Here is a 72,089-nt window from a genome sequence, read left to right as displayed (position 1 = left end):
TATTTACAAGATTGTATGAGAAATCTAGAACACTAACATGAAAAAGACGTTCCTACTTTGAACACAAAATTGCCCTTTACATCAAGATATAAACAACTGTTTAAACAGACACTCTAATCTGGGCCTCCTGGACCTCACTCGTGCCAGTGTCGTAATCCATCCTTCTGTGCTTTCACGTACACACTCGTCAAATTTAATTTCAAAGTTTTTCATCTGCCAAATCCAGATGCATTTCGCGGCTTAGACTCGGGGATCATGCTGTGGTTTGGAGAAAGAGCTGGTAAGAATACTGTCATTAGTGAATGGCAACACACCGGGTTTACGTTTCAGTCTGCCATCAGTCCCCAAAAATGTGGGCAGTTAAATAAAGAGGAAAATATTGTATATCGCTGGTGTCAGGCAAAATAGTCTCCCAAAATCACTTCTCAGGAGTTGGTTCAAATATTAACATGATATATATATATATATATATATATATTATAATTAAATTATTATCATTTTTACTCTAGAAGTATACACTTCAGAAATTTTAAATTAAAATTTAAATTCACTTGGCCTGACTCCAGCGATCTTTTTCATTTGAATCCATTCAGGCACTTGAGTCTCAAACTAGATTAAAAACGCAGAATATATTATGTTGCAGAAGTTTTGTGTCTGCAGCAATTTGTAAGCACCATAAATACTTTTTCTTTTTAGTTTGTGAGATCATAGCAATATGGAGATCTTCCAATTTGCCTTCATAACTACGAAGTGCAATAAACTGTATTTTCTTGGACGGATGACTAATCTAAGAAAATTGAGCAAAGATAAGACCAAGTGTGATTCATAATATGTTACATTTGGCTGGTATGCTTTCTTTCACTCAGTTCCACTTCATTTACACTTTAAAATGAAAGTTATTCAAGCAGGAAATAACCGGGTCACTGATTTCTAACCATGATGAAACTGTGTTGTCATAATGATAAGAATTCTTACGACATATTTTACTCTCACTTTATTTCACTGTTTACTTATCTTGAAGATGACAACAGCAAGACTTTCTTTTGACCTAAGATTGAGTTTTCCATACTCACAGTTAAGAATATGAGACTTGTATAAAGGCTAGGCCGCACCCTCACAAGCGGGCCACATAAAATGATTTGGTGGGACGTATCTGGCCCCTGGGCCTTGAGTTTGACACCTATGTCACAAGCCATCCGTTGAGAGATTAAAGACAACAAATTCAAGTCCTCATGTTTTATCATAAATATAGATCTCTGCTCTTGAAATAATTACTGCAGTCAAGGTGCAAGATCAGCTGTTTTGATGTTTTTGTTCTGTTGTAGTTCAATAGCAATTGTTCCTTTTGCTTGGAGGCCAAATAAAAGTGAACCCATTGAGAAAATGATCGTTGTCATGCGGTTGAGCAGCTTCGCGTGAATTTATATTCATAAGACGCAAAAAAAAAAAAGATGCACTTGAAGGCATCTCTGACTAAATGATGGAATCGTTTGCGCGTGTCCCTGCCTAACTTCCTTTTCGGGTACATGCCCACTTGAGCATGTCTACAATGTCGGAGCGTGGGGGTTCGACGGCCATTCGGTGTGCGGTAAACAGGACATGCTCGGAAAAGTGGGATGATGGCCAGTGGACACAGCTGAGGAGGCAGCTGTGAGGAGGACAAGCAGTGGTAGGAGGTGAAGATGAGAGAGGGAGGGAGGGAGGGAGGAGAGCAGAACACTGTGGAGGGCAGAGTGCCCTGACAACCCGGAGTGGGAGCTCTCCAAGCTTGACAGATGGACGGACAGAGCTGCACCCTGCTGACAGGCTCTGACTCGTGATGCCAGAGTGAGGGAAAAGGCAACTTCTTATTTTACGAGCAGTGTTGCCACTGTTACTTTGGATAAAAGTAACTTTCGTGAAACATAGAGGATTCAATCAACGTTAACCATCTGTTAAATCGCTTCAAAAAAATAAGTTAGCCCAGAGTAATATTCAATGTTGATTAAAATGACTTGCACTTATTGAAATTTGCATTTTGATCATGCTACGCTTTCAACTTATTTCCACAAATAGAAGCCACTCCGTCCTTGGTCGTCATGGTAACAATAGCCAGACTCGGCCTGACGTTAGACAGAGTGCCCTCACAATGGATTACCGTAATTTTGGTGAGACGAGAACCGTAGTAACGTTCACTATAAAATCTATAAAGATAAATTATGACACGTACTATGCAGGAGTGGTCAATTGTTATCAATCAAACTTATTCTGGGGGATTTCCCCCCCCTTTTTTTTTTTTTTTTTTTAAAACTTACTTGCTGAAAACTTCACTTTGAGGTGTAAAACACCATTCACACCTCTCCTGTCCTGCAGGGACAAGCTGTGAAACAGAGAGTGGAAATGAAAAAGAAGGTGTGTGGGAAGAAAATAAGAAGAACTGGTGCAGTGATACCATTTCAATTGATTCCATGAGCAACGGGACCGCATCCCGTCACACTTTTTCCGCAGCTCCCGGCTTTCGCTAGAACATACGAGAAGACCCTTGACTTCTTTATTTTTTTGCTCCTCGGTTTCATGGCGGCTTTTCCGTGCCCATCTCACTCTCTTATCTTCTACCCTGTCACAAGTGTTCAGCTGCAGGGGCGAGGAACCTGAACTCACTTTTTTCTTTCCTCGACTGGAAAACTCTCCTCTTCTCTGCCATCCCGACTGTATTTCCTCCCACATCGTCAGCTTCCATTTCACTTTCACCTTCGGTTAATGACTCCTGCTCCCCGTCACCTCTTTCTGTCCCTCACCGTCTTTTGTTCTTCCTTCTCCCGCTCGCTTCTTTTTACTTGAGTGCCATTTGATGAGGCCTGAATTGAGAGCGTCTCTATATCGGTGTCGTGCAGCAGTGCAGCCAGGAGTGGATGTCAAGGGAAGAGACAGGCCCCCTTTCACATTAAATATCATCTGACACCTAATTTGCTCCACCTTCTGCAACGATGATGGGAGGAAGCGGATGGGACTGTTCTCCTGCTCACAGAAAATATTGTTCTCTCTTTTCTTCCTCCCGCACTTTTGTTTTACGAAAAGTGCTGTGGAATTAATGGATCAAGACAAAAGCTGTCGGGAACGGTGATGTGGTCAGACTTCTACCAGCAGTCGCACACGGAACAAAATCAACCGAGAGTGCAATCGTGCCACTGACGATAAGTGAAGAGATGACCCCCCCCCATCCCACACCTTCACTTCAACCCATTTTGCCCCATTGCCTGGCCTCTGTCGCTAAGTTGTCACCCTTCGGCTTTGTCTCAATACATCACATGGCTGATTTGGCAGTCAGATCATAGGTCCAGAGGAGAGCTACAGGGCAGTGGCCAAGAAAATAGCACTTTGGGCCAGGCTCCGTTGCAGATGCAAATTGAAAAATGAATGAGACCCGACAAGTCTCGCTGGGAAATCAATCTCATGGAATTGGTTTCCAATATGGAAATGCTGCAAAGATGATCACCTGGAAATATATGCGGCGCACCTCTGATGTTTCATTTCTGAGCTAATAAATTGGTTTGTCCTTTGGGATAGGAAACCCAGGTAGTTAATATCAAGCAAAAGCTTATTTTGAATCCATAGCGGCTATTAAAATTATCTTTATCCGTCACACCAAACTTTTCATGGTTGTCATGTATTTTGCCAAAGACCTTACACGTCTCAGTCGAGTAATTTGCATTCCCGGTGTCAGTTTGACAATCCCACAATGAATTCAAATGTCATGCACATTGCATATGCATAAATGATACTCTGGAAGCACAGTTCCCTGCCAGAAAGCACAACAATTCACACAAACAGAGGAGACAACCACAGAAATTTTGTTGGGAAAATGTACCGTATTTTTCAGACTATAAGGCGCACCGGACTACAAGGCACACGTTCAATGAATGGCCCATTTTAAAACTTTGTCCTTATATAAGGCGCACTAGACTATAAGGCGCACCATTAATGCATCATGTCAGATTTTTAATCCGAATCAAATCATTCTCCATTTTATCTTTTTTAGTTTAACTTCAGACGCAACAAATTACTTTATAATCACAAAATAATGATCCATAGTCTTTTTGATTCATGATTCATAGTCTTCAGCGGGCCACTTATGATTGATTTCATGACACAATGCTTCGGGCCAGTTTAAATTTAGGAATTTGGTGCATATATAAGGCGCACCAGACTATAAGGCGGCTTTTGAGAAAATTTGAGGTTTTTACGTGCGCCTTATAGTCTGGAAAACACGGTACTTAAAAGCTGACAAATATTTAACAGCCTCTGTTTTCCTCTGCAGCATCCATAACGGCATCTTCTACTTGAACTCACACTGTCAACCCAGTTGATATATTTGACATCTATACCCGTCAATGGCACTGAATGAGCTAACCTAATTTATATTTAAATCTATCAAATTTTGATCGAATATTGATTTGAGCTTCAATCTGCCATATTTGTCATTTCTTTCCATTGATAAAAAAAATAAACCATGCTAGAGACCAGAGCTACTTATTAACTCCTTTGATGCCTTCTGTTGTTTTCCACCAAGCGGCTGTAATTGTCAAGCAGTCAATCCCCCCCTGGCGGGTTTCCAAACCACCCAGAGAGCTCACCCGCCCTCAAAAGCATCAATGTCTGGGAGTTCATAACAACACCTCCCCAACTCTATCTCAGCCATTTGTTTCTGCCACTCTAACACGGACATAACTGCTCTTAATCTCTTCGAGGGAGTCAGCCATTCTTGGCATTCTTCACCCAATCTATCACAAGCTCTGTTGGAAGGAGCCCTTCCACAACCACCCCCCACTGTGGGTCCAAACTTGTGGCAGTTCCTTTTTTCCCATTGTATGGGGCATGCAATAATGTGACCTCTTCAATTTTCCTTCTGTACCTTTTCGTTGGATGCTTCTGTCACATATTGATGCCAACTGAAGAAAACTTCATTGGGCTTTTATATTGGAAAAGCTTTTTACTATCTCAAGAGAGACAATAATACCCAACGCCAATAATTTGCTCGGTGACCGTCTCTGACTTTTGACCTCCCTGTGGTGCAGACGAAGCAAATAAAAGAGTAAGAATGACAGGTCTCTCATCACGCGGACATTTATTCTCGTGTCTGCAGTCTCTATAGAGTTATAGACGACGTGTGGATTGGTGATAAATGCGCGAGACAGCATGAAAGGGGGTGGTAGAAAGAAATTTCTTGGACTGTGTCAAAAGCGGTTAAATCACTGCACATTGGAGCAAAGTGGCACTTATAGCACATAAACGTCACTTGCAATGAGTCAGGGATGGGTGGCCGGCATAATATCCATTTTGATGTGTGTGTTGTGGGGATTCAAATCTGTATACTTAGTCACATGGTCTCATTTAGTTAACAAACTTGAGTTACAGTCATGCAAATCATAAAGCTTTTGTCTGACAACTTGTTTTGGAAGAGAAATGCTTTAATATGGTCTCGGAGGGGGTGTCATTTGCATTTGATATTCACAAATGTAGTAAATACACAAATGCATTCTCAACAGGGGAAATGTTGCTGTCCATTTCAAATGACATCACAGCTGCTCATGTCTCACGGTTGTTGGATTCATTTGACGGATCAAGAGGTTGAGCTGCACTCCCCTCACATGAAACTGCTGTTACAGGCAATTTGGGCGACGTTGAATGACAAACGACGACATCGTGAATTGACGTCGTGAAATTACATCAAAGCGTGAGGCGTGTGATTTTTTTCCAGACGAGTCTTTCCTCTGTTCTCTGGGATCTCTGGTGGGAGGCGTTCGGATGTAATCAGACAAGTGAGGAGGCTTCTATTATAAAAAAAAAAAAAAAAAAAAAGATGGGAAAGTCTTTTGTCCGTTAATTTTTTTTTGCCATAATTGTCCGCAATGTAGTGAAGCCCCGATAACGGAAACGCTAAGTAGCGAGGGATCACTGTATACCTTTCTATAAATATTACAAATTCTCAAAATCTAACAATGTTCTTCTACAGGAGCTGGTTTACAAATTTGACAGTGTAAATATTAACAAACAGCTTGAAAAAAAGATTCCCTCGAGACGCTACCGCAGGATGTCAAGAGCGATGGCTTTGCCAGACTTATGTTGCTGAGCATCTGTACGGGAGCGCAAGCACGTGTGTGCATGCTGTTTATTAATAAGCCCACATGTTTGCTAAACATCTGCTTTCTTTTCCACTATGAATATCATAAGCAGAGGTTAAAATAACTAATAGAGTAAGCCATTTGGAAATAGTCAAAGATTATACTAAGTAGCATATGTTTAACACATGCACAGATTAAAGCCACTGCTAAAAAGGTGCTCACATTTTCCTACTTTTTACAGGAAATTAATCTCAAGAGAATGAAAACGACATCTTGCAACTGCCATAAATAAATATCATATATTTTTTTAATTATGTGGCACAAAGTAGTAAAAATCGCCGCCTATAAAATGAGCTTCATGTAAATACTAAAGGTGTTGAACCCAATTAGAACCGAGGAAAAGTGAATGCAAGCTGGTGCTCCTCAATAGAGTCAATTATAATAAGAGTGTGTGTGTGTGTGAAGGGGGGGGGAGTCAGATGAGCCATTTGGGACTCATGTTCACCAGAATTGAGACTATCACACAGCAAGTGCCCAGGCCATATAATCACGGGGCATTGAGAAGTGGACTTTAATTGGGAGCAGATTCTGTTCATTTTGACTTCAATTGACCAGCAAATGTAGAAGACAATACTTGCAGCCCTCTTAGGATATAATTTGATTCTTTATGTGCCTCAAGTTTGTTCTTAGTTTATAAATTGCTGCCAATGCCACATTTGGGCTTATTGTTTAAAATTGGCAATTATTTTTTGCAGTAATATTAACATATATTCAGTGTTGATTACCGTATTTTCCGCACCTCAAAGAATGATTTGATTTGGATTAGAAATCTGACATGATGAATTAATGGTGCGCCTTATAGTCCGGTGCGCCTTATATAAGGACAAAGTTTTAAAATGGGCCATTCATTGAAGGTGCGCCTTATAGTCCGGTGCGCCTTATTGTCCGGAAAATACAATGTATTATGTTCATATTTTATCAGTCGAAATGAATATTTCTCAAATGTGACAAATCTTCATATTTTATTGTTATGAAGTTTTTTTTTTATCTTCACTGGTTAGTAAACTGGCTTTAAATGAGTGACAGTTATCATATCATCACACAAACTTCCGGATGGCAAAAGGAGAGTTTTTTCCGATGGCAAAAAGTAAACAAACCTTTACGTCTTATTCGACAACGTGGTTATGAAAATATTTTAGCCTTCTTCTCTACTACCATAGTTGAAACAATCCTATGATTATCTGTTTGATTGACATTGACCCCTTTTGAAACAAAAACAAAAAAAAAATTTAGAAGTATGAATCCCTGCGCCATTTGTCCGTTAATCACATTCTTTCATATTCCCCCTTCTTCATTTTGCATCTCACTTCACCACTACTCCATTTGCAGGCCAAGGGTTCTATTGATTTACACCCCTAACATAATCACTTCAGTAACATTTCCCCGGCAGGTCCTTTTTTTTTTTTTTTTTTTCCCCCATGATTCATAGCCAAGCAGTGAAATCTCCCGGTTGCTACTAATGAAGCATAAGGTCAGCCTTTAATCATCACCTGCTTGTGTCGTACAAGCACCTGGCCTTGCTGGTGCAAAAGCAAAAGGAAATAAAGATGCAATCTGTTGCAAGATGAAGGCCGTCAGAAGGGAAAAAGACATGTTTACGTTCAGAATGTCAAGGATCATCTTTGTACCATCTTCTGTAGGAGAAGTAATAGTAATGACAAGATAATATCAGAAACAGCTTGATTGAAATTGATGCGAGCCAATTTTGGGACGGAAATTTGATAACGTTTTCCTATAGTCCAGCGACCGGATTGTCAGATCATAGTTAAACAAATTTAGGAACAGCTAATCTAATGAATTAAGTAATCAGCAGCTAAAAATAAAACTTTGTTTTCGAAATTTACACGTGTAAAATATTCTGGAATATTTGGGAAAGCCAACTATTTGCTTAAAAACAACTAAAGGACTAAAAATTTCATAATCTGTCCCTTTTAATAAATTTGTGGGAACCTAGTAACCAAACTTGGGTGCAGACCAAATCAGATGATGTGTAAATTTTCACCTAAATTGAAAAAGAAAAAAAGACTACAGACAAAAAAAATCTTTATGTAAATAAATAAATAAACAAACAAACGTATAAATAAATAACATTCAATATAAATGGAAACAACAACAACGATGAATGCTGTGTCAGAGCGGCTGCAAGAATACAAACAGGAAGACGATTTTTGTGTGGACTTGTCGTTGCTACAATGAAAGAAAAACGGGCCTTTTGAGATGACTTGAATGTACTTAGAAATGTGAAAGCATGATTGCGTACATGTTTTTGAACAGTGACAGGAAGCCAGAATACTTGACAAATAGAGCTCTTAATGTGACCACTAAAAAAAAAATAAAAAAAAAAACATACCACCGACAAGTTGGCTAATACAAAATGCTCCAGCATTCGTCTCTTTCATTATATTTTCGATATATATAAAAGGTTCCATTCGCAATCACATTGTCTGACCCCCATGAAGCACTTTAATACAAGAAAGTCTTTGAATGAAACAGTATGTTCAGAGCCTTGGCTGGCTCAGCTAATATCTTCAGTCATTCACAACTGCTGTGCAGCCATCTGCTTTCTCTCAGGTTTAAATAAACCCGTGCTGTGATTCACACTAAAATAAATATAGAAAAATAATAGAAAATTTGAAAAGAAAACATACCATTAAGGTTATGTACCAATATCTAGATGGTTCAAGTTCAAAGTTCAAAGTCACTTTATTGTCAATCCCTTCATATGTCAAGACACAAAAAGAAACCGAAATTCCGTTTCCTCCATCCCACGGTGACGAGACACAGTACACGATAAACATACAAGTAGACGACACAAAATAAAAAGCATAACATTGAACTGAAGCATTTTTCGGCATTTGTTTGAAATGATACCTTCAGTGTGGAAAATATTTTCCATTAAATTATTTCAAGAGCTGTTCGGTAATATAAAATTGAAAGGAGCAGATGTCTAAAATGTAGTCCCATTGAATGCAAATATCTGACTGAATAAGGAATGGGTTTTTTTTTCTCCTCTTCAAGTGGTCCAAATTCCTAAAGGGCAGTTGCAGACACAAATCGTTTAAGGATATGATTTGAGGCTTAATTTTGAATTGCTGACAACCTAAAATTTCAGCACGTCATTCCAAACGAGAACAAATTTATACAACTCTTGACTGATCCATCCATGAAGTGCACTTGATTATAAGGTACACGGTCTAATTTTGAGAAAATTGAAGAGTTTAAGTGTGCCTAATCATCTGAAAAATACAGTAAAGGCTGACAAAGTAGTCTCGTTGTAGTAACTCCTGTAATTTCTGGACTATAAGCCGCTACTTTTTGCACAAGATTTAAACCCAGCGGCTTATCGACGGATTTTTCATGACTTTGGAAATACAGGTAATAGAAATGAGGACATTTAAAACACCTGCGTCTTATAGTCCAGTGCGGCTTATATATGAACAAAACAGGATTTTCCTCGAATTTTAGCGAACTTGTATTCAGTTGCCGCTTTTCTCCGCAAATTACGGTAGTCTGAATGTTTAAAAGCGACAAACATTATACAGCAGATCGGATTTTAAATTTCCCTTGGAGGACAATGATTACCGTAATTTTCGGACTATAAGTCGCGGTGTTTTTCATAGTTTAGGTTGACTTATACTCAGGAGCGACTTATATACATATATATGTTTTTTTTTTCACTTTTTTGGGCATTTTATGGCTGGTGCGACTTATACTCCGGTGCGACTTATAGTCCGAAAATTACGGTATTTCCCTCCTATCCAACTCTGGGTTTACTAGTGGACACGTTCAATTAATCAGACAATGCCTTTTTCCACAGAACGGACATTTCTTCCACAATGGCCACTGTTCAAGCAGAGCAACTCTATTGTACATTCAACACAAAGAACTTGAAGTGAGTCTCCGGAAGCTGTGAATGTGAGTACAATATTGGCCTTGAAATGAGTTTTGAATGCCGATCTTGCACCTCATCTGACAGAATGAACTCTCATAGCTCCAAGAGGCAATAACTGGTGAGATTTCCCCAAAGGTTCTGATGTTGGCACTGAAATTAATTGCACAGTTCTGAAGATGTATAAAAAGCATTTGCGTTGTGATTAAGGAAGCCCCGAACGGCATCTCCCTGCAGGTTTGTACCGACGTTCGGTAAACCCACAGCGCCGCCCGCATGATGGCCTTGGAGCCTGACTGACATTTTAAAACACACGGAGAGAACCACTAATGCTTTCATCCAGTCCAATCACGATACTCAGCATGCATCTCGCTGTGTTTGTGTGCGGGAGGGGGAAAGAAACATGTCAATATATCAAACAGCACAAAGAGTTAGCATACTGTATCATTTATGATAACGTGTGTGACGGAGGAGCGACAGCAAAAAGCCTTTTGAATGAGTCTGTCAATGGTAAGACCAGATAAGAGAATATTTACGATAGCGTACACAGCATCTGACTTGTGCGTCAAAGCAAATGGAGCCGTTGCGTGATTTTAATCGTTCCTCCGTGTCAACCGTGCTGCCTCAGCTTCTCGACGCTTTAAAATGCTCAAAAGACAGCAGCGATACGATGGAAAATGTAGAAAGTCGTGATATTGGGCTTTTTTTTAATGACACGCCTTTCAAATTTACGATGTGAACGGCAATGTCGTTTACCGTCAGCTCATTTCCTCTCATTTAAGTCGATTCTTGTAATAGTTGGGAAAGAACAAACTTCAGAGAAGGATTTGAAAGTGGTTTTCTTTTGGGGATTATCATATCATTTAAATCGGCATCCAATAATATCAGCTTGAGACATTCTCTTAACATGCTTACCATTCATTTTCTACCGCCCACGGTCATGTGATTAAAATGATAGACTTTACTATTTAAACATTTTCACTTCGTGTAATTAATAGGATGGTAGAATATGACTGTAAACAACCTTTTTTTTTCTCAGCTCTGTAAAAGAACAGCATAGCCTTTGGTCTGCATTGTACTCAACCGACTGACATTTCCCGACTTGTAGTGTAATGTCTATTTTCTATTTATAAGAGTGTTTTCATTTACAAGGTCTCTTTGGAACTAAAGAGCTCTTTATCTGCGTTTGCCCTTGAATTTTCCAATTGATCCCCAGCTACGTCTCACTACAAATTTGCCTTTGATAGCAGAACTGGGATTATATTCCCTGAACACTTGCATTGAAGCACCAGGTAGTAAAATCCATTTTGGGAGTGAGAATATAGCTACAATTAAAATATTACATCGTACCTACAGCAGGGTAGCACTTCACTCAACTACGGAATCGTCAAAGAAGGCTACCGGGATTTTTTTTTGTCTTCTCCACCCTTGCTGGAATCTTCAAAAACTTCATCAAAACATTCCGCAATGTCAACTTGAAATAAGCCGACACCAGAGTAGCACTGAGAGCTAAGACGAGGAAAGGGAATGAAAGTGACACTGTCTAAACAAAGTTCCAAAGACTCTGAAATAATCGTAACTTTGCTCCAATGCTCCTGCTCGGCATGCTTTAAGGTTAATTGTGTACATGGGGACATTTTGTTGCGCCACCCAGTAAATTATGATGCGTAACTTTTATTTTTAGACAGTGTTAACTGCTGACATTCCACTAAAGCTTGGCCGCCTTCTGATCGGAACCATAACGGTGGTCTACACAAGACGAGACACCTGAAACAAATCCAGGCATCTCATTTATCATCGGTTATCTCATGGTGGCCATTTTGTGCTCAGAGCTAAAGCAAGATTCCATTCAGAGATGATCGCAGTTGGCGTTTCTCGGAAGTGTGACATAAATATGAGAGACTTAAGATATGGAGACTCAGACGTTTCAGTTCTTTTCCTTTGCTTCACTTGCCAGAATATTTTTCCCACCATTTGCTAATGATTGAGAACCTTGAGACAACAGGCTGCCTTTTATTTTTTTAATTTATCCCCCATGTTTGTTTCCTTGCGGCACTTTTCAGCACACATTAGTTTCCATCCAAAGCTAAAGCCGTCACCTTTCATAATTCTTAATAAATGGCCGCCAGTTTGGAAAATAATTTCACTCTTGTTGGTGACTTAATAGCACAGTGTAATTATTTCAAAATAATGTAAATTATCTCCTACAGCAAGTATTTTCCATCTTTTTTTTATGCCTGTGCCACATTTTCTCCATCTTGCATCCAAGAGTAAGATTGACAGAATAATAAAGAATTAGCCTGTCTATAAAAAGCTCCTGAAGTCACTCAGGAGGGTACACCACAGCCAAATGACATTGAAAGCAATTACCGTATGTTTCAACACTCTTTTCAGAGGAAGGACTCTGTCTCGAGGACCACTCACCAGCCATGTGAGATTGATTTGGTTCACATTATCCTGCCACACCGCAGCTCCTCATGCCATGTTATATTTTACTTGCAGGATAAGCTAAGATGATGTGCAATTCAAGTGTTGGTTTTAGCTTGAATGAACTACCGTATTTTCCGCACTATAAGGCGCACCTAAAAACCTCCAATTTTCTCAAGTGCGCTTTATAATCCGGTGCCCCTTGTATATGGACCAATATGGATTCGTGGATGAGGACTAAGGACGTGTTTATTTTGTGTGTTGTGTGACATTAACGTTTGAGCAACGTTGAGTTATTGATATATTGTTATTCTTTTCACTATTTCGTGTGTTACTATATTGTGATTGCATTAACGTTTGAGCAAGGTTGTTATTTATTCTATGCGCTTTATAATCCGGTGCGCTTTATAGTGCGGAAAATACGGTACTGGTCAGGAAGTCACACTGATTGGAATCAGAGGGTCGTGATAATACAGACTAATAGCGGAGTGCTGCTAGGCGTGGTTCCTTTGCTTTTGGCCGAAGTGACTTATACCGCAGAACAGTAGTCACACACGGGCTGTGTGGGAAAACAGTCTGCTTTGCATCTGTTCGGCAGCCTGCAGGAGAAGAAGGAGGTCACGGAGTCATCAGTGCCCCAGGGATGATGTCATCCTGCTGCGCTCTGAACCTCCACGTGTCCGCCGTGCCTCTGAGAATATACCGTCTTGCTGAGTCAGCAGTGTTCTCTGCGTTCTCAGGTTCTGATCTTTCATGGGTTGTCAGGCTTGTGATTTAATTCGATAAATGATTGACAAATAAGTTTTTAAATCATCGATCCACTCCAGGTTTTTTTTTTTCTCTTTAAAGTCATGTTTGTATTTGTTGTCAAAGGGGACGGATGAATCTCTGGAAACAAAACCGTGCTGCCACAAAAGGGGAATTGTATAAATGAGTTATATTGGTATCTATTAAAATGTACGAAAGTGTAGTGTTTGGTGGAGACGGGGGTCATGTCCTGCCAGCTTTCCATGAATCACACGCATGCTGCATGATGAAACTTTTGTTACCATGGATTTTATGTTTGTTTGCACAACCCTGATCCAACTTTGACTAAGATGAGAGAGATTCTGTGTGTACTTGTTTGTAGCTAAATGTATGTTTTGGAATAGATTTTTTACTTCTAGCGGGTTGAGGAATGCAAGTTTCCATCTTTAAGAGCAGCTAGAATTAACTCCAAAAAGTAGGGGCAGTAAAAAAAAAAAAAAAAACACCCCAGAAAGATCCACGAAGGGGTGGTGGATCAAAAGCTGCACATTTGTTTTTAATTTCACACAACGATCCCTGAAAGCGGATCAGAGAAATTTCACTGGAGGACTAAATTGGCACCTAAGAAGGTCTTCACCCTATTCTGTCGTTCCAAAGAATAATATTTTCTTTCCTTGGAGAAGAACATGTTTGATCAGGCTTTTATAAGAGTCGAGGATAGTCACAGAAGATGCCCCCCCCCTCCCCTTTTTTTTTTTTTTTTTCTTACCACGGTTGCTTTCCGTTCATTACCGCTGCTCTCCACCGCTGAGCAAGGAGTAAAAAAGAGGAAAAGTTTCTCCACCAAGGGCTCAGATGTGGGCTACCATGCCAATACTGGCCTCGATTCTTCATGTGAAGGGTCAAATTATATTATACTTGGTTTCTGCTATGCTCCTTGATCCACAAAGACAAGTTGCACACTGGTGGGAATCCAACTGAGGAATGTGCAACCCAAGGAACATTTAGATATAATTTTGGCAAAAGCATCAGAGAGGCTTGTTAAAGAAAAAAAAAAGTTTGTAACTGCCAGTGGATTGTTAAAGAAGGGCCATCCCCTCATGATGCAGGAGAAACTACTCTAAGGTATCTGTTCTTTGTTCTCATGTGAAAGCCTCAGATGATTTACACCAGGGGTTAGGGCAGGGGAATTGAATGTAGCCGAGCTCAGAATTCCAACTGCATTATGCATTTCCTTTGTTTTCGAGCGTCACTCACACATTCTGATGATGGACAGTAGAGAGTGCTTTGTGGTCCAGATGACCTCCTTGGAGAAAAAATGGACAGGACCCTGTTTCCTGCTTGCATTGTCCATGTGCATATCTATCCTGTTTATCCAACCTGAATACGGTGCAGAAGAATGAATAGCAACTGCATTATGGTGACACGCGTTGAATGTGGGAATTTTTGGACTGATAAGGAAGACGTAACCTTTCCTTTGTTTGTTGCTGCCATTTTCAAGAGGCTCAGGATGTCTAGCAAGGGGCCAGTAACGGCGCCAACCTGATTACCTACACGAGACGGGATCGAGACCTTAACTTCAAAATGAATAGAAATATTCCTCACCATCACATTATATATATATGTATAGTATACACACACACACACACTATGTATATGTGGAGGTGTGCTGAGGAGTTATATGGAGGCCTTTTGGATAATTTTTTTTTTTTTTTTTTTATTGTCAGTTATGTCTCTCAGTCTGTAAAGAAAATACAGCATGAAACACGCTCACTCAAACAGGTGGTGATTGTTACATGGCGTTCTTCTTTCTGTGCGTCGATGGGTTACTGGACAGAATTTATTGCCGAATGAATTATAAATCACTGCTGCGCTGACCTTTTGTTGCAAAATGAAACTCCAAAGAGCTCAATTTGGGCAATATTATGGGATTTCTTTTTTGGGGTTTAACTACGATGGTGACGTAAAGCAGCTGATGGTTAAGGCATGTGTGAATTCAAGTTGTGGGCGGAGTACACTGCTTTCTTCATTAAACCAAAGAAGTGGACTTCGTCAAAACTTTATTTTATTTTGGAAGGTGTTCTACAAAGTCCAATTACCACACATAATCACAGATGTAGTCAACGATGTTACGTGGACATGATGTGAGAGAAATATTTTGGCTTTTCAACTTGTGGGGAAAGAACAATTTCATTGGTGGCTAACTCATATTACATGGTTGACCGCCGTCAACAGCATTAACAGATGCAATGGAATTTTAGATGTTAACTAGGTTTGATTCGAAATGAATAATAAAAGGTCTGTCTCGAAAGAGGGTAAAAAAAACACCAGATTATCCCTAAGGGGGCATTAACAATTTCAAGGCCATCAACGAAATTTTCTTGCCGAAGCCCCCTTAGTAGACTCCACCGTCAATGACAAGGTGATTAGCAAAAAGAGCTTTCATAATGTGGCCAAAGTTGACGGTCCCTTTCAGACAAGTCTAGTAAAGTTCGGTAGGTTCGCTTTTCTCATTAGCTTGGGAGTCAGCTTCGATTTCCCTCGCAAGTGCTGAGTGGCAGTTGAGGGTGACTGTTCTAAATGTAAATCATGGCTGAATGGAATTACACCGACAGTCCGACATCTGTATTTTAATTGGCCCCTAGCCACCGCCACGCTCCTTTCCAGCCCCGAGCAAAGAGCTCCCGCAAAAACCCTAATTTATAGCCGTGGCTTAAGGAATACACCCCATTTGTGTGCGCAGAACAAGGGTGAAAGGGCCTGTGGACTACATGGCAAAAACAATATTTAGCAGATGAGATCACTGCTACCATCTCATTGTAGCCTCAGCACGACAAGACGTCCCAAAAATATTTCACTTGGCGACTTGCAAAAGATTTTATGTTTGCTTTGACTCGAGGTGGCTTATTTTTACTCGAGCCTATCTGGCTGCTAATTGTGAGCCGATCTGGACGGAATGTTTTGTTTTGAGGAGAGGCATTATTTCAAATTAGTCAATTTGTCCAGTCAAGTGTGTGGTCACCGGGCCCACACAGCTGGAGCTGAAACACAGCGGAAGAAACCGGAGAGGAGATTTGATGAATAGAAAATCGATTCATGTGGATATTAAAACTGTGTGGCCATACCCAGACCATAAATAAATTCAATGTTTTTGTTTTTTATATATATATATAAGCTACGGTATTTTCCGCACTATAAAGCGCACCTTCAATGAATGGCCCATTTTAAAATTGTGTCCATATATAAGATGTATGTATACATTTGGCCCATGGGCCGAAATTTGGACACGCCTGCTGTAGTGGCTCAATATTGGTCCATATATAAGGCGCACCTGATTATAAGGCGTACTGTCGGCTTTTGAGAACATTTGAGGTTTTTAAGTGCGCCTTATAGTGCGGAAAATACAGTAACTGTCTTGGCTGCGTGTTGCCTTTGGAGGGTAGGGATTAGTCCGATCCCCTACTGATGGAATGTGTGGCACGGCTCCAGTGCTCTGTAATGCAGACAAGCGAGTATGACAAACAAGAGGTGAGCAATATCAACATGAAGTCCTGCTGTCCAACCACAAGCAGCAGACTTCTGGCATACTCAGCCAAAAGAGCTCAGGCTGCGGTCTCAAGTGAATTTGTAGTATGTATTTTTTGTGTACTCCCTTTATTGCATGTATTTATTTCCTTGATGGGTTTTTTTTTCCCACCCTCTAATCTGCCATTTGCTCCAGGATTTATATTCTCTGTATTGAGTACACCCAGAGAACCACTCAGTGGAATAAGTCCATTACTCACTCAATTACTGGAACAGCACAGCATGCTGGGTCGCCTTTGGGGAGAAGCAGGAAGGAAGGTCTTGTGGCGACTGAATGTTTTGAGTGCGTCAACGGTTTTGACTAAATTCAGCTGCCAGTCTTCTTAGAACTCGACTTTCCCTAACCAGGAAGTTTTATTAAACATTACACATGTTTAATTTATGTACTGGTTTATTGTGATTACCGTATTTTCTGCACTATAAGGCACACCTAAAAGCCTCCAATTTTTTCAAAAGCCGACAGTGCGCCTTATAATCAGGTGCGCCTTATATATGGACCAATATTGAGCCACTACAGCAGGCGTGTCCAAAGTCCGGCCCGTGGGCCAAATGTATATATCTTATATATGGACAAAGTTTTAAAATGGGCCATTCATTGAAGGTGCGCCTTATAATCTGGTGCACCTTATATGCGGAAAATACGGTACTATTAACATGATCTTCTCCGGTCATTGTGTTGTTTTTAGTTAGCACTGTTTGCTTTGATACATTAATTACACCACTGAAAATGTGATTTATTACGAAAGGCTGCTTTCCCGCAGGCTTGCCATTGTTGCGACCAAGAAGCACATCCGATGGCCCATCTCGTATTGTACGAAACCATATATGCAGCGATCGTGTGTGGAACAATTTGCTTTGTGTGGGATTCCATTGAGAAAAAAAGCCGGCATTCGTTGCTCTCAGTTTTCATTTGAACAGCACAGCGAGGGCAATCAAACACGATCTTAGTTTTCATCTTCATATTAAGTGAGCCAGACCTTCCGTCCAGACATCTGCTGTTGTCGACTCCAGGTCAAGGGCCTCCCGCTCTGGAGAGGAGATATTAGAATGCAGAGAATGAAAGAGGTATAAACAGGCAGAAAAAAAAAACCTGTGAGGAAACTGGGGGCTCGTAGCGGTACACAAAGCATTTGTATGGATGCAACATAAATCATCACAGGATCAAAGATAATAGATAATGGCAGTTCCCACCGTCTGCTAAATCAAACTGATGCTTCTTCAGTCTGTTGAGTAATTGCAGGGAGGGTTGATCGGATTTCTCTGGGGCTGCCATCCAAATGGAAAGAGAAATTAACATGCTAAGGGTACGCTTGTTACAATGACAGAATTTTAGCAACTTTTTCAAAAGACAATCTTAAAATATATGTGACTCATAATTAGGTTAATTAGCACGGCTATTCGAAATATTTTTTTCTCTCAGGTCCAGTTTCAAATATTTTTTTTAATTTAATATCATTAATATCTGTGTTTTTACAGTAGAGGTTAATCTAGGCCTAAAGTATTTTACCTTTTTTTGTTAAATTAATTTAATATAATTAATATCTGTTTTTACAGTAGAGGTTGAACCTGGCAAAAAAAAAGTAACTATTTTAGCATCAACAAAGGTCTGCTTTCTGTCTGGTTCCATGGACTTCTTCTGTGCGCCATAAATATTTGTCTTAAACAATCCTCCCTAACTTTATCAGACAATGGGGGGATGTTCTTACAATGACAGCCAAATAAACCAATAGCTGAGCAAACATCAGAGCCTTCGCTCTGTGATATTGAAACATTTTAGCCACGACTACTCAGTCCACTATTTTTCACGTTATAAGATTGCAGAATTTATGATTGTGTTTCCTTTTTTATATTTTGGTTCTTTGTGTTTCGTTTGCTTAAGAGGAACTTTTAACCTGTTCTTGACAGTAATATAAATAAATTGCAGTGAAAGTAAATCAAAATATTTGTTGAACTTAACACACAAGCAACATAAATTGTACAATATGGAAGGATGGATGGATTTATAAAAAAAAAAAAATCTTTGAAGTGGTAATTGGACTTATATTGACCCGAATGTCCCTAAATAGCTCAAATTTGTTTGATAAGCGCACATATCTGTTAGCTCAAAAAACTGCAGTCTAAATTTTGGAACGAGTTGATAGTGAGTTGCAAGATGGCGAATACAAAATATGAGTGAGGTTTTCAATTTGAACTTTGGCATACATAGGCGGCTGAACAGTTACATTTTTATCTGTTCAGAGTTACTGCTTGGACAAGCTTGCGCTTATCACAAGATGATTTGTTGCATACAGAATAATTTGATCCGGGTTGCCTCGGTTTTTGGGCCCAAAAGTTTTCTTCCAACTTCGTCACGATCGAATTAAGTTTCCACCGGACAAACGCGCCACTGACTTTTATTGTTGGATTCTATTTGAACCTATTCCTGCTGATTATCAAACATTTTCATATTTTTCCCAGTAAGTACCCCACAGCAGCACTAAATAATTCCAAATTATCACTAAATTATAGTTGCTCTGTGGGTTATTTAAAGCAATGGAGACATCTTAAAACAGTATTTTTCTTTTCATACTTTTAAAATTTTTAGGAAGCTCATTTTCTCAAAGATTGGACGGTGTCATCTGTGTTGTTGGTATTTGAGCATGACAACATGCGCTAACAAGTCTTGACTAAATACGTTGAAAAGAAAGTAATTAGCTGAATTAAATGGACAGCGAATCAAACACAGATGTACTGCATGTCTGTTTTCGGTCCGCTGCATTTTTATGATCATTTTCTACTTTTAAATCCGTCTAATTGCAGTCTTTGGTGTTATGTTTCCTAAAATGTTACCAGAAATGAATTTAGATGTGTTCTCAAAATATATATGTGCCGTATGCATTTAGCTACTTTCCATTTACATCTGCTGAGATTCTTTGCTGAATATCCAAGCCGCACATCATAAAGTAATGCTGTCAAAGCCAGAAAAACATTCAGGAAGTAGCGGTCTTAGAGATGAGAGATGCAGTGCTGCTGATGACAGCTGTGGAAGTGAAATGTTATTCAACTTTGAATGCAAGTGATGATGCATTTTGTTTGATGCGGATTGCAATAACTTTGAGTATCCATCAGAGCAACATTTTTTTATGTCCTCGTTCAGTATGTAGAACACACCCTCACCTTGCAAATAGTTTTTGACTCTTAATAAATAAATAAATGTCTTGTGAATATGTTGTAATATTTGTCATTGTTAACAGATTTATATAAGAAAAATTGCGATGATAGCATGCATTAATTATTTTCTCAAAAGCCGACAGTGCACCTTATAGTCTGGTGCGCCTTATATATGGACCAAATTCCTAAATTTAAACTGCCCCGAAGCATTGTGTCATGAAATCAATCATAAGTGGCCCGCTGAAGACTATGACCCATGAATCGAAAAGACTATGGATCATTATTTTGTGATTATAAAGTAATTTGTTGCGTCTGAAGTTGAGATTAAGAAAAATAAAATGGAGGATGATTTGATTTAGATTAAAAATCTGACATGATGCATTAATGGTGCGCCTTATAGTCTGGTGCGGTGCGCCTTATATAAGGACAAAGTTTTAAAATGGGCCATTCATTGAAGGTGCGCCTTATAGTCCAGAAAATGCGGTATGCTCATGCATAAAATAAGGGTCTTAATATTATAACGAATCAGAAAAGAAAATTGCAGTAGCTGCCTATCTCTTCCGTTGAAGCAAGATTTGTTTGACCTCATCTAAGAGCAAAAAGAAAGGCTTCTTAGAATGTTGTTCTTTTATCCAATTGAAAGTAGGGACAAATAACCCAATAGTAGAAGAGGAATTTGTTCCCATTTTCTTTAATGCCTGGATGAAAAGACAATTACCCGGTTGTGGGCACTTTGATAGGGTAGAAAACCACTCAAAATCTACGGGGTCTAGTGGGTTGTTGTGCCTTTTACTAATCTTTATTTCCAAGTAAAGCCAGAGTATTTCTGGAGGAAATCAGAAGGATTGCAAAGTACTTGGCCATTTGTTTGAATCAGATAATGGTAAAAAAAAGAAGCTACGTAAGCTTGGAGGCAATTTTGTTTAGACTCTTCAAAAATTTCCCACCAATATGTCATGTAAAATGAGGTTACTTTACGTTTGTTATGGTAAAGCACAAACCTGAAAAAAAAAAAGTGGTTTGATTGAAGTGACCTGATGTCACATGAGCAAGGAGAGCAACTTTGGTGTTTTTAATTACAGCCTCAACTTAATTAAAAGTTTCTGTGTCATTTCATTTTGGCAAGTAATCAGATTGGTTTAAATGTGATTGGCTATCCAAAAAAAAGGGGAGCGAGCTGTTGGCACATTGGAGAGAAATGTCAGTTCCGTTTCCGACAAATCTTTTTGAAAAACTGCATTATATGCTTTTTGCTTCTTTGTTGAGGTGTTTATTTGTGATGTCAAAAATAGTTCAGCTGTCGTGTCTATTATACGCAACACAATCAGTACTTGCTTTCTTGTGGCGTCCTTAAGCATTCAATTTTAAGGACTTAGCAAATCGTATGTGGGACTTAGGAGTGGAAAGTGAAGTCACAGCCTCCCGTATTGACTCCTTTTCGATTTATTTTCATGTACCTCGTATGGAGAGCTCTAAAATGGCCCGACTGTAATGTTCAAGAACCTCTCAATGAACTCTGGGGTTTAATTTCTTGTCTCATGAATGCCAAGCTATTTGGGCAATTGGTGCATCGCTTACTGGAAATGCTAGCCATCAGAATTCATCCTGGATAGGCTAGCTCTGGTTCTAGACCATAAGGGAGACTATTAAAATGGAGTTAAGCTTGAACATGTGTTTGCAAACGTCTTCCCATCACAACAAATCAGGCTGAAGTGAATTCTGGTATCTTCATTGAACTTTTGACACTCGGCACGTCTGTTGGCATTAATGGTTCCTGAGTGAATATCAGAAATGTGTGCCTTGGGTTACTTTGGCCATATCTTCATATTAGACAGGTTATACAAATATAATTCGGATCATAACATGATCTGTAACAAAAATAAATCCCAGATGAAAGCTAAGCCTCAGCTTTTAAAGACTACAGACATAAGTGATAAGTTTAGTACGTCTGTAAATCATTTCAAAGGCCAGCAGCATTTGATAATGGATGATTGACCCAAACTAAAATGGACATAGGACAACCAGCAGAGTCCATGAAAGGACCTCTGACACACAAATATAAATAAGGGAGGACCTGGATTTACAGAGTACATTTTTCCAAAACCTTTCAAAGATCAAGACAGGAAATTTATGTCTCTCTCTTCGGATGGGGATCAGGCAAAAGGATATCATTGTAAAAAGTACTGAGGCACTTTTAAACTGAACCCAGTCAAGGAAAACACATGGCAGCACTATCAGCATATAATGTATACATATATTTTAAGCTTATCTGAGTCGGGGCAAACAGATGTCAGGCAAATACTGCACGAATACCATCATTCAGAGATAAGTTACTAAGTTACATCTATACACACATATGGTACATACATACACACACGCACCGTATTTTCCGCACTATAAGGCGCACCTAAAAATCTCCAATTTTCTCAAAAGCCGACAGTGCGCCTTATATGTACAATATTGAGCCACTACAGCAGGTGTGTCCCAAGTACGGCCTGTGGCCAAATGTATATATCTTAATTATATATGGACAAAGTTTTAAAATGAGCCATTAATTGAAGGTGCGCCTTATAGTCCGGTGCGCCTTATACTGCAGAAAATATGGTGTGTGTGTTAACAACGTACATAACCTTGCTGTGATGACCACTGTCACCTTTTTTAGAACAATAAACTTTACAGCACTTAAGTACTAAAAACTAAAAGCACACTCAAGACGCAAATGCACTTTTCATTACCGTCACTCTACTTTTTATGTTCGCATTAATGTCTGAATGCAATACAGTAGTGTCTACCTAAGACATATGGACGCTTGTTTGTGTAAGCCTTTCAGCTTTGTGGTAGCAGGTTAAATCCGAAATATATCAAAGGCTTCTTTTTAAATATAAATTTGTCCAAAAAAAAATCACATTTCTACAAAAATCACAATGCAATTTAAAAAGCTAGTTTAGTTTAGTCATCGTTGAGTCATAAAAGTTGGCAGCGCTTGTCTGGCACGAAGGTGCATAAATGACGAACTTAAGTCGAAAAGCGCACAACTGAGCTTACGAGAAGAAATAAGAACCCAAATGTGTAGACAGTCGTAATGGAGCAGTTGATGGTTCCTATTCAACGTGATTGTCTTTCTTCTCTTGGTAATTGACAGTTTGCTTTGATTGGAGATTTTGTTTTCTTATTCTGCAGACTGTTAAATTGCTATCATATGGGCTACATTGTTAGAACGGTGCTTGAGGAAATAACAGAGTGGTCACTTCATTTTGGCTTCTGCTTTAATTTCTTCTAACTGTCCCTCTCTTTTACAAACAGGCAGACTGTAGTTTGAAAGACCAATCAGTGATAATTTCGGAGTTGCATTAGAGAGATTTGTTCAAGCTTGTGGATTGGCTCGATAGTATATGTTGTATTTCCCAAAAGGGGTCACACTCTATTCTATGGTTATACTTGACCTGCCTGTGAGTGAACCATGGCAACTGAAATCAAGATAAATATCCCACTTTTCTGGCTCAAGTTAAAACAAATCAATCCTTTTTTTTTTTCAGCGGCATATGACTGCAACAAAATTTTATGAGGTGCAGTAGAGTGGATCATCAAGGTTTTTATTTTTTTACTTTGTTAATTTTATTTTTTTCATTCCATGTGATCTTTTTTTTTTATAGATTTAAATCTTGTTTTGTGTGCCTCCCTACTTTTAGGTCCGCCTGTTTTCTTTTATGACACACTTTGGCTGCCTTTGTTTTAAGGCATGATGACAGGAAGGATGGAGGTCACGCGTAGCCTCATGCTTGAGGAGGAAATGCATATTGTATTCTCAAGTGTGCGATTAATCACTGATTTTGCATGTGTGTGTCAAAAAAAATATTTTGTTGACTGACTGGTGTGGCAAAACCAGCAAGTGAGGGGAAAAAAATGAAAAAGGAGAGTTGCAAGAGCTATTTCATAGCCGTCTTCTGCTAAGCTGGATAAGAGCCATTCCTGAAAAAGTATTCCCAGGCCCCCCTCCATCCACCATCCGGAATGTAGAGGTTAACAAATGAGTTCATAACACGACCTTACGAACATCTGAGTCAGCGCTGACTCCTACACCCTGACCTCCACCTCCCCCCGTGTCTCCTTCCCTCGTTTCTTCCCGTCTGCCGGGAGGTGTTCAAGGGCCAAGCAGTCGCCTGTTATCCGAGATGAAACAATGCTGCCACATCCTCGACCATCTCCTCTTTGCACTCTTCTTTTTTACTCTCAGAGGCTTTGACTGCCAAGACGGATCCCTAAATCACTGGCTTCCTCCACAGATTTTCCTCCTTTTCTCTTTGTCGTCCTCAAAACCAGCAGCTCCGTATTTCAATCATTCCCTCCTTCTTCCTCTGTCATTGAGTGTTTCAGAAAAAAACGTGTGCTCTCCGTTGACCTGTAGCTGCGAGAGCACTGCCAAAATCCAGCTTCCTGTGGAGTACATTAACACAGAGGTCAGAGGTCAGCTGTCTTAACCTCTGATCCTAGTGAACCGTTTTTAGTACTCCAAATTCCTCCCACATAGGGTGGAGCCATATAGATAACTGTCACATATAGACTGTGAAATAAATAAATACCGTAAATTTCGGACTATAAGCCGCGACTTTTTTCCAATCACAAGTTTTAGCTAGAAAATACGGTAATTTTTATTTTTTTTGGGGCTGCTTTATTAAGTATCTGACATTTTGAACAGTCCCAACCTATTTTAAGCAGCATATTGAAATTGACTGAAAGCCAACACATCTGGACCCAAGTTGGCCCTCTTGAGAGCTATTAGAGGTCATCATGCCTGAACGCGACCCTTTCCATGTGTGCGCAGGATGGCCACACTGTAAAGATGTGTTTCCATGTCCCACATAGTAGAGCAAAGAGGCAGCATTGTTCCAACTCTCACCCCAAAGGGATTCTTTACATGGTTGTGGCTTCACTGTAAAACATCTCACTTTCTGTTCTGACTATGTGTCAGACAGCAGGAAAAGCTTGTCTGGGATTTATTGCCGATTGTGTATCTGCGGATGATGGATGCTTCTGTGGAACAAAGGTCTTGTAAAAGGATAAAGGGTCGAACTGCCGTTAAAAATGTTTATTCTTTACTGCACATTCTCGTTTCCTGCCTCATGGCCGGATTCTGTTGAGGTGAATTCATGGCCATACTTCACTTCAAACTGTGCATCAATCAAATATTCATTGACCAGAATTGTGTTGTTTAGAACTTTCGCCTTGTCATTTCTAGGTAAGAGGGTGTATACAAGTGCTGAAAGTTTTTTTTAGTTTAAAAATAATTATTGGAGTGCTCATAAGAAGATTCTCGGTCACGCCTTGGTCATTTAATCCAGAAACTATATTTTTGATATAACAAGAAATTAGACATTAGAAGCATAAAGACCTGCTTTTAAATAATCTGAGCTGTTCGAGTTAAATGAATATATTATTAAACAAATAAATAGAAAAAAAAAAGTATAAGCTTTTTCTCCTTCATTGTTTTTTTTGTTTTTTTTTAGCATATCAAAATAGATGCAGAACATTTAGCCAGAAACTGCATTTTATTTCCTCACAAATTATTTTAACTATACTTGTCAGGTCATACTGACTCGTTTTTAACAGATACAGAAAAAGTGAGTCTTTTGAAATTTGAAATCTGTCATAATATCGATGTTGACAAGTTATTTACCAGTGAATGACACCAGCCGGAGTGACCTCAGATATTTCCAGAGATGTTCACCTGTCATTCTCAATTACTTTTCAAGAAATCGAGTTACTGAAAGGCAAGCCAGTTTATATTTTCACATGTAGTCTTCTTCTGTGAGGAAAAAGTTCAAAACTTCTGGCACGTAATGGCTGCCCTTTTAATCTTCATCCAAAACCAAGACGTCAGAACTCCCATGCTGTATGTCACCACTGTCTCAATGCCAATATGGTGCTAAAACACACACTTTCAACCTATTTCAGTAAAATCTACTTATCCTCTGTGCATACTTCCAACAAGTGAGTCACATCAGATTATTGTGGTCATATAACCCCTAAGAATATATTTTATTTACTTTACATTGGAACTAATAAAACAGTTTCCATGGAATTGAAAGTAAATTAAAATATCACAGAATTGGTACTCCTGTTAATTTTTCCTCACAAGAAACTTTGTCTTTCCATTTGTTTGCCGCAGTGCTCTATTTCTGACGTGCACACGCTCGCATAAACTGTCAAAAAGCTTTGCTCAACTGGGACACCACCGCAAATCAAATATAAAGCCAACACACATTCGTTGTCTCCACAAAGGCTTTTATCAGTCTTCAGTCCACGCTATCAAACACAATCATTATGTTGTGATTTTAGACGTATCCCTTCAGGGGTTGCCCAGGGACGTGCAGTCAAGAGATGTGGAGGCTCATCTGCATTATGAAGAGCAATTTTTAGTCACATTTTAGTCCTCTAGTTTTATTATTTTGAATACAATCTCATCTGATTTCTCAAAATTGCTGAACCATCGTATTTGTCATCAAAGGATGAGATCAGATGAGGCTCAAATTAGATTGCGCAATGCCTGTTGTAAAATATTTTCAGGCACTTTGATATACACTCTAATTTCACATGGTCTAATGCACAGGTGTCAAACTCAAGGCCCCGGGGGCCAGATACGGCCCGCCACATCATTGTATGTGGCCCGCGAAGACGAATTGAAAAAAAAAAAAAGTTTGACACCCCTGATCTAATGTATTTAATATTGTAACAGATTAAAAAATGAGCACGAGTTGATGTTTTATTTGCCTCAAGGAAGGGGCGTATCGTTGGTGTGGATGATGTCAAGATAGTCGGTAGGAATAATCAATCCAAGTTCTCATGATGTGGCAGAGACGGCTCGGAAAGTGTGTTAGACTCCAGGGGGATTACTTCAAAGGGTAAAAATTGCATTTTGTAGTTGAGACGTCAAATATATCTTTTGTGACCTCGGTCTTGGAACTTTTCTGACACATCCTGTAGAAGTGTCTAAGCCCTCAAATCTGGGTTAGTAGGTTCTTCTGAAATTGTCAAAATGAAAAATGAAATTGCGATCGCTGCCTTTTTATAAATTTGGCCCATAATTGAAGTTGAATTAGTCGCTCTAGCCTCCAAGCTATGTCAGAGCAGACTGAAATCTTGCCCGAATTAATAAAACACTTCTTTTCCGTTTCCCATCCAGAGGTGACGCCTATTTTAACACGATTATGCCCACCCATGAATTACAGTAATGACATCACTAATCTTGGTTTTAATGTACAATCATTATAAAGCAATAATTACAGCTAATTTGAAAGGTGCTAGGTGATGCATGCATATATTGTTAACAGATTATTGTTTTTTCACATGTGTAAAAGTCATTTAAAGGGTCATTATATAGTCTTGGCTGCAAATTGTGGTTTGTACAAATTAGGTTTTATTGTATTTCCCTAAAATTAGGTTTTATTTATATTTAATTTATTTAATTTAAAATACCGTCTGACACTGTGCTGGAGGTAATGACTTGTATTTAGTCTGCAACTAATATTTTGTAGATGAGAGTGTGTTTCCAACCAGTGCCAAGCTGACGCCAGCACGGCAGGGTGTCTGGTCCCGGCTCAACTTCCAATTTTTCACCCAATCTAAAACACAGCTGCATACAACACGCACACACACACACCTTCCTGCTGGTTGTGTTAATCCAATTGCTTTGTACGAGGCAGTGCCACAGAGACTTTCATCAACCTTCTTGTCAGCCCCCTCTCGAACGACCCTCAAGTGACTAAATGTGAACATGTAGGAGGGCGACCATTTGGAATAATACGGCTTTCCATAAAACTTAAGGCAAGGCAAGGCAGTTTTATTTATATAGCGCATTTCATACACAAGGCAACTCAATGTGCTTTACATAAAAAGGATTAAAAAAACAAAGAACATAGAGCATAAAAAAGGGAAAAAATATAGAATATAATGCATACAAAATCAAGAATAAAAAAATAATTAAAAAGTATTAAAAAAAACAAAGAGCATAGCGAAAGAGAGACAAAAGCAAAGTCAAGCCAAAAAAAAAAATCTTTACAATAAGACTGCCTAAATAAATGTAACAGATTTAGAAATGAGGTTTTACATGTAATATAGGCATATCTTCCCACAAAAGAAAAATCTTCTTTTTAATATTTTTCTGCTAACTAGTCTCTTCCAAAAGCAAACTCCACTGCTAAGGTTAAGAACCTCTTTAAAATCGTCATCTTTTTATCTGATTGCTAGACGGTGAAAAAAAAAAATCTACAGTCACTCAATTCATTTTGAACTAACGTGGTGATGAAAAACTCATTTGCTTTAATGGTTTTCATTGATCACAATAAAACACATGCAAGGTCTATAATTCAATAGCAGTGAAAGATCTGCAAGCTTTTGTTTACATTATCTAAGCATTCATTAAATGCAGAGAATCCAGCTTATGCAGTAATATAAAACCAATACACAGTTTTTCTTCTTATTCTAGGAAATTGCTTTCCATCCATCTACAGATGGTAAATGACATATTAAATATTTTCTTTTCCCACATCAAAACAGAGGTCACAGCTGCACTGCTCCGAAAACAGATGCAGATGTACCCGTGCCGCTACCTGACAGCCAGTGCAGGTGGAACTTTTTTTTTTTTTTTTTCCTTGAGAGAGGAGGTGAGCCGTGTCGAGAAAGAACAAACAAATAAAACTAGTGTTATTTAGCTAAAAAACAACGAGTTCCCAGAAAGAGTTTCGAAGATCAGAGGAGCAGATTTTTCCCACCTTTAACAAATGACTCGAAATCCAAATGGGTTGTTGTTTTTTCGTAATGCTTCACACAATTTGTATAACAGTACAAAATCTCCAAGGTGTGAAAAATTAATAACTAAATGCAATAATTTGTTTTTTTGACAGAAGAAAGCGTGAACACCATTAGTCTTGGTCGGTAGAGGCGAATTCCTTGTCAGCATTTTGTTTGGTCTGTTGGTTAGATTAACATGTTAAAATATGTACATACTAAAAACACTCAGCCATTAAAATTTCTAGTATGTACAAAGGGAGTCTGATTGCGCAAGCAAAACGATGCTCCGAGAGAACTATAGCAACTATTATAATCAGTCGTGTGCAAAGAAAGAAAAAAAAAAGTGAGTTATCATAACTAGCTCATTTAAATGTGGGTAACATTTGATGTTAAACACGTTTTCTTGTTTAGGAAATGCGTGGAAAAAAACTGTGAAATGCTGTGGTGCATGGCATCTAATTATTGGAATATTTACATATCGTAGTCCTTCTTGGGAGTCTGGGAATAAACCAAGGGGGATTTTAAGTATCATCATACATTCCCACATTAAATATTTAAAGACTCATATATTAGTCATGACAGAAAAACCAATTTTTGATGCTGTCGATGCCCCTGTCTGGAATATAGCTATTATATACAGTATGTAATCAAATGGCTGATGTCACAAGACTGATAAGAGAAATATGAAAAATTTTGATGTATTTTGTATTATTCGACATTATCATATCCTTTTTTTCTTAGCACTCAAAATCTGACATTGAATTTTAAAAAAGGAGGAAAAAATTCTTGATGGATTTAAAAAAAACAAAGCAGTTTTAGCTTTTGTGTGACAGTGCTGCTCACTTTTCTGGAGCATCGATGGATTTTCACATTCGCACGATTCAATATTTTCCAGTTTTGTGCTATTTGATCCCCTTGGGAATAATCACCTGTGTGCTCAGGCTCTATTTGTGGAAGTCAGGTCACTGTAGTTTCCTCATGAAGTCAATTTTTGCCAGTTTGAGTTGAGAAATTCACCCTCGTGGCTTGCTGGAGGTCAATTTGTAGTGCTCCGACAAAAAAAAAAAAAGGAGCAGGTAGCGGTCCTGCTGTGGCTTTGTTGTGCTCCTACAGTTCTCTTTACCCTTGTCTTTTGATCGCACCCAAGGAGACACAGCAAGTGTTGATCGACAACTATCCAAATAATTCAGCTGCAAGAAGAGCTCGTGTGGGTTTGCGGTTTTACATTGATGTTCCACTGGAGCCAGACAGGTTGTCGTCATCTTTGACCCCCCCAACAATCCCACAAGACTAAGGGTTGGAGTCTGACCTATTGGTGTTTCCTCCCTGCCAGTCAACACCGCCTTGTGTTGCCAGGAATATAGTTCCAACTTCAATTCTGACCTTTGACACTGATCTGCAGACAGCCCACTAACCATTTAACGGGGCAGGGGCCAAACCTCCAGAGGATCCACGTCAGTGTAGACTAAGCGGAGACGCCGGTAAGATGAGGCAGACTATTTTGTGGAAATATAGATTGACTTTTTTTTATTATTTGACAGAGACAGGCATTGGAGGGTTTTTTTTTTCTTTTATTTACCAAGCTCACTGTTATCTAAACTGGGTATCCAATTTTATAGCCAATATGACATGGTTGAAAGTCAAGAACCTGTTTGCTTCCTGTTTTATTGTTTCTAAAGTGGAATTTTGCCAAAAGCAGTAACTGCGAGCCAGTCGCCAATTGTTCCTTCCATCTAAAAAGACATGTCAGTGTAAGTAAGTAAAGTATAGGCTATCAATGTGACTCTTCCTCAATGGCTGCCTTGAGGCCAATGGAATGAAAATACAATTGTTGCACTGTGTGTTTGTTCGTCCGCAAAGTATACACCATTGAAGAGAATCGAGATGATAACAACTCGGCTATTGCTGCAAGTCTAATAACGGGTTCCCAACAAATGTCAATTAAGTCCCCAAGTGTCAACAAGGATCTTGCAAGTAAATCCAAGAAAGCTGGATGTTTTTTTTGTCGGGGGCACACAGCAACTCTAGTTAAATGATTGCTTTACCCTCCAGCAGTCACAGGTCAGCGAGTTCCTCATATTAACAACCGCTTCATCATTTTGAATACAATTTGCCTCGTCACTGATTTCAATAAGTGCTTTGTTAGCAGCTGATCATTTATAACGTTCTGAAAAAAAAAAATGTTTTTATTCATGTTGCTTCACTCACTGGTCCTACCTGTTCATATTCTTATGACGATTTTTCCTTCGACATTGAAAACAATAGGATTATTCCAGGATATATTTTTTTGACCTTACAGATAGCAGGGTGCATAAACTGTTAAACCCCACAATTTTCAGATTTGCAGGGAGGGAATTGGCAATATCGGCCAAGGTTAGGAAGGTTACTTCAAATATATATTTAGAAAAAGTCACTATTTACCCATTAAGAAAAAAAAAACTCTAATGTAATACAAGTACCATGAAATTAAAAGTATCTTTTCAGACAAAGTGAATTTGGAACACATCCCTATTTAACTCATTTCAAAGTCCTTTCCTCATCCTCTGCCTCCACTTTTTTTCAACTCCCATATCGGCATGTGCACTCTATTTGCACGAGCAAGGACTAATTCACGGTGTCATCACGCAGCTGTCGATGCAAATTCGCCAGACTAGCAGTCAGGGAGATCTCCTCTTAACATCTGTCTTAGTGCTGGATCATCAAATGGTTACATTGCAAAAATGAAATAAAATACATCAACCGGCTCATCCCAAACACCAAGACTGTGAGAAACAGAGTTTGAAGAACATGAGATATTTCGGCTTCTTCATGATTATTAATGACCACTAAACAAGCCAAGTAGGTTATTTTTTTTGGTTATTTTATTTAATATTACAATGTAGACAAATAAAAGTGTTTGAAAGAAGCCACAATCGAGAGTATCTGGAAAATGGGTCATTAAACCTGAAGGATGAGAGAAATTAATCATTCCAACCTTTGTGACAATAACAACTTCATTTTAATGGGAAGGTTGTTTACAGGTTTTTCATTTATTTAAGAGAACATTTGGTCAGAAGAACTCGTGTGGGAAATCGAAGGTCCAGGTTGGCTTGCAATCTCTGTTCTAGTTCATTTGAAAGAATTTTTTTGAAGGAGTTGGGGTCAGAGCTGTTGGGATCTTCAACAACAAAATCCGCCACGAAGAGCTTGGGACTGCCTGCCAAACCTCAAATACACAAGCTGGAAGCATAGAATTTTCCAGATTTTTTTTTTTTAGCAAGATTTAGGAGGGATTTATTCACTTGGATGATGTAGATATGATTAACAATGTCAACACTTTTGTCTATCTAGTGTAAGGACCTGTCATAGTTTGCAAAATATAGGACTGCATGTTGCTATTTCCCTAAATGGTTTAAAAGCCTAAGTAGCCTTTAGCGAAAAAAAAGTTATTGAGTGTGTTTTGGCAGATGTCAGATGATATTACAGGAATAAGTAGAGAAGGAATGGCGCATTCCTTTGAGCTTGAATCTCAATGTTGACATTTTGAAAGCCTTTGACAAAGCACAATATTGTCTCCGATTCGGCCATCACACCAAAATGTCAGACAATTATGAAGTAATCAAAATGTGTTAAATGCATTTTCATTGAATGCTTGTGTATTTCAATTTCTTCTTTGAACCCCCCCACTAGTATATATGAATTACTTTTCCACTAAACTATTTTTATAATGTAGTGAAAAATGACATTTACAATGTTCTGATGGAACAACTATTTGGCACATTTATTTCAGAAGATGGATTATATATTTCATCCCCCCAAAAAAATCCAGGGTGCCAATTGTGGTGGCCAAAACTATAATATACAGCACTTGAAGAGTTGTGTTTAGTTCTGTTCTTCAAGTCCTCTGCCAACCCTCATAAGATTTGGGTTCGGAAACGTGGCAGCTTTCCACCATAAGTGCTTGCTAATGGGAAATTGACCAATGAAGTTCTGGAAAATACCTCCTTTTTTTTATTGGCTGTTTGGGCTATGTGCTTACTGCACCAGTCAGTCAACTCTCTTTTGCCTTTATTTGAACATAAATACATTAAAACAGTTAGCTCCCGACAAGTTATGCTCTCATTCTATTTCTCAGTTTCCAGTTAGAGTATTAAAGTGAATGTAGATGGTATTCTTGATATGGAAAACTCGTTTGTTTAAAATATTGTCTATGCATAAATAAATGTTTATGTGAGCAAAATCTCCCAAATGTGGTGTAGAAAAGCCAAAGAGCCACAAACAGAATATTATAGCATATGTTCCATTTTATAACGTTAGTCCTTGTAAGTATCTCAGAGTTCCCATTGCATGGGTGTAAAGTAATGAAAAAAACACTTCCAATTCAATAACATTACCGTATTTTCCGCACTATAAGGCACACCTAAAAACCTCCAATTTTCTCAAAAGCCGACAGAAAGGAGAATAAAATGTTCTGTGTCAACCAGCTTCAAATACCTTCCCTAATTAATAGTGTCTGTCTTGCAAATAATACAATTGGTTTGTTTTCTAACTTGACATCTTAATACCCATCAAATTTGATTGACTCTTTGACTTTTGTTATTTAACAAAATAAATTCAATGAGTCAAATATATTTATACAGCCTTTAATCACCAAAAAATCCGGCATGTTTAAGATAAATGGGTGCTCAAATATGCATGTGTGTATTTGTAATGTGTCTGTGTCCAATTGGGTGGCAGGAGTTTTGCACTCATTATGAGTGCCTTGGGCCGATTCTGCATTATTCAATCCATAAGAGAGACTCAACATAAAAAATGATGGGTGTGCACGGGAAAGAACAAGTCGGCTGGAACAATCCAAAGTGTGGTTTGGATTAAAAAAATACTTCCATTATTCTCCTTTTGAGGTCATTATGATGTTTTACTATATAAGTGAGCTTTTATTTTCTTATGCTGTGAAGCAGCCAATTTATACGTGTCACAAATTTACAAGATAGGTAAAAATGATCTGTCTTGTTTCAAGGTTTTGAAATTGTTGAGTTGATAGAAAGATTTGGATGCGATGGAGGTCACAATCCCACAAAATAGTAACCACGGAATTGTTAATGGTGATAGAATGCATTTGCTTGACCACATGACCTGCCAGTTCTAACTCTCTAAGATGAGTTGAAAAGACGATACCAAGTAAGGAAATAGTGGGGAAATGGACCGTCTGGAATTGGAATCTGACACCCGAATCGTGAGCCAATTGAAACAGTTTGAAAAAAGACAGATTCCCACCAAAAAAAGATTTTCACGAAAAACTGAGACAGGATAATGGTTGTATGTGTGTCACATAAATTACCAACAACATCAGAAAATGTGGACTCCTCCTTTCCAAAAATAAAATCACTCAGTGTGCTATCTTTTAACTGCTGCCTCTAGTCAAATAAAACTTGATAGTCTTTCCACACACGTAATTGTTTAACAATTTCACAATTATTGACTGGGCTAATTAAAAATATAGCACTTCCAAATTATTTTCACTTTGAAAGAAAGTTTGTTTTGCTTTTTTGTTGTTGTTGTTACTTTGATTTGAAATTTAACCTTGGCTGTGGTCTGTTCTGTGTTAGCCAAAAAATAACAATAATAATATTCTTGTCGGAAATGATGCCAAGTTTTTGGATCGATGCTAGTCTGCTTCCTTACTACTGTCGAAGTGCTCTTGAGTTTTGGCCCTCTTCATGGATGATTGTGTAGAGAGGCTTCTCAATGTGGTGTGCCACAAAAATATACAGTACACTCTGTTTCACTTGAGGTATTATAATAAGTAAGATACATATTTAAAAGCAAACTTGGAAAAATTCACCACCAATCCTTTTAAAAGCCCTCAAGTCACTATGCCACGCAGTTTATGGAGTCTCATTTGAAACAAGATGACATGGCATTGTATTTTTATTATTATTGAGTGATTTTGATTATATTTACTTCTTAATCATAACGACATTTACCATATTTACACAAGTATAAGCTAATCAATTAGCTAGTCATAGTTGTATGTTGCCACTGGAAATTGTGTAGTGGCAATTTCAGAGCAGGAAGCTTTGTGACAAGGATGTAAAAAGACCCAAAAGCACAATTTACAGTTTTCAAAAATGACGGTGGATTTGTTGAGTGTTCAACAGGGTATATATACTAAAGTAAAGTATCAACAAAAGTTCACAGCAAAGCTGAGAAATAAACAATACAAGTATCAGGTTACAACCTCTGCAAAGCTGTAAAAAACAAAGGACAAAAGTAGCAATTAAAGGTCACAGAAAAAAATTGAGGCAAATAAAAAAAAGTCAGGTAGCACCAAAACCATGGACTCTATCAAAAGAGTCATGCTAATACACAGCCGGGTGAGACGATCTGATATTTACACACGGGTTACCGTAATTTCCGCACTATAAGGCGCACCTTCAATGAATGGCCCATTTTAAAACGTTCATATATAAGGCGCACTGGATTATAAGGCGCATGGAATAAATAATATCACACAACAGCTTACTTTAATAAATTAGTCCTCATCCACGAATCCATATTGGTCCATGTATAAGGCGCACCGGATTATAAGGCTCACTGTCGGTTTTTGAGATAATTGGAGGTTTTTAGGTGCGCCTTATAGTGCGGGAAATACGGTACCACAAAATAAAAGCTGACACAAAATGTATTGCCCAACCCTGAGTTTGTAGTTCGTGTAGTGTGTAGTACTAAAAATACACACATGCATAACAAAAAGGGATGTTTGTTAAAACATGCCAAGTTGTGTTTTTCACTATTTGTCCACATTTTGGTATTATAAAAATGACCCTTTTGAAACATTTCACATCATGTGTCAGCCATTCATATTTCTCCCCAAGCTTATATGGAGAGTATAAAAAAAGATGCCTCATCTTGTGCATCCCAGCTACCTCCAGTAATAAGTGCCAAGTTTCATCTCACACCATAACAAAGGCACGCAACAGCATCCATCTGTGGAATGGTTTGTCCGATTGTTCTGCACCTCCGTTCCAAACTTAATGGAAGAACATCATGTTCTCCATTTTGGTTCATCATGTTTTATACAAAACAGGAAAGGGATCTGAAAGGGGCAATTTTCTCCGCCTTGAAAAGCAGAAAGTGTTACAAGAGCCATGATGCTTCATGTAAGACTCTTCAGAGACACGCTGGAGCTTGTAAGCAGTTTGTATATTTATATGTACGCATGTATAATATAATAAAATATAATGATATAAATTTGTGTGACCTCAAAAGAAAGGAAAGTGGGTCCAGCAAATGTGAAGCGTTTGAGAGAATTCGAGCACAGTGCATCTGTTACATCCATGAATTATGGAGCACTTTAGCGGCACTGCTCGCTAATCAGCTTCCTGATTGGGTAGTGAGTGTGTAGTGTAGGATTGTGTGTGCTCACATATCGGTTGCCATGCAATGTCTAGACTGGAAACACCACGCAAACACGCATGTGGAGGTCTTGAAGGCAACGTGCGTGTGCAGCTGCATCGCGTCGTCGCCTCGGCCTCGTCCGCTTGCCGACAGCCGGGGAAAACAGAATCGTGTTCGACTGAGGCTGATGAGGAAAAACACAGATGGGTATCCCACCCATTCTCCAAGCAATCAGATGCAGGCGTGACCTGAGTGCACATACACACTCCAGCGGCAGAGAACAGAGCTGTCCAGAGCAAATGCATGCCCACGCTTACTCCATGACTGATTCTGGCGGAGGGGTGTCTGGTTGCGTCTGGCCGGTTGTGTGCACGTGTGTGTATATGTGTGTATTTGGAGAAAGGATGCCTCTGTCCTCTGGCTGCCTCTCAGCTTTCACTCTCCCTCGGTCTGCTTACTATAGTTTCATCTGTACATGTGTGTGTCCAGAGGGTTATGTTCCCCTCGTACATATTACAGCGAGAAAAAAGAATCTGATTAATTACTTCCTTCCTCACTTGCACAACCATCTACAGGGAGACAAAGAACACGGGTGAAGACAGCCTGTGGAGTTTTTGGTTTTAGCATAGGTAGGCTGAGAAATGGACGGATTGATGAAGGAACTAAGGAGTGCATTGCCGACAAGGAATCAATGAGGTGATGGCGGAGGTGGTGACGGGTGAATGAGGAGGAGGCATAAGTAGAGCAAGGGGTGAGAAGAAAACAAGAAAATGTAAGGTTGCGGAAAGATTAAGGTTTTGAGTTTAGGTGGAATTGCTATCACTCCCATTGACCTGTGTTGAGGCTTAACATTGGCAAGGAAATGAGATGATTAATGGCCACTGTTTGCAAAGGCTAATATTCTTTGTCCAGTCACCCTGCAGTGTGTGTTTGGAAGAGATGGCTGACCTTGTGAGAGCAGTTTATCTCAGTGAGCTGTTGTTTTGTGCATGTCAACATGATTACGGTTTGATTGTTCAACAGTCGGCGGGGCTGCAAATAAAAGCGTATGATCATATTATTTATAGATTCGAGTTTCTCAAAGCTACATTGCTTCACTCACCACTATTTTTGTCTGATTTACTGGAGATCTCAAATTGAAGGTGCTAAATTGCACACTTGGGGTATCTCTGAGGAAATTGGAACCGTTTGTAGAAGAGGCAAACAAACATGGAGGACAAAACTGAAGCTTTTTGCCAGGTTGCATCAAATATTTCCAGATGAAGCATTATAATTTTAGTGACCAATTTTTTTCCTTTCTCTCTTTAACACAATCGTACCACAAATTTGTCTAGCCAAATTTATGGAAATGTTCAAAACTGTCAGAAGAAACATCCCCAGGTGTCTGCTTGAATAGTTTGACGTGTTTTCTGTGCAAGCATGTGCAGCCGCTATGTGTGAGAATTGATTTATGTGCAAAAAATGGGTGTGGGTGTGTGGTAGGCAATAGTCATTAGTAGAGGAAATGAATAGTTGCCACCATGGTTCACAGGACCCTAATGAGGTGACCGGGCCCTTGGCTTTGCTCACGGCTCCTTATTTTATACGATCTGTGTGGTCAAGTCTCTCTCTCATCATGTCTTTTTAGAACACTCCGGGGCCTCATTACCATTCCACTATTGTTTATTTGGAAGGGAAAAGAAAAGGGAAGGAGAAAGATGAAAGAAACGTCTGTGATCAATTGTTTCCTGTCGCACGACCTTTCACAAGGAATAGTTTGTTCTTGGGGTCGACGTTCAAAAACACAACCCTGTTTCTTGTGGGTGTCTGATGCTGTGATCTTTTAATGGAATTTAGCAGATCAATGCCAGAGTTGCTTTTTGGTATTATCAAAACCCATCTAGATAGATAGCTAGCTAGCTAGCTGGACGGACCGGTTTAAGCAGGAAATTCAAAATTAGCATTCATTTGCAATTTTGTTCCTGGGTATTTTATGAATGCATGGCTGTTACCTCAACTGGTTTTAGCCCCGTTTGATCTCCACCAGTCCTTGATGGAAACGTCTGGCCCTTCAGCTGCTAAACACTTCACCGTGTTCGCCTGCAAGGTGCTAATTTTCTCGGTCATGCTTGGAAAGCAGCGGAAATTTACGGGTCACAAAAAACCAAAACCGATTCTCCAGAGTTCAGACGTCCGCAAGGCTCTTTTTAATGATTCCGCACCTATAGTTAAATCTTTTTCCCTTGGCCCATGTTTTACCTCTTCACCAAGTTTTGTTTCGAAAAAAAAACTATTTGTTTTCCATCAAGAACAAAAGAAGCCTTGATGATGTTCTAAATTGCATTTGCATGAACTTGAAAAGTTCTGCAACTGTTTTCTTTCATTCTTGTTGACTGAACAAGTTTTGGCAAAATATACAAAACCTTTTTTTGGGCATGCTGTGTTGTAAATGAACTGTATTGTCGGATGGAATCATGGGCTCACTGGCCACAATCATCATTTGTGGGTCACCTTGGAAAAACAGTGGGACTGATTATAATGATCAGCTTCAGTTGGCTGCTGAAAAGGGGCTGACAGGATGAGCTCACATTGTGATGTTTTACTATTTAAGGAGAGAAGAAATCAAGTTGCTCATTTGTTGACTTTTGCGGGGGTTATGAACTATAACAAATGGGGGGGAAAACACAAGACAGTCATTGTGGTAATACCCACAAAGATTGCAATGAAAGAAAAATCACCCGAGGCGCATAGTGATTTTCATGAATCTTGCATCTCTTTTTCCTCAAACAAAGGTTGCACACATCTTTGCGTCGACTGGGATTTAATCGGGTCGTTCCCATTTCAGTAGTTACTTGGCACCCCACGTCACCTGGGCTCAGCTTCTCTGAGAAGTTGAGTGGTACAGGAGAAAATCGATTATCGGATGGATGGATGGATGGATGGATGGATGGATGGATGGATGGATGGATGGATGGATGGATGGATGGATGGATGGATGGATGGATGGATGGATGGATGGATGGATGGATGGATGGATGGATGGATGGACGGATGATCCACAATCTTCCATTTAAAAATGACACACATAAAATCACAGTTCAAAAGATGTCCTATAATTAAATCCAGAAACAAGGTAGTGTTGATGTTCATGCTTTTTACCACAGGTGTCAAACTCAAGGCCCGGGGGCCAGATACTGCCCGCCACATCGTTTTATGTGGCCCACCAAGACAAATTGTGCATCAAATTCGTGTGTCGTTACTGGAATTGCAAATTTCACTTTTAATATCTTTTTTTTTTTTAAATATTGGACCAGTTTTTACTCGTCTGATTTGAAAACGAGTTATTTGTCAGTTTGTTTTGTAACTTTTACTGAATATAATAGGGGGTGCTCATACATTTATCATAAAGAAGCTATGATTATAATGCGGCCTGTGAAAAAAATGAGTTTGACACCCCTGCTTTATACCCTGAGGAAGATATCTGCTCCCAGTCCCAATTTCTACAAAGCTTCCACTGGGCAGAGAGGAGCATGTTGTGTGCTTCAGATATCCTCCTGTTTGGCATAGGACACCGTGGGCTCTTGCTGCGTGCTTCTTTTGTGTTTGTGAAAGCTTTGTTTGCAACCGTGCCTTTGAAACAACGAGCACAAGTAATGACAGTGAAGCTGCAGCCCCCCCACCCCCCCATCTGTAAATCAAGTTCTATGCCAGGTGACAGCCAGCACTGCAATTCAGAGGATGTGTTGTTTGGAATGTTGCTTGGATTGTGTTTTGAAAAGCTGACAGTGCTTTAAAACATGATACAAAAGGAGGTTGTTTTGGGCTGTTGGAGAAAGTTGAAGGACAGTTTTAAACATTTAAATATGACGGATAACCGAAATGTTTCTTTGCTTGTCTCTTTGCTATAGGAAAAAAAAAAATCCTCATCATGCAGCTGTTGTTTTTCATGCATACAAACGTTTGCTGTGGTAACTACTGCAAAATAATAAATGACATCCAACTCGACCCCTCCGAATGGGCTATTAAATGTTCATTTCCACAAACCCACAATTTAATAGAAATAATGATGTCCAATGTAACAAGTCAGCGTGAATAAAAATCTCAAACGCATTTCCAGAAAAATACATAATGACATGATAATAATAATCATAGATAATTATAGCTAATGTTCCAGCTGGTTGTTTTTTTTAGCAAAATAATTAATGGTAAGTAAAATGCTTTGTTCAGTTTTTACTTTGGCAGATATGACAAGAACTGTGGAACCAGCTGGAATTAACAGTGTCAAAAATGAGGGTGGAAAAAAAAAATCCTTGAAGATTAAATATATAATTACAAAATAACAACAGTTAATTTGCTGAGGTTCAAGATTTGTGTTTTGGACGGTGAGATTTCTCCCTCTGTGGTAGGTGGGGCCTACCTCCCACCAAATGTATCAGAGCTCACATCAAGGCAGTCAATTCAAGCGACAAAGAAAATTAATGTATAGACCCCTAATTAAATCTTAATCGTGACATCCCATAATTACCTTGCATCAAAACTTTTCCACACAGAAGTCCAGCTCAGCCTACCTATCAGAAGCTCAAGTGGAACTCACCAGTTTTGAGGGAAGGATTTTTTATTTATTTTTTTGTAAGAAGAGCTGGAAGGAGTTGAGTAAGGAAACACGTTCTCCTTCTTTTCTTGTGCTACTTCGCTTTGGGAGGAGGATGGTAGCAATTACCAGCACCAGCAGCTGAGAGAGAGCCAACTCTCTGTACATCAATCACTATTACACCATTGGGACTTTATGGAGCAGAGATTGTGTTAAAGACCACCACCGAGTGGCCGTTTGCTGAATAACACTTAGCTGGTTTAGAATAAGATTATATCTACAATTAGTGCCAGAGTCCTAAATTTGAAATGTGTGCCTTTGTCTTTTTCAAATTAATGTTCACTTCCTAATTGGTCATTAGCCCAGGGTACAATAATGTAAAATAAAATTTAAATAAAAAGACCATCCTGAATTAATTTCCATGGGTGATGAGTCAGAAAAAATGGCAATATGCATGCCGCGTGTCATTTGGTTCATGTTAGACTGCATAAATAGCAGAAGCAATTTTGGTTAATGTGGAGTGAGGAGGGGAGATGTTGCAAAAAAAAAAAATAGCAGGGTTAATTTAGGGTGAAAATTCATGGCTTGGCTTTTTGTTCGACAAAATGGAGGGAAGCATATTATTATTTCTTTTGTTGAGCTTTTGACTTTTATTGCAAGAATTTATCAAACTTTACGTTGTCCCCTTTTTTTGTGACGTTCTCCATTGTTTGGTCTGATAGCAGTTCCGCTAAGCCTCATCAGCCATGACATTTTCATTGATGGCAACATCTTCGCTGGTCTCTAATAGCCTACTCATTAGGAAGAATATACAGTAGATCCTCTCCAAGCCTCCTCATTAGGGAGCATATACGGTAGACCCTCTAGAATCAACCACAATCCTTTCTGAGATGATGTTCAGCCTTCAATTTGTTACATTTTCAAAACAATTTTCAAATAGCAGTCGAATTATACTAAAATCATTTGTTGTGATTTATTCTTTAAATGGTCTCTATCATAAAAAGTACATAAATCACAAAACATTATAATAATAATAAAAAATATTAATATGAAGTACCGCTATTTCTGGACTATAAGCCACACCCGAATATAAACCGCATGTGTTTTAATGCTTAATTTCCATATATACGAGAATATGCACGACTCTTACAATACCGGCTCGGTGGCGCACTGGTTAGCATGTCCGCCTCACAGTTAGGAAGGTGCGGGTTCGATTACACCGCCGGCGCTCCCTGTGTGTAGTTTGCATGTTCTCCCCGTGCCCGCGTGGGTTTTCTCCGGATACTACGGTTTCCTCTCATGTCGCAAAAACATGCTTGAGCACTCCAAATTGCCCCTAGGTGTGAGTGCAAATGGTTGTTCGTCTCTGTGTGCCCTGCAATTGGCTGGCAACCGGTTCAGGGTGTCCCCCACCGATGGATGGATGCATAACACAAATTATATACTAATGAAATATTTTCTGGTTGCCTTTTATTCAGTGGACTATCATGATCTGGATGAATTTACCCAGATATGGCTTTTGTAGCAACAGAATCTGCAGATCATGCCATGTCTACAGAATGGCAGTGCCAAAGGTTGAGAGGAAACAATCCTCCATCCCTGATTACTTCTAAGCTCTTGGACTTTGGTTACTCAAGCACTCATGCATGCTTAAGCAACAAAATGCGTTAAAGCCAACTGTTTATTCTTTGTGTCTCCATGGTAGTGTGTGAAAATAAAAGCCTGATTGTTTCGCATGTGGAAGCGAGGTTGTGTGCATCATATGCAGGGCACACCTCAAGGCCGAGTTGGAGGGGAATGAAAGGCAGAGGCAAAGCGTTCTGTCCTCTGACCAATGATTGTTAGATACAATGCAGCACTGGAGGTAAACAAAAAGGACTCCATTGGGTCAAAGGATTTGAGGATGTCAATGTGTTCTCAGATGTGACTGTGTTCTCAGCAACTGTGTGGAATCAAGAACATCCACATCGTAATGATTCATTCATTTTACTCTATCCTGGAAGCTACTATAATGCTTTGAATATTTCCCACCTTACACCTTTGCAACTCCTTGTAAAGGACATCCATTTCCTCTGGCTCAGCCAAGGCCAGACTTATCATCCATTAAATAAATGTCACCGGCAATAAAGGAGGTTGCGCTGCTTTTAAAAAGTAATCGACAAGCCGATTTGATAAGCTATGACCTGACACTGCCTGCCTTACTCTAGCATGTCTTATCTGTGTTCAACATATTGAGTGTTGCAACATGCTGAGTGTGGTGAGACAACAAAAATCTCAATGGAATCTTTTTACATGGACCTGCTTACTTGTTCCAAATGTGTCATTTGGTAAAGATTTATTGGAGTTGGGTACTTTTTGAAGACAAATCTACCAAGCCACAGTGATTTCACATTTTGCACTCTTATGTATGTACAAAGTTTTAAAATGGGCCATTCATTGAAGGTGCGCCTTATAATCTGGTGCGCCTTATAGTGCGGAAAATACGGTACACTTGGCAAAGAACTCTCAGATCTAGTGGCAAATGCAGTCTGATCATTCCTCGGAGTAACACTTGGCAAAGGGGAGGTGGCTTTTTATTTTATCGATACCCTTCTTTGGAACTGCCTGAGTTAAACTTATATCAGTGACCACTTTCAAAAGCAAATAAAAAGGGTTCCACCTCACAATTCATCCTATTATTTTGAGATACGAGTGATCTGAGTTAAGAGCTTGGCTGAATCGGAAGTCCAGACACGCACAATTCCTAGGCAGAAGGAGTGATGGTTCAATCTGCCTCCACAACTTTCAATCACACAAGAGGAAAAACTTCATAATTTCGATGTGAAGATGATCAGAAAAAAAAAAACAGGCGTGTGGTGTTCTACTTTCCTACTGCCTTGTTAGAGCAGTCCCATCCTGCGACAAAAGTGCAATTCACACCAAATTGACAGAGGCCATGTTAAATGCCACCAGCTGTTAGAAAGCAGGAAATGACCAGCCGGCCAAAATTTTGACATCTCCGAGATTGAGGTAGCTGCATTATGCCGCAAGCAAGTAATGAAAAGAAGAAAAAAAAAACATGGTTACATAAAATATGTCACGGTGCAGTCTCCAACCCTGAGGTTTGAATTTACTCATGCATGATGTCTTGGTCAATAAAAAACATCAAACGGAAGATGAACACGAAAGGTAAATGACAGAAGCAGAATCAATTTATAGCATGCTTCAATGCATCACCATCTCGTCACCTGTCAGTAATGTTATGGTTGAATACACAGTTAAGTCAATATATTGTTTATCAAAGTGGAGGGGGCTGCAAACTGTAACTTGAGGGTCTGCAATAAATTGTCGTTTTATGTATAGGCATGTTTGAAGAAAAAAAAAAAAAAACTACTCGATTTCATTTTAAATTCTCTGCCCCTCCTCGGTGTTTGACACCAAGCACTCATTTATTCTTATTATTACTTTTATTCCTATTGGTTTTATGACTCCATTAATGACCTTCATTTGTGTCATTTAGTTTTATTTATTTGCCCACCTTTGTGTTTTACGTCAACCTTTCTGTTTATGGGTGTTGTATTTATTGCTTTGTACAGCAAGCACTTCAGTGCGCAGCGCCTGCTTTTAAAGTGCTTAATAAATAAAGTTGGCTTGGGGTTGGATTGAATGTGAGGCAAAGCAAGCTTGGCAAAATATTTGCAGCTTGGAAGGACGTCGCTGAGGTTAACAGTTCCCAACATGTCGATAAATCGCAACGTATAAATGGGCACCTTTTCTTTGGCAATGTTTAGTGCAATTAACTTAGCTAGATCCTTTCTAGTCATATACAACATAATATGAAAATGATTTTATGTTGTCTGTTTGAAAAAAAGTTGTTGGAAGATTCTGAAACAGTACCGTAATTTCTGGACTTTAAGCCGCACCTGAATATAAGGCGCATCCGCTAAAATTCAGGTGAAATTCAATTTTGTTCATATATAAGCCACACTGGAATATAAGCCGCAGGTGTTTTAATGTTTGATTTCCATATGTAAGAGAATATGCACAAATTATACAATATGATCAAAATCATAAACTGAACTATAAACAGCAGGGTTCAAAGCTTGCGCAAAAATAGTCTGGAAAATACCGTACTAAATTCCATGTATAAATCGCAACCCGATTTTAAACTAGCTCAAGTCAGTTAGCATCAGTTTTCTTCATGGAATTAACCCGTCACTCCGAGTAGTCCGTTAAATGAAAAAAGTCCGGCTCCCCCAAATGCATTATATTAAAAAGTAAAAGGATGTTCAAGCTCGACTGACTCATTCATTTAAGAAATATAACATTGAAAGTAATCTTTCTGACAGCGTAATAATGTGCCCACTAAGAAATCATGTCCCATGAAGCAGACACCAACTAAGTCAACCTCGAGCTCATTTTTGAAGACTGTCACTCGCAAATCACACCTGCCACCTTCGGCTCTTGCAGTTCACTTGACATTTCAGAGTGAAAAATAATCATTCATGTAAATTTAATATATGCTAAAATCGCTAAAACTGTGGGGTTTTTTTACAACTGAAATTGAAGTGCTTCACCTTCATTTTGGCTGCAGCTCTCAATTCTATCATGACTTTTTAACTATATATTTTTATATCCTGTTTTATAGGATTCCTTTTGGACAGACTGGGTTTCATTTTCTTCTCCATCTGATCCTCCTTAAAAATCTCGTTTGTTTGACTAAACGGTAATGTGTTATGTTGGAAAATATTTTCAACACATTACCGTGTTTGATAATTGTATTCTAATTCATTCAATGAATGTTTGTGATCCCATGTGCCCCACAGATGGATTACTGGCACTTCAGAAATTTGGTGGGAATGTGAGAAGAGACAAGAACATGCTGCTGTCTCCTGACCCAGCAAGCTGTTTTGAATTCAAAATTGCACAACAGGGATTTCACAGGACTCTGGAAAGTGTCTCTGGTCAGTTTCACTCTTTACAGACACCTCATGAGAGCGTTTGAAAGTTGTGTCAGGTTGCAAGAGATTATTCCCGTCTGACAGAATATGTTAAAATAGTATCACCACAGGCAGAAGCTGATTTAAGATCCTTTTGAAGAGTAATGGATGGTGAAGTGACAATGAGGACCAAAGGATGACCACAGGGACAAAAGATGCATGCTGTGTTCCCAAGGACTGATTAAAATGTTTTCTGACAGATTGAAAAAAAATGAATATAGTGTTTTATATGTAAGCTTGACCAATTCTAAAAGAAAAATATTTTTTGTTGATTAGATTGGGCCAGGTTTTACAGGATAACGGGCAATCAAGCAATGGTATTATATATAAATTGTATATACCATTTTTTTAAAACAAGACGTATAGTGAAATGTACGTATTTCACGACAAGGTGTCTTCATTTTTGGCTGTACCAATGTACGATGTTTTAATATTATAAAATGAGTTTAGTGAACCAGTGTTGGAGGTCCTAACACTTTTGATGACGTCACGATTTTTGCGAAGAAAACCCTCTAAATTCTACAATTCTAGAAAATCCAATTTATGGTGTACAATCAGGCATTGTTTATTTTTTAGTTTATTATTTATGTTTGAAAAAGGTACATCGTAATTGTGACATTATTTTTAATCAGGCAATCTCCTACCATCCACTCAATACAACCCATGCCGGTATTACAAATGGACACATTTTCCTTTTAAAAAATCTAAAACATCAATAAATTAAATAATCACTGATTGTGCATTGTTTTTTTTGAAGTTTTCTTTGCGAAAATCGTCCGTGTTTGAACTATTATCTCATTTCTGCAAAACAGACTATAACCACAATCTTAAACGTCACCGTACCAGCCAATCATTTACCGTGGCATCATCATAAATATCAGGAAACGTTTGGACCCCAAACAGAGCTGAACACCTGAGTAAATCTGGTATCTAGTAACACAGTGCTTGATTATTAATCTGGAGTACCTATGTGTCCAGGTGAGCAGTGTGACCAATGAGGTGGGCGTGGCTTATTCGCAGCGCGGAGGTGAACACACAAAAACTGGTCTTCCTAAGGATGTCCACAAGAACATTCTTCCAAAGAAGGTAAGTCTTTTTAGAAATAAGTATGACTGTTAAAATATAAACAAAGTATGAAGTCAAAATATAAATAATAAACTGCATATTTCAGTAGACATTAAGTTCATATATTATTTGCCTATTGTAGGTGTGAACCCAAATGCAAAAACATGTTTGGCATCATTTTTGCTTTTATTTTTTTTTACAAGCACGCCCTCAATCACTCAGTTCTCAATTCATATTTCAACAAAGCATAAAAAGACACTCCAAATGTAGTTGAAGTGATTTTAGCTACTTTCATATTAAGGGAGTAGACCTGATGACTAGTGACATAATTGGTTCGAAGAGTATAAAATCTATTATCAATCTAAATGACATGCCAGAGAGTGGCCATCAATTTTAATATATCTGACAATAATTGTGGCATGGACTCGCTTGATCAAGGGCATGTATTTGGTGTTCCACATTCACGTGAGTTGGAAATACTGACAAAGTAGTCTCGAGAGGGAATTCCTAATTAAAGGCAAGCATTTTGATGATGAGAATCCCTTTGCGGAGGATTTCCAATGCTGTGTACATGGATTAACTATATGGTACATGGTTTTATAAAGCACAAATTAGCATGCATGATTCATGTTCTAAGGCAGCTATTAGGTAGGGATAATACTTTAAGACATCCAAAATGCCTTGCAAAGCTTTGACTACTTTATGCATAGCATTAACTATTCCAATAACATAATCGTGGAGAGACAGAGTAAGTCATGCAAAAATCTATTTATAGTTTTTATTCATTGTTTTTTTATTGCTGTAAAACGGACAAATATTTCAAATGTAATATTGAAAATCCTACTCTATATAAAAATCCAGAAATGTTTATTTTAAAATTCCATTATTTACAAAAAAAAAATCTTAAAATAAGCAATAGCCGTATTATTGCAATTGCTTCAACTTCACTGCTTTAAGAATATTTATATTGAAAATCCTACTCTATATAAAATTCCAGAAATGTTTATTTTAAAATGCCATTGTTATTTACAACAACAACAAAAATCTTGAAACAACATAAAACCTTCACTGCTTTAAGAATGCATCCCCTGGCCTCAAAGTTCCCTGAGCTAATGCAAACTGCATCAGTATTCCAAGGATGAAGTTCAACTCTCCTCTCCTCACCGTATGATTGTATTCCTATACTGGGAATACCATCTGATGTGGTTGTCTTCTGGTACATCACCAGTTCCCTAGAGTCCAACCACCAGAGTCAGCTCTATTCCTTACAAGAGTTTGACAGCTAGAAGGTAGATCGAGTAGTGTGGACCAGTGGGTGGCTTGTCCTTCTAAAGTGGGTTGTGTATATCGGTTACAAATTATATTCCAGAAATAATATATTACCTTCTTCCATCATGTGCTGCCATTGTCATATTTTCTATCCACTCATAGCTCTGCCACACCAAATCATTTTTTTTTTTTTTAAATATCTCCTTGAAAAACAAGCCATCCAAGGCAAAGGACATACCACAAGCCTGAATCGTGGATAACATGATAATACTGTGAAATTAAATCGGCAAAAAAAAAAGATAGGAAGAAATGAATGCACAATTATTTACGGGATGTGTGTGACAATATCAGAGGAGAGGAAAAAAAAACAGTTGAAGGACATAGAGAGATGAATGTGCTCTATACCAGGTTGTGTTTAATTGCATTCTAGAGAGATAATATGGTGGCATCACTTATCCTTTTCTCAGCTACTGAATGTTTTTACCGAGCTTGCATAATTGTGAAGGGCACAACTTTGACCAAACATAAATAAGCTCTACATATCTGACGTTCTTGGGGAACTCAGCAAGGGCTTTTACGTAGGTTTTGAAAAGTAACAAAGCACTGAAAGAAGACATGAATGTAATCCAACTCAGAAATGTAAAATATAAACATTTTATGACCGTAAACAGTTGATAAAGGTCATGGTGACCCTCCAATGACCCCATGAATATTTTTTTGAAATCCGAACAGACTGACCATTATCCTGAAACAGAGGTTCTTCCCGCTGACATGTTTGAAGAAATCACACTTCTTCTTCTCAATGGTGACCAAATAGGTTGACTTGTACATCCTTGCTTTATGTTGTATTCTCCATTATAAAGTCCCGTTTAGCACAATCCTTCAGAAAATTCTAAATCCTTCCTCGCTTCTATTTAATATCAGCTCCTCCCAAGCAATTGACATGGATTTAATACGATCAGAGAGGGATAACGGATTGTACCTGGATTCACCTGAGTGTATTTCGAGCATAGAGGAGCTTAATTTGCTTCACTGTGCTGTCCCTTATACCACTGGCTTTGTTTCCCAGATATATCTTCCATCTTAGTAAAGAATCATTGGAAAAGAGGGTTGATTCTATGCAGAAGCTCCGCAACTAGACAGGCAGAGCACGCAACTGCCTACGGCCCAAGCCGAAGGGGATCTCGGGAGACGTCTGACGGCCCATATCAATGACAAAGCGTTGCTTTAACGCCGTAATGAAAACTTCTATCAACAACTCCTGTGTAGTTTACTAGCTTTAACTTTAAAACTTCAAACATGGTTGGTTATTCATACCGTAGCAAGTGTGAAAACTGCTAGTTTTCGTCTTCAGACACGGTATGTCTGCTACAGCTGTAAATACCGTATTTTCCGGACTATAAGGCGCACCTAAAAACCTCAGATTTTCTCAAAAGCCGACAGCGCGCCTTATAGTCCAGTGCGCCTTATATATGGACCAAATTCCAGCCTGCGGGCCAAATGCAGCCCGCCTCTAAATTTAAACTGGCCCGAAGCATTGTGTCATAAAATCAATCATAAGTGGCCCGCTGAAGACTATGAATCATGAATCAAAAAGACTCATTATTTTGTGATTATAAAGTAATTTGGTGCGTCTGAAGTTGAACAAAAAAGATAAACTGGAGAATGATTTGAATTGGATTCAAAATCTGACATGATGCAACCTGGCCTGTTTACTACAGTCACAAACACCAATATCACCCTTCTTATTCATACAACAATTACTTTATTGATTTGCATCAACCCCACCGCAGAGAGAATGTATGTGAATTTCATGACAGTATTGACTTAAAACATTTATGTCCACCCTGTGTTTTTTTCTTCTTTTTTTTTTTCTTCCAAACTAAACTCTACTATAAGGTCACAAATGTCTGTGTATATTTTATACGGCAATGCGGTTTGTGCAGATTTAGAGCCCTGCAAAAATTCAGAGGGGAATTAAAGATGTGGAAGAAAAGCGGAAACAGAATAATGGAATGAAAAAGATTGGATTGTAGTGGAGTACAAAAGGAACAATGAGGGGTCAGAAACTCCAGAGGGAGGGAGAAGGTATTGTAAAAAGTGAAAAGATCTAATGTGGCAATACCAGAGCCAGACAGAAAGAGCTGCTAAGGTCAGTGGAGACATTGATAGTGACAGCAATGGCCAGAACCCAGGTTGGAAAGAAACGGAGGCATGCATAGAGTATTAAGTGAATTTGCCGGGGCCATAGCCACATCTGGACAAGTGACAACTGTAGATGAGCCAAGAGACACTGAAGAAATATGTCACGCAATCAAGTGAAGCTGACAAGCATAGCGGTAGTTGCTCGAAATCTATTGACTCAATCGGAGCTGACTGCTCCCGAGTGTTTCTCCAGGAATGCCCACTGAGGTAAAACCAGCACAGCTACTCCACTTTAACTCTGTTTATGTTGGGCGATAAATTTAAATTTAACTTGTCAGCATGCAAAGCTGCACAGCAGTTATCTTAGATTTTTTTTTTCTTTCCCCCACACCACACACGTTTTTTCCACAGCTTTAAATCGCTCCTCAACACTGATGAATATCTGCGCCTGCCAACAAATAGCTGCAAGGGCACACAGATTAACAAACACGTTTAAAAGATGTGCTTTATTGCATACAAATTTAGTCACATAGTTACACGGGGAAAGTAAACCAAAGTTGTTACACCCCACATGCTTTTCGGGCTTGGATTTGTTTGAATTCCCAAAATGTTTTTTTTCCTCACTACGGGAAATATTGAGGCCAGAAAGAGTTCAAATTTTGCTCTTCAGTAAACCAATTCCAAAACAGTTCAACTTTCAACCCCATTAAAATTCTGGGACTGCTGATAAAAGTTCGCAGTCTCTTATCTATGGTTTAGGGCCATAATGACGAAAAAGGCAAAAGACATCATGTTTTAAACGGTGATGTGTCCCGATAAACAAATTTATGACAGCCATTGATATTTACTGGATGTTTAGCTACTCTAAAGCAATCTTATTAGCTCATTATCCAATGGTGTTTGCATTCTGGGGCGCCTTTGTTTGCCACATTGTGCTAAATGAGGTCTTAATAACATCTGCCTAATTCATTGAGGACAGAGGACAAAAAGGTGAGGGCAAGTTGATCGAAGGGATTATCTGGGTTGTAGTTTTTTGTTACACTTTACTCCTAATTGGATGCTAACGTGGGCCAAGCGGCATCAACCGTCTTGCGGAATGAACCGCGACACTCGAAATGAAAGGTTAGGAGCAGTTTTTATAAACCAAGTTACTTCCACACGTCGTTGGATAAGAAACTTTTGAAATTGGCCCTGACTCAAAAGAAAGGCAACAGCTCAAAGGCTGGAAACGCTGAAGCATTTATATTTGCTCATCCCCAGTGTATGCTCAACTGTGCAGGAGAATAATTTATGATAATGTTGACCTTCAAACTTAATATAGCTCATTGATTAGGTCAAAGAAAAAAAAAAAGAGTGAGATGGAGCTTTTTTAAAGATGCATTGGTCACGTTGTCTCGTAACACAGAAGCTTTGCGGTGGCTTCTATTTTGTATCTTTTTCTCTTAGACTGTTGATACAATTGCTGAATATTTTGCTTATTTTCTTTTTTTATACAGACTGTATAATCTGGCAGATAGATTACCGTATTTTCCGGACTGTAAGGCGCACCTAAAAACTTAAACTTGATTATAAAGTAATTTGTTGCGTCTGAAGTTGAAATGAAAAAGATAAAATGGAGAATGATTTGATTCGGATTAAAAATCTGACGTGATGCATTCATGGTGCGCCTTATAGTCCGGTGCGCCTTATATAAGGACAACGTTTTAAAATGGGCCATTCATTGAAGGTGCGCCTTATAGTCCGGTGCGCCTTATAGTCCGGAAAATACGGTAAATTAGCATCCATCAGGGTTAAAGTTGAGCGTCTCAACCGACCTGTACAATTCTGAATTGACTCTATTTCATCATCAAATGGACTTTCAATTGAATCCCTGGTTATAAATCAAGATTAAATGTTTTGCCCTGTTACATTAATAGTCCAGCTAAGAAATCCAATCAGTTCATTTCCACCCATTTCTCCGTCTCTAATATCATTAAGGCTGCTTCAAGACACTTTGTTACCGTCAACTGTGGCGTAGCCACGCACACTTAATGATCACCGCCACCGTTTCCCTTAATAAACCTGAGGGTGATCCCTTCCTTGCCAAACTCGAAACAGCCGGCCTAATTAAGTATTGATCCCAAAGATCAGGCAAAGTATTAATTTTTAGTATCCGCCCCGACATTTGTCATAACGTGAGCACTAATGAACGTCACTGCTTTCTGTTCGAGCCACTGTTGAAATAGTCTAATTTTGCCTTTTACATTAATAATAAGCAAGCAGGATATTGACTCAATAACTTTCTTTGAAGTTTAATTTGGTAAGAAATGTAGGAACGTTCTTGGCCTTTTAACTTGACATACCATGCTCTTTCTAATAAGAGGAAATATTACACTGCGATGTAGCCCTATGGACAAACAGGCAAAAAAAAAAGTCTATAAAAGTTTTCTTTTTAAACTCACTTATTCGCTGGCTACAAGACTAATATTTTTGGGAGAGTATGGCATTATTTTTCTTTTAATGCGGATTGGCACAATTATCATTATTGTATAAAGATTGTCCCTTTATTGACGTGTTGTAAATAATAAAATAAATATTTGAACGGAATTTTAGAACGCATCAAATTAATTGGTACTTAATGAAGAAGAAAGCCAGCATATAAATAAAAATTCAAGAATTTTTTTGAGACAGACGTCATTTTTTTGTTCACCATGTTGTAATCTAAAATGGGCAGACAATTATTTCATTTCGGAACAGGACTGAATCTTGCACTTCATAAGCATGTGGAGGCTTCTATTTACATGCTCGTGTACAGAGAACTTAAGAAGGTAATATAGCACCCCACCCCCCTCCCCTTCCTGCTCTTCCGCAGAGAGACCGTGATTAACTTGTCTCTGTGGGACCGAGCCCTCAGCCAGCCTCCATGTTGTCGCCGCTGTACAAGGGATGACAAGAACTTGTCTCATGTCACAGCATGCCTATTGTGTAAGATTCATCGGCATGACAGGGGAGATTCTATCAAGTTGGGCACAAAACTCATCTTAACACGGTCAAGTGACTCTCGGAAAGCAAATACATGACAAGGTTGTTTATTCCTAAACTGCAATTTAAAGACGCTGGATTTTAATTTGTATTCTCATTCATCATCACTAAGGGGCTGTCAATCGGACTATCGTTCCCCTTTCACAATAACATTTTTAGGCATGAGGTTGGAAAAATAAAAGCAAAATATATTAAATTAACTTTCTACTGGAATCCAAGTTGACCAGAAAAGGACTTACGGTACTAGCGCGAAAAATTCCACCAAGGTTTTGCATTATTATGCTTAACGAAGGAAACAAAGAAACAAAAAACCGTGTTTGGGTGTAGATAAAAAGCCAGAAAGCTGAGAGAATTAATTATTTCGTAAATGTGTGTGTGAAGTTACCCTGTTTGGCTCAGAGTGCGAATAATGATTTCCAGGCAACACAGTTTTTTTTTTTTTGTCCCCCCCCTCTTTTTTGCTTGGGACTACTACCCATGTTTTAGCTCTCTCTTTTTATTCCTTTTTCCTCCCCCACCAGGTTCCCTAAATAGAACCCAGCAGGTGTAATTGTTCCTGTTGTCTCTGGAAATTGCAAAAAAAAAAAAAAAGGAGGAATAAGGAAGCATTTGTGCACACAGAGCTCAAGATACAAAGCAAAAAGTGCACAGCAATAAATCTTTCTTCATATTTTTTCTAGCTTCTACCCTTTTTATTTAATAGTCCTGAATATTTCACAGTACAGCCATCTTTTATTTTTCAGAGCTGCTTATCTTGACACAACTAACTTCACAAAGTCCAAAGTGTAACAAAGATCTAAGCCTGAATCCAAACAAAACTCTGTGTTGCAAAAACAGTTGGATGGACTATATAAGGCAAACACCATCATTTCCAGAACATTTGAGAAAAAAAAAATCATTTCTTCCGGCTGTGCAAAACAAATGCTGCCCTCTGGAGGTGCGTTAATTACTGTTTAGCATCCTCTAAATTTCTCTCTGTCATCTCGTAGTTATTAAATGCTAATGCAGGTACTAAATCAATTAAATTTTAAAATTGAGTCTGTCAGTCTTATGTTCTATGCTAATTTTGCAATTTATTATCAAGTGCAACCATGTCTCAGGATTTTAAGGCGGAGTAGAAGCCAAAATACAAAAATAAAACAACCCAGATGATTACATGCTAATATTTGCTACATCCCTCATCATTGTCATTTTTCAAGTAGCGAGATATATAAACATGAATAACACCCATATGTTGATAGTTGTTGTCGCTGGAGAGAATATAAGAGGCCTGCATCACTAAAGCCGTCCAGATAGGATGGAAAAAAAAACAAATGGAACGAGGAAAAAACTTGTGAATGCATCCAAGGTCTTCTCGGCCCTTGTGGCTGCTTGCTGATCGCAGATGATAAATGACCGAACATGGCCAAACCCTCATTTGGCTCTCGCAGCATCAGGTGATAAAGGCAGAGCTCTTGTCAGGGATGGAGTGCACTCTGCTCTGCAAGGACAAGACCTCACACCCACAGAGACACAAGAAGAGAGTGGCTTTAATATACTATACGCCGCAGGCATGCTGCATTCGAGGAAGAGTATTAAGACCACTACAAGGTGGAATGGATTGACATTCAGTAATTTACCAAGTTTGGAATATCCGTTCCACAAGGCAGAAAGAATAATAAACTGTATTTGACTTATTGATGATCACATTAAATTGGGAATTATTTGGGAAGAACAGCTTTGTTTGCTTATTTTGGGCTAGTTCAGCATGAAATAAAAATATTAACAATGTATTTGTAAAGTCTTGGCAACAGCTGCACGCTCGGACATTTTTTCGATAATCTTGTGTCTGACCCTGCTAATCACTTAGCAAAAAATTATTGCATAATGTTAATCCACTCAGACTAAAAAAAAAAAGTAGTTTAATTAAAAAGGAGTGAGCGAGGAAAAAAAAAAATCTAAGAACCATGGCTAATTATACTCAATCAGCGTGCAATCATAATGTTGTATGTCTCAATTACAAGAATTTCAATGCCCTCATCATTGCAATCTCCGGCTGCATGTTTTCATTTGAACAGTGAGCCCCGTCTGTTTAAAAAAGAAAAAAAAAAAAACACCCAGCTTCCTATTACAGCGTTCTGCCTTCCAGATAATTGATTTGGTTTAATATAATGAAGGACGCTGAACAAAAAAGTCTCAAAGGAAATAGGACTGTCATCTGTCTTCTATTGTAATAAAACACATTGTACCCCCAATGCAATCTCCTAATCTCCAAAACTAATGAAGTTGTTTTCGTATACAGACTGACACCATGGCAAGATGCACTTTTCTGTTAAAAGTGATTATTTTTTTCCTTGATGGAACTAGTCTATTCTTGTGCATGCTTGGTTCCATGCAAAGCTTTTATTTCCCAAGGCTGAGCACCGATGCCCTGTTATGTAGAAGTACTCGATACACGTGAAACATTCAAAGCCACGGAGAATGCAGCTTCTGTGCACATGAATTTGATCATTTTATTATGCGGCATGGTGTGCAAGTGGTTATCACGTGCGTCTCAATTCTGAGGTTCACCGTTTGAATCTGCCGTGTATGTGTGCATATGTGTCCAGTTTAATTACACCGGCCATGTTTTTCAAGCCCAAGGTTTTGTAGTCAAATTATTCATGTCAATATTAATGTCAATATAATCGAGCTTCTGTCACTTCTGTGCTGCATGCCAAATATTAGCCATCTGATACGGTAATGTGCGGTGCTATAAATGTGTCCTAGCTTCACACCGTGCAGCTGATTATAAATGATCTTTAACTGGCAGACTGCTGAAGCATTCATGAGCTGACATTTCCATAAGTCATTATCGTGCAAATTTAATGACTATAATCACATTAATTTGCTGAGTACAGGCACATAAATCAAAGATTTCCATATTAGTGAAGTCTGTTGTCTGGTCTAGTTTATTATTTTCTGATGAATGGATTCTGATGAGGCTATCATTTGTCCACTGTCATTTATGCAACAGAAGTGGTGGTGAAAATACAACATGGCTGGTTGAGAGAATCTTGAGGACACGTCACATAGTTTGTTTTACCGTATTTTCCGCACTATAAGGCGCACCTAAAAACCTCCAATTTTCTCAAAAGCCGACAGTGCGCCTTATAATCAGGTGCGCCTTATATATGGGCAAAGTTTTAAAATGGGCCATTCATTGAGGGTGCACTTTATAATCCGGTGGCGCCTTATAGTGCGAAAAATACGGTAATCAACGAAAATGGATGACTATTTTTTTGTAAGAAGACAGCTTTTGTAAGAAACAATAACTCTCTCATCTTATTCTAAAACAGCCACTCATTTTAACAAATGAACAAAGCTATCGGTGAGTGGAGAACTGAATTGAGATTCCAACCCAGATTAAATTGAAAGATATTATTCCCAACTCAGTCTGGAATTCAATTCTATTGAATGCTCACTTGTATTCAGAAAATGAGTTCTAGTTAGAGAAGGAGCACTTGTAATAGTATTTTCACATCTTCATCTGACATGAGAAATATTCAATTATAGACATATAATGAATCGGTATTAACTCCATGCTGCTTCTCATTTCTTACCCGCAAGAGCGAGATGGTATGATGAAATTGAAAGAGAGATGAGTTGATATTTATAATGAGAGCTAGCAGACCACCCTCTTGTTTATTCACAAGGTCACCAGCTGATATTCATCCAAAACGTCCAAACAGCCTTTGTCATGCCAATATTTGCCATGCTAATTGTGTTTATTCTTTGGCAGATGTCTGGAAAGAGTGGCACTAATCATTTTCTGTGAAACCTTTTTTTTTTTTTGATAGAAGTGTAGAAAAGTATTTATTACTATTTAAACTTGGAGAACTATACTACCCGTTTTGTACATATGCAACATGATAAGGTTGACAAAAGGCTTTATCAGTAGGAGGAAATAAATATTTCATATCATACAATGGAAGGTTTTCTTTCCATACATACTTTTATATTTTGTATTGATACACATTCAGCAACACACATGTTCCTTCAGCCTGATATTATGCAAATTGCTTCCCGCATTGTTGTACTTTCCTCATTTTCAACAACTGCCATGAACGGAGCATGCAGGTTGTTTACCATCTGGCCATCTTAGTTTTTTTTTGTTTTTTTTCCCAATCTAAAAATACACATTGACAAAGCAATGGAGAAAATAGCAATTTGTCCAATGTGTAAAAAAAAACAGCAATTGCTTTAAGTGGCACATGGATTGGCATAATAGTTCTGCTGACTGTTATTCAGCATAGTCATGTATGTACCATTAAAAAGCAGAAAGTTCTTCCATTTCATGCAACATCCTAATTTACACTTCTTTGTTGAGGCATCCCATGTGATAGCCATCTCCCTGCTTGACAATAAATAATGCATTGTATTCATTTCAACTATGCTCTTGACAACAACACACTTGGCGGCACCATAAATCAGACATGATGGACCACGGTATTTCTCTCTGGTCCTTGTACATATTTTGTAGAACAAATGCATACAGTGGAACAGCGAGTCAAACAACAAGGTTTTACCCTTTGGAATTTGGGGAACATGGGCCTCAAAAGCGCAAACCACCACGTGCTTTGTTTTTTGTGAGAGTTACCGTATTTTCCGGACTATAAATCGCTACTTTTCGCACAAGATTTGTACCCTGCAGCTTATAGCCCAGTGTGTCTTATCTATGGATTTGTCATAATTTTTATGATATTGTATGATTTGTGCATATTCTCTTATATATGGAAACGTTAAAACACCTGCGTCTTATAGTCCAGTGCGGCTTGTATATGAACAAAACCCAAAATTTTATCTGGTGCGGTTTATATTCGGGTTCAGTTTATAGTCCGGAAATCACGGTCATCCAAACGATGGATCACCCTCAAAAAGTCACGGTGGGGAGATTGATGTGCGCGTATCAATACCAATATTAGTATTTATGGAATGAGATGAATAGTTAACATTTTTGTGTAGTCGTTTCTAATGAACTGCTGAATTTGATCTCAACCTCATGGATTGCATTATGATTGGCTCTGTCATTGTTAGACCAATCATCCATTGGTCCGATTAAAGGTTTCTGCATGTCATTTGTAAATCATTACGCTTAAAATAGACCCCCAGATGCCGGCTTGTCTGAGTGACAGTTATGAGTAACCGCTCTCTGCTATCTGTCAGTCTCGCTTGATTGGCAGGTAGCGTTTTGGAGTCGAGCCACGGAAGTGTCACCTCAGTGGGTGCCTTGGGGCCAGGTTGTGCTGATATGATTTATGTAGGCTGATGATTGTGCCAGCTACACCACAAATTGACTGTCACCCCTTCCTGTAAGCCAGTGCCCTTCAAGAGCGTCTCCCCAGAACGAGAGGCAAAAAAAGCTAAATGGTCCCGCCATTTTTCACATGAAGTACACCGATTCTCTAAAACGTTAACAGCGGCACTAGTCGCGAAGCAACACAAATGTACGAGTCTGAGATTGTATGTTTTGACTTTGCCAACGTAGGTCAGCAAGTCATTGAGCAAGGTGAAGTGCCGAAAGGAAGTTGCGGCTCACTGATTAATCATTCTACTGAAGAAGTGTTCATCTTGGAGAAGCGCATTTTAGTATTTCTGCACTAGAGGAGAAAATTAAAAACGAATGTGTTCAAATAAAAGTAGAGGCAGAAATTTGCATCAGATCACTGAGATAAATGGGGTTAAAAAAATGTATTCCAAGAGACACAGGTCTGATTTTTTTTTTTTTAATTGACTTTCCTGTTACTCCGAATAATGGCGGAGATGTACGTGTTTCTTTGAAATGGTGTAGAACTGACGTTAGCGAGCAGACTAGTCAATGTTTTGCTAAATTACTCAAACGACATCCTGAATGAACAATTTCTACATACTAAACAGAATGTCGGGTTCTTAAAGTAGCTTCTCGACCTCTGCTTCCCTCTACGACTATTTACGACATCCACTCGATTTATCCTCTTCACCTCCCGATTCCCCTGAATTTTTTTAATACAATATTAATCCATTCTCCTTATAAGAATCTTCAATTACTCCCACTCCATATAAGAGCCGTACTGATGTTTTCTTGAACAGTTGTAAAATACATCTGAGCCTTAGAGCGGATTCATTACCACACACCTTCTGCAAGACAAACGATTCCTTAGCAGGACATGTCACACTCATGGCTAGCAGAGTCAAGCGCAGTTCATCACTCGCATTTTGTGTCGTGTCTTTATGCCACGGCACATCCCACGCTGGAGAAATACTGCTGCGACCTCAAGCTTGCAATTGTTTAAACCAAAGATTACAAAGCGTTATTGATCTGTATCCCCGTAAATGCTAGCACATACTGTAAACATCCCCACCTTCTTCTATATTATACAAACAAATAAAATAAAGATGGAAATTAAACCTAAAGCACACAAAATGAGAAAACAGTTGCATCATAGCAACCCATTTCACTCAAATATCAATATCTTGTGCATACCATGCTTAAACTTGAGTACCAAACCAGCATTATGATCCATAGAGAAGCACGAAAGAGGGAAAGAAAATTTAATGTACCGTGTTTTCCGTACTATAAGGCGCACCTAAAAACCTCCAATTTTTTCAAAAGCCGACAGTGCGCCTTGTAATCAGTAATTGTAATTGTAATCAATATTGACCCACTACAGCAGGCGTGTCCAAAGTCCAGCCCGCAGGCTAAATATATATATCTTATATATGGACAAAGTTTTAAAATGGGCCATTCATTGAAGGTGCGCCTTGTAATCCGGTGCGCCTTATAGTGCGGAAAATACGGTACATATGAAAAGAAACTAATCCAATCAGAGTTTACATAAGCACACAATATAAACTTACTTCAAGCTTATGCGGGCACAACACACATGACCCGCATAAACACACACATGCACAATTACACCCGCATATCTTCCTGCACCTCAATGTCGGAGTAAAAGTCAATGTGCAGACATTGGATCGCATCAGAAGACGTTGCCTAGTGACGAGTGGTGGGTTATTTATAGCGTCGTTGTGTTAAGTACTCTTGGAAAAGGTCGAATTCAGGGTTCTGCCAAGTATTTTATCAAACCACACAGCTGTGTGGCTGGTTGAGCTTCAGAAAGAAATATGGCATCCATGGATTTTGATCTTATTGTTGTTCTCAAAATAAAGCATGCTTTCTTCTTTATTTAATATATTTGGGGATTACCAAGTCAGTTTAAGTAAAAAAAATAAAAGGGAAGTTATCATGGCCTAAGCCCAGTCCAGCAGGATTTTATAGAGACGAAATCCCTTCAGGTCTGGACTTTAAAGATGTGGTTCTCCTTCATTGTCTGATTGAAGGAATCCTTAGTGGTTTAGGGGAGAGAAAAGCTATGAAAGACATCAGTAAAAAAGAAAAAAAGCAGAGAGAGGATTTTTGATGTCTGCAGAAGCTGCAGGTAAAGCAGCTTTTAAAATACTGACAAAAAATATTCTTGACAAGCTTTTACCTTCAAATCAACACGAACTAGCATAGCGTTTAATTCTGGAATACATTAGCGAGTTGGGAAGGCTTATGAATCCAATTTACAAGTGTTAAAAAAAAATCTACCACTCAACCTTTCCATGTTGATTTGTCAATTTTTGAGAAGAAAAGATTGCCATGGCAACAATGAATTGCTGATTACAGTGTTTTATGATATGGTGTCACCTTCAATATTAACAATGGTGTCTCTGTTGTTGCCATGGCAATGGTGGCTTGCCTATGACATCATCAATGATGTAATTGTATGTGTGTATAGTGGTTCACATAGTTGAAGTAGGGCTGTCCGGACAGCATATGAATACGGCCGCTTTGTAAATATAATTTAAAATCTTACATGCACCTTTCAAACAAAGTTCCATGATGGTGACAGGTGAAATCCAGAAATAAATGACCACTATTTTTATTTTCATTAGTTTATTTATTCAATCTGTTAATGAATTATGCATCAAATCAATATTTGGCATGATCTGTATCTTTAAATTACTATTTAATTATATCATTGATTTAAAAAAAAAAAAAAAAAGAAATGTTGACCTATCTTCTGTGAAATATTTTAGCGAGTAAAGCCAAAATAATTTTAAATACAAACGTGTGGCGATGATGTCTTGTTCGCATCTCGCTATCTTCATTTTGTGTATCTCAAGTCGATGCTATCTTTAATCTAGATGTTTTCAGAATTTTGTCGATGTGTTGAGATTTCTCTGTACCTAAACGAAATGCTTCTGCAGCTGCGATGGGTTGTAAGAAACAGTCAGCGCACAGTATGACAAAGAAGCGAACATGTATTTTGACAGAAGCATTTCCAGGCACTCTTGTATCAAGGAACAAACATGACTCGAGGGCTTGGGGTTGCTGTGAATTGCTAATTCCTCCGCTCATGCTGTATCCAATCTGCCTGCTCTTGTGAGGCTCATTTTCGGATGATGGCCTCTCGCAAAATATCTCAGATGTAAAGTCCAGACAAAATTTTATAGCTGGTCACTTGATGTATTGTTTCCAAGGGATATTTCTCTGAGGGTTTATGTCCGACTGATGAAAAGGTGTGATGTATTTTTCGTCGATTAATGATGCAATATAACGGGTGACAGCCAAATTAAAGAATCAGGATTAACAGGCTTTCGTTCCTCAAATGCTTTCCAGCTAATATTAACCGCAGCGCAGTTCAGTAACTTCAGTAACAGTTCAGTAACTTAAACTAAATTAAAGCACCTGAGTCAGCTGATTGCTTGTCGATCCTTCCAATCCCACAGGAGATCTCCCGCAAGAGAAGGATTGTCTTTAGGGAAATGAACGGAGCATTTCCTTTGTCAGCAGTTGCTTACTGCAATAGAAATAACTTGAAAAAGGAAGAGAACGCAAGAAAATTAATAAAAGGAAAACTTTAGCTAGGGGCGTCAAAGTGACACAATTCATAGTACAACAACTTTGGGATACACTAGCGGGGGGGGTCCTTTACTAGGTTTGGTTCTACGCCTTTGGGTTCAGCGCAGAATGTTAAGCATTTTCTGCAGACCCAATCCATCATGCACCACAGAGGATCCTCTTAAAGTATTCATTGCAAAAACTGTCAGCTTGGCGAACTGCAACCGACGGTGCAAGGAGAGTAAAACAGAAATAGAAAAATTAGAGAAGCCGTGCCACCTGAGTATTCCACCAGCTTGCCTGTTAAGTCAGTGTCAGACGTCTCCACAAATCAGGATTATGTCCGTGCACCATGCAGTGAAGTGCTGTGATTTGTAAATATTGTCGGTTCTAATGTTTGTGGAGTCATCAAAAAAAAACTGAGTAGTACCATGGACACCCCGCAAAATTCTAAAAGAAAATTTGATAAAGAATTATATGTTCCTTTTGGGGGACATGTTGAAAGGAAAAATGAAGTAAGCTGAAGACTTATAGTGCGGAAAATACGGTAGTTACTTTGTGCAAACTGACAATTATGAATGTCTTCAGTCCCAATGGTTTTAAAAGTTGCTCAAAAAGTCGGTAGGCTCTGTCTTATTAGAAATTTGCTGCACAGGAAGATGGGGAGGGGAAACTTTCCTGTTGCTTACATTACACAGCTGAGTTTACTATTCTGCAGGGGGAAAAAAAGGCTGTACTGTGAAGGTTTTCATAAAAGTCTGCAGCAGTGAACAACCTGCCTATTCATCAAAAATTTAATTAAAGACAAGCTGTTCCAAAACTGCAAAGAGTCTACTTTTACTTTCCTAGGGGCAGGAAGAAAAGGGTCAACGTTATTAATAGTCTCTGTTCATTGACCCGCATTCCGACTGGTGTTTGAGGTTGAATTAAGCCAGAAACAAATGAACGTCAAATGGAAAACGAATAGCATAATTAGTGCATTGATGTCATCGCTATTATTACATCAAATCATTTTACCAAAAATACCCATCAGCAAAGCTTGGGAAAAATAACTGTTTGATGTTTTGAAATGATGTGCTTAACAACTCTTAATTGCGCTACGCATCAAACAAGCCTCATCAACTTATTGATGACTTTGTCAAGAAATAATAAATCAAAGGTTATTTTCAAATCATTACATTTACTCGTAGAAAACATACATTTTCGATTCTACATAAAAATAAAAAAAGAAATGTGACTAATGAAGAGCAATGATGCCTATAAAGCTTGTTCCTGTTGAGTAAAGTAGTAAAAATGAGACCATCAGGGAGAAAATAATGAGTCTCAAAAGTACAGAGGCTTCTCGCCAAACCCACATACTTTAAAAACTGGTTCTGCCCTCCCTGAAGATGCTGGAGGTAATTCACAAGACACTCTCACTGTAATTGGGTCATTCAAGCAGCGGAACGGTGACTTGATATAGGCTTTAGCAGACGAGCAGGCCCAGGGAGCTTGAAAAGCACAAACATTTAATTTAGCCATTAACAAGCAGAATGTTTCGACCAAACTTGCGGCTGTTAAGAGTTTTTCGTTTTTATTTTCGTCCTTTTCTTTTTATTTGGTTTTTTTTTTATCCCATGGCCATTGTTTTCATAGGCTTATACAGTGACTTGAAAGCTCAGTTCTCAAGCCAGACTAATTGCCCCAATGCCTTACCGGTGCTTATTCAAGTAAATAAATTGATTTCAATAATCGAGAGCAAGCACTGTGGCTAAGCAGAGACAGGAAAAAAAATTGATCAAAGAAGTGCTGTGTCAGGTATTAGTGTAAATAATTATAGCTGTGATAGTTATTGGCAAAGAATACTGGCTCCATTTTTTCTTTACGATGCTCAAGAAGCTCACATGGCCTGCATTGTCAGTGAATTATTCCTTTTAAGTGTTCATGTTCAATCAGGTTACCTGTACGGTATATTCGGAGGGGACAGTCAAAGTCTGCATGTACCGTATTTTTCGCACTATAAAGCGCACCGTATTATAAGGCAATGACTGGCCCATTTTAAAACTTTGTCCATATATAAGATCTATACAGTTGGCCCGCGGGCCGGACTTTGGAGACGCCTGCTGTAGTGGCTCAATATTGGTCCATATATAAGGCGCACTGTCGGCTTTTGAGAAAATTTGAGGTTTTTAGGTGCGTCTTATAATGCGGAAAATACGGTAAATAAAAATTGTACAATTTCTAGCAAAGGATTGGGAAAGACCCTCATTGTCTAAGCCGTAAGGGTTGAAGCTGTGGAAAAAGTTGTGGCCTATTATAATTTCCCTCATGATTATTATGACAAATATAGCAAATATTTCACGTTGTTTTTGTTGGCAAGTTGTTTCATGCTACCCTGACTGAAATTAGTACTTTTCATATCAGACTGGCATAATCCTATTTCTAAGAACAGGATTTCTGTCACTGAGCTGAGGGGGAATTTTGTATACAAATTTTTGATTTTATTCATGAAACACCCTGCAGATGTTTGGCTCGCCAGTACGTTACAATCTACGTGAACCCAGACTCTCCTTCCACTCCCTGTGCACCACAAGTTTATCTCCTCCCAAATTAATTCTCCTCTTGGCTCTTTCCCAGTCAACTCGCAGACCCAAAGACAGCAGGACTTGCCTCCAAACACAGATTTTGGCTGCCCGATTTGTCCGTCTGGCATTACCGAGGCCAGCGGATCAGTGCTGGTTGAGCACCCACACAGGAAAATCTCATCCAAAGAGATTCAAAAGCAGCTATATTTTTCCACACACATGGGTCATGGACGTATAAAATACGTGTCGATAAAATGGCCATTATAAAGCTGCACATTAAAAGAGAGATCGCAAAGTTTAGCATTGGCAAAACACCCCCTCACTCCACAATGATCCAGTATTTCGGGGTGTGAGTGTTTATCTGAGGCCCAAATATGCAGCTCGTGTCACCCAGTGCAGAAGGCACAGCAGCGACATCACAAAGATGGATTATGTCATGCGTTAAATTGCTTCTTTGAAGGAAATGAATAAATAAATCGGAGACTAATTCCAGGACTGTGTGCACCATCTCTCGAGTGTGATTGCATAATGTCAAATGTTCCCTCTCACCCCCTTCATTCAGATCTGTAGAAAATTCCCCAATAATCATACATATTTTTATTTTTTATTTTATTATTATTATTTTGTTCCCGATGCCCACTTTTTGCTGATAGTGAAACTCAATTTTGCCCTGGAGCCTCAGAAAAGTACCAGTGTATCTGGTTTCTGCCAAAAACTATTTCCAGTGGTGATGCCATCTCTTGGCCAAGCATGAGCGAGGCAGGTGTGCGTGAATTAAAATCCAGCATGGCTGGCCTGTAGGCCCATAAAATGATGTTGCAATGTTCTGCTGTGAGAATCACAAGTTGTTTTGCCAGGTTTCTGTTGAATATTTCAATGAGCTGATCACTCCAGGGATGTAGCGAAGTTGTTGACATCTTTTGCATGCCAAGTACAGAGTCACTGAAATTTTTATAAGGGATGCACCTTTTTGGTATTTTGTAAAGTACCGTATTTTCCGCACTATAAGGGGCACCGGATTATAAGGCTTTTGAGAAAATTTGAGGTTTATAGGTGTGCCTTATAGTGAGGAAAATACGGTAATCTTGGTGGCCAGAACATACCGCATTATCTGTGCGAGGATGTGGGCCACAACTATGACAAAAGTCCCTCCAGAGTTGACCATTGTAAAAACTTTTTTTTTTTAGACCCTGCGCCTTTCCGCAGTTGTTCCATGAGTGCCTTACAGCTCACCTCAGTACTTTAGGGACCTCTTTTCCCCTCGAGCCTGCTTTTTCTAGGCTCTATGAACACTTCCTTTCCTTGCAGATACTATAGATAGCAGATCTAATGAAGGTGGGAGGAGCTATCTCCCGCGTGGCATGTTACTTCCGTCAGAAACAAAAGCCCTGAATTGTTTTGTATAAATTTTTTAATGACTATTATTTAAATCCATTTTCAACCACTTATGCTGGAAGCCAAGGCCTCTAACATTCAATGTGGTCTTAAGGGGACAACACCCTAGACTGGTTGCTAGTCAATCATAGTGACCGAGATCCAGTTACACTTGCATTCACAACTACAGTCACGTAATAGGAATCGATCTTATGTTGGCTGCACATAAATTGTGCAGTTGTGTACCACTACTCGACCGTGGACTGCTATGATTTCCTATGGGAAATCAAAAGATTCACAGGATCCATTGTACGACTACGCCAACAGCTAGCATTGTGTGCATCATTCCACCACACACTCCTTTTTTCCCGTTTTTTCCTCAACCCAACTGGTCAAACCAGCTGTACCAGGAAACAAATATTGGAAATAAAATGCTGTGTCTGACACGAGAGTACCGTATTTTCCACACTATAAAGCACACCTAAAAACCTCAAATTCTCTCAAAAGCCGACAGTGCGCCTTATAATCAGGTGCGCCTTATATATGGACCAATATTTAGCCACTTCAGCAGGCGTGTCCAAAGTCCGGCCCGCAGGCCAGATGTATATATCTTATGTATGGACAAAGTTTTCAAATTCATTGAAGGTGCACCTTATAATCTGGTGCGCCTTATATATGGACAAAGTTTTAAAATGGGCCATTCATTGAAGGTGCACCTTATAGTGCGGAAAATACGGAAGTCAGCTTTCTTCAGCACAGGAAAATATGATGGCAAATAGGCCTAATGTATTTCGATTCTCATAAAATGCAGAATAAAAAACAAAACATACAATTGCAGCCACCATGCTTTATTGTTGTGTTCAAAATCATTTTATGAATACAATGAGGTGTTTTTTCCAAGAAATAGGATTAGTGGGATTGTTAATGCCAATTTTAGTTCATGTCAGTCATGTCCGCCATCTGGCGTAAGAGAGTGTACACACACAAACAAACTCTAACAGGATAATAAATTGTAATGCATTTGCCAAGTATTACAATTTCACTAATTACCTCATAGACACACACTCCACACCACATTGTTCTGTAATGCATTTTACTAAGACTCCAGCAGAAACAGATACAGTATATAAAAAGTAGCAAAGTTCAATTTGGAAGAAGAACTTATTTGCGCCAAAAATATATTTATGGCCGAAAAGTAAACGTTGGTTTTATCACACATTAACTGAATCTCCTAAAACATGTTCAGAAATGTCTTTCGGGAATTTGAACAGGGGTGTGTAAACATTTTATAGCCACTCTAGAAAATGATGTATGAGGTAAGTCAAGGACAAATCTTGACAGAAAGTTCCGAAAGAGACGAGTACTCACAATTTATTGGCTAACAAAAAAAAAAAAAAAAATTTGAAGACGGGGTCGGCAACAAGTCATGCCATGTTTTGGCAGTGAGAAGATCGAGACATATGATTGGCTGATAAGGGACTGACTCTGGTCATGCTTTAATAAGAGACAAACAAGATTAAATGGTGTTCAAGGCGTAGATTATAACCTCAAGGCTGTCCCAATCATACTGATAAAAAACACACCAAAGATGTCTTTGTTTTCATCTATCACTTGCATCTGTATAACAATCCTGGAGAAAATGAAACTACTGAAAAAAAAAATACAACAAATATAAAATACAAAACTGTTCTATGTTATATTCTGCTTTCTCTCTTTTGAAGCCTGAAATACTCGACCATGGCATGACTGGATAAAGGGCTGAGACATCCCATCTTCCTCATTACCTCTATCCCCAAGACCATATCCAACCCAAGTACCACTGTACTATGCATCCAAATGCTGATGATGAGGAAATCCTGCCAACAAGTAAGGTTGAGTTCCTTATTCTATTTAAGGAGAGCAAGTGACTGTATACTGGAAGGCAGAAGAAAGGGTTGAGGACATTACAGAGGAGCATTTTGAGGTCTTCTCTGTTGTGGAGAAGATGGTTGACAGCAAAAGAATAACAAGTGAAGAAGCAATTCAATGAGAAATGTGATGAGATGAAGCAAATTTAACATAATGACTTTTATCTAAATGCCAAAGATAAACAAATGGAACACATTAAAAAAAAAAAAAAAAAAAGGGAGTAGCAAAAGTGCTAAGACAGGCGAAGATGAGACATTCCGTATGAATCAATACGTAATAAAAACTAATTTGAATTGCTGTCTTATTTCAGTTAAATGAGCTGGAACTGCTGATGAACAAGTTGAATTCAAGAAAACGACACTGTCATATTTCTCACTCCACTTTACGCTCGGCGCCTGCTGATTGAGTCTAAATTAAGAGTGCCGTGCCAATTCATCTTGACCCCTGCGCCCAACTTACACACACACACACACACACACACACACACACACACACACACACTCTCCATATTATAAAAAACACACTTATTATATTTAAAAAATACCCATGTTAGCACAAAGCCTGAAAAATGAAGCAGCCTTCCATTGAGACCCTTTTCCAGAATGTCACACTAAATTTACATTTAATGGCGGAAGTGACCCGATTAAAATGTGTCCTTAATTGGAACTTTTGAATCCCCCTGCTGAAAATAAAACAACAAAGTTTTGTTTTTTTCTGGTCTTGCTGGTGATAGCAGCAAGAGCAAAACATCAAAGCAACTGCGTTTGTTTAAAAAATAAAAAAAAAACTCACTGGCATAATAATATTAGTTTTACTTATCAAGTAAGATGTCTGCCATGAATATTGCTTCCTGGTTTACTTAAGCCCTTGCTTGTCATCATTCCTCAGCACACACACAGAGAAGCTGTTGGTCCTGATAGCCAAAATTTGTTCTCCTCAAGGCTGCGTGCCTCACACAATATTTCACTTTACAATTGGCGACCCTATTTTACTCCGGATAATACAAAGAAATGGAAACTATGTGATTCATTGTCCGAAACGATGGGCCCATTCAGCTATTTCAGGAGCTGGAAACTACCGTATTTTCCAGACTATAAGGCGCACCTTCAATGAATGGCCCATTTTAAAACTTTGTCCTTGTATAAGGCGCACCGGACTATAAGGCGCACCATTAATGCATCATGTCAGATTTTGAATCCAAATCAAATCATTCTCCATTTTATCTTTTTTATTTCAACTTCAAACGCAACAAATTACTTAATAATCACAAAATAATGATCCATAGTCTTTTTGATTCATGATTCATAGTCTTCAGCGAGCCACTTATGATTGACTTCATGCCACAATGCTTCGGGCCAGTTTAAATTTTGGAATTTGGTCCATATATAAGGTGCACCGGACTATAAGGCGCACTGTCGGCTTTTGAGAAAATTTTAGGTTTTTAGGTGCGCCTTATAGTCCGGAAAATGTGGTACTAGATAGATTCTAGATGGATCTGACTCACTCAGCGAGAGCAGATTTGATTTTGACTTTATATGCTTATAAATAAGCTATTTTAAATGAAGAGATTATGAAGCAGATTCAGGTTAGAAAGATCAATTCACTATTCAATACCAAGAATGTTTAGAAATTCCATTCTTCTGTAAATGATGCTCATGGCCACACTTGAGTGCACTTGAGTTTGACGTCAAGGATCAGAATACTCAAAACTATATTTATACAAATCATTGCACAAAGAAAGTACAGAGCTCTGCTGAGGGAAAGGCGGGATGATCCCTGAACTGATTGCAAGTCAGTCACAGGGTAACAAACATCTTCACTCACATCAAGACAATTTTTAGTCCGTTACATCATTTAAGTTAGGTTGTCTCTTTCCGGTTTAATCTTTTCTTTTGCAGCTATTTTGTTGAAATAGTGCTTCCTTCCCAGCAATTCAGCTCCCCCATTTTTCACTCCGCTGCACATTTGAAGTGAGTCCAAATGTCAACACTTGTTTTTCCAACCCAGCCCTGTGGTAGACATCATGTACTTTTGCCGTCAGCGTGCCATGTTGGCGGAGCTTCTGACGGCGAAGATGACACAGTTGTTGTTGTGCGGTATGTGCGGGAAGACAATTGGGGCAGACAAGGAAATCAACACTGCCGGTCCAAAATAATGAAGGAATTAGGGTTCACCTTTACATAAGATCCAAACAACTTCCTGGAACAGATTGCGGTCAGGTTTTGAGGGAAGCTTTTCATTTAACAAATTAAAGCGACAAAATTAACAAAAGCCCAAATTTGGAACATGCAAGATCCTCTATTTCAGGGGTGTCAAGCTTATTTTTGTCATGGGCCGCATTGTAGTCACAGTTTCCTTCGGAGGGCCATTATGACCAAATAAATGTGTGATATCTCATATACATCACTAAACAAACTGACAAATAATTCGTTTTCAAATCAGACTAGTGGAAACTTTCCAAATATTTTCAAAAGAGGATTTTTTTTTAAAGCGAAGACAAATTTTAATAATGACATAAATTTGATGTACAATTTGTCTTCGCGGGCCGTATCTGGCTCCCTCGCCTTGAGTTTGACACCTGTGCTCTATTTGATCAAACTAACCCAATCAAATCAATAACACATTAAGACTTTAATTAGATGAAGAAAAGAAATTCTGTAAATTTAAAGTTTCTGGCCCTTTGGTATAACAACCGCCCACTCTGCCGATCTATTCCCTGATATGGCTGCAAAATGGCCTTTATAAGTCCAATAAAGCTTTAGTTTAATAAGTATAATCCGTCCCCAGGTTTGAAGTATAGAGCCTGGCAATACATCAGCGTATCATCGCTATTGCTGAGCTGTAATTGCATTGCCGGTGGCTTAATTGTTGCGGTGTATGTGATCATTTGGAAATGATCCATCACTTAGTAGTGTAATAATGAGTTTCCAATGGATGGCTGAGTGAACGCAGCCTCCCTTGCTCCCAACAGAGGGAATTGGTAACGCACCACCTTGTACTACATGTTGCGATGCCGCTGAAAGAATTTGTGCGAGTGTGTACGCTGCTATTACTCAGTAGGCAATTTTGATTAAATGGCTCTCGGTCCCGGACGTACTCCAATCTTTTGAGAAGGTACTCGATCTGCATTGCGTCTCTTTTACTTGCACAGGTTATTATTATTAGAGCAATCTTGTTGTGTTTGTTTTTTAATGCAAGAAATGCATACTTTTTAACTGGAAAAAAAAAGTGTGACAGCAATGTATGCATCCTGCCATTTCTGGCATTCCTCATTTTCAAGCTGCATTTTCATCACGACTAAATGCATGCACCGCCACCAAATTTAGAAACCAAAGCATTTTCTCCTTGTTTTAAATGTCAACCTGCAGTTGATTATGCACTTTTATGCAGCTTGTCAAAATAATTTAAAGCACTTGAAGAGCAAAGGTTTAAAGTTCCTGTTTTTGAAAGGCAAAATTACCATAATAAAGACCTGTTTTTTTTATTATTATTATTATTAAATCATGCAAGGCTGCTGTCATCACTCAGCAGGTAATTTGCTCAGTATAAGTGGTTGTAAAAAAACAAAAACCTGATGTGGATTGTTGAGCAAAATAAAGGAGAACTTTGTGATATGACAATGACGGATGAGATGTCAAGGTACAAACGCCAGAAAAAGCTTTCAAGGCATTTGATGCTAGCACGACATCCCTTGCATAACATTGAAAAAAGTGAGGAAGGACCATGATGGCTGATGTGTCCTACAAGCATACTTCAGTGAAAACTGTGCGATAGTGGATTTGCTGCAAGATACCGTATTTTCCGGACTACAAGGCGCACCTAAAAACCTAAAATTTTCCCAAAAAACGACAGTGCGCCTTATAGTCCGGTGCGCCTTATATATGGACTAAATTCCTAAATTTAAACTGGCCCGAAGCACTGTGTCATTATATCAATCATAAGTGGCCCGCTGAAGACTATGAATCATGAATCAAAAAGACTATGGATCATTATTTTGTGATTATAAAGTAATTTGTTGCGTCTGAAGTTGAACTAAAAAAGATAAAATGGAGAATGATTTGATTTGGATTAAAAATCTGACATGATGCATTGCGCTTTATAGTCCAGTGCGCCTTATTTAAGGACAAAGTTTAAAAATGGGCCATTCATTGAAGGTGCACTTTATAATCCGATGCGCTTTATAG

The 72,089-nt window shown here is 38.7% G+C and overlaps 1 long non-coding RNA gene across 1 annotated transcript; it reads left to right on the top strand.

Annotated features, from left to right (window-relative positions):
• Positions 1 to 45,512: 45,512 nt before the first annotated feature.
• On the top strand, positions 45,513 to 68,035 carry LOC133146238 (uncharacterized). The gene is made up of 3 exons (XR_009711341.1): positions 45,513 to 45,639; positions 46,654 to 46,761; positions 67,719 to 68,035. It is a non-coding gene; the product is annotated as an uncharacterized LOC133146238 (long non-coding RNA).
• The last annotated feature ends 4,054 nt before the right edge of the window (positions 68,036 to 72,089 follow it).

The sequence above is a fragment of the Syngnathus typhle genome, linkage group LG22, assembly GCF_033458585.1.
Source record: "Syngnathus typhle isolate RoL2023-S1 ecotype Sweden linkage group LG22, RoL_Styp_1.0, whole genome shotgun sequence".
NCBI classification, from domain to species: Eukaryota; Metazoa; Chordata; class Actinopteri; order Syngnathiformes; family Syngnathidae; genus Syngnathus; species Syngnathus typhle.
Note: the sequence above shows the minus strand (reverse complement) of the source record. Positions and strands in the feature narration are given on the sequence as shown.